The 70,499-nt window shown below is 49.8% G+C and overlaps 2 protein-coding genes and 1 pseudogene across 3 annotated transcripts; 1 reads left to right on the forward strand and 2 right to left on the reverse strand.

Moving 5' to 3' along the window:
• Nucleotides 1-21,831: 21,831 nt before the first annotated feature.
• LOC100383371 (Protein VASCULAR ASSOCIATED DEATH 1 chloroplastic) lies at nt 21,832-31,461 on the forward strand. Of its 2 annotated transcripts, NM_001362074.1 has the most exons (18): nt 21,832-22,103; nt 22,228-22,290; nt 23,563-23,613; nt 26,942-27,007; nt 27,102-27,197; nt 27,277-27,378; nt 27,510-27,607; nt 27,708-27,868; nt 27,979-28,019; nt 28,090-28,177; nt 28,261-28,347; nt 28,463-28,517; nt 29,104-29,170; nt 29,362-29,458; nt 30,054-30,115; nt 30,203-30,242; nt 30,378-30,658; nt 30,875-31,418. In NM_001362074.1, the coding sequence occupies exons 1-18, from the start codon at nt 21,921-21,923 to the stop codon at nt 31,106-31,108; spliced, it is 1,872 nt and encodes a 623-aa protein (NP_001349003.1). In that variant the 5' UTR covers nt 21,832-21,920; the 3' UTR covers nt 31,109-31,418. The 2 variants fall into 2 exon arrangements, with proteins under 2 accessions (NP_001349003.1, XP_008668426.1); XM_008670204.4 differs by lacking the exons at nt 21,832-22,103; nt 22,228-22,290; nt 23,563-23,613 and adding an exon at nt 24,395-26,635 and having other exon boundaries at nt 30,875-31,461.
• A 210-nt stretch (nt 31,462-31,671) lies between these two features.
• LOC103647688 (nucleoside diphosphate kinase 1-like) lies at nt 31,672-32,340 on the reverse strand (annotated as a pseudogene).
• A 5,320-nt stretch (nt 32,341-37,660) lies between these two features.
• On the reverse strand, nt 37,661-49,057 carry LOC103647689 (uncharacterized). The gene is made up of 8 exons (XM_020548570.2): nt 48,074-49,057; nt 45,609-45,718; nt 45,457-45,516; nt 44,753-45,343; nt 44,145-44,427; nt 43,932-44,079; nt 38,209-38,299; nt 37,661-38,027 (listed from the first exon to the last, which is right to left on the reverse strand). The coding sequence occupies exons 1-8, from the start codon at nt 48,971-48,973 to the stop codon at nt 37,910-37,912; spliced, it is 2,301 nt and encodes a 766-aa protein (XP_020404159.2). The 5' UTR covers nt 48,974-49,057; the 3' UTR covers nt 37,661-37,909.
• Nucleotides 49,058-70,499: the final 21,442 nt, after the last annotated feature.

Consider the following 70,499-nt stretch of genomic DNA (forward strand, 5'->3'; position numbering starts at 1 on the left):
CAATCGCGGGGTCTACCCGGACCGCTGGGAGGCAACCTGCTTGGTGCGCTGCCCGGAGAACAGTCTCCAGGGTGTGGAGGCCTGCTCAGAGCACTATTCTATCTCTGAGCGGGACTCAGCTGAGGCAGCCATGCAAGATGCTGCACGGCGTGCGCTTTCGCACTACTGCTCGGTTTTCGGTGGGGCAGCTGACGGTCTTGACCTAAAGTATTACCCCTGTCGTCCATCTGGCAGCACAGGAGGCGTGATTGTCTCACCTGTTGGTGAGGGCAATCCTAGGTTGAGCAGCACAGTCAACCTAGCCGCCGTGCTAAACACGGAGCTGGACCATGCATTAGACGAGCTGAGTAGGGCTCGTGCCGAGATCGCCCTGCTACGGGCTGAGCGCGCGGAACGTCGTCACCTGGATGGTGGTTCCCCCGCTCCCGTTGGGACTCAGCACCCGTACCGCTCACCTCAGCGTGGACACCAGTCTTATGGCAATCCCGACTGCAAGACCAAGATAACTCTAGAACCATAGCTCGTTAGAGTTGGATCTTGTAATTAATACGAAATATACATACATAGAAGCTACAGTCTTAGCGTTAGTCTCGGTCTTAGTTAGTCTTAGTTAGACAGGGTAGTTTGCTATATCCTGTGCATCTATGTTTGTCATGATGAACTATGTTTGGTTTGGATCTTTGTAATGACTGTCACCAGAGTGTGGGTATCCCCTGCATTTTGGTTTACCTATTATGTTAATGGAGTTAGTTATATAGTTGGGAAACCTTTTATTCCACTTTCCTCTTTATCTGAGAAGTTGTGTGGTCTGTGTTGGAGATCAGTGAAGATGCTCATCTGTTCAGTGCTGTTGAAGAATTCTATACTCTTTTCTTATGCTGCAAGATTTGCCAGATCAGTTCTGATGTGTGGTTGCATTCTGTAGATGTCAGAGAACAGGCGCAGAGGAGGAAGGCGTGCTCAGCAGGAGCGAGCCGCTCAACAGGAGGAGGTGCCCCAGCAGCAGCACCTGCCGCCCCCGCCCCCGATGTCCATCGAGCAGATGTTTCTGATGCAGACTCAGGCAGTTCAAGCCATCGGTCAGACTTTGGCCGCCATTCAGCAGCAGCAGCAGCAGGCCCCACCTCAGCCTCAGATGCCTCAGATGCCCAGAGACAAGCGTGCTGAGTTCATGAGAGGTCATCCACCAACGTTCGCTCACTCTTCTGACCCCATGGATGCTGAAGACTGGCTGCGCACTGTGGAGCGGGAGTTGCATACCGCTCAGTGTGATGACAGGGAGAAGGTCCTGTATGGTCCCCGTCTGTTGAGAGGAGCAGCCCAATCATGGTGGGAGTCTTATCTCGCCACCCATGCCTACCCTGACACCATCACCTGGGAAGAGTTCAGAGGTAGTTTTCGTCAGTACCATGTTCCCGCAGGTCTGATGACAGTGAAGAAGGAGGAGTTCCTGGCCCTCAAGCAAGGGCCATTGTCTGTCAGTGAGTACCGGGACAGGTTTCTGCAGTTATCTCGCTATGCTCCTGAAGATGTCAACACCGACGCCAAGCGACAGTACCGTTTCCTGAGAGGCTTGGTTGACCCTCTGCAGTACCAACTGATGAATCACACCTTCCCGACCTTCCAGCACCTGATTGACAGAGCAATCATGACAGAGAGGAAGCGTAAGGAGATGGAAGATCGTAAGCGCAAGATCAGTGGACCCCAGCCTGGAAGTAGCAGTCGTCCTCGTTTCTCAGGCAATCAACCTCAGCAGTTCAGGCAGAACCAGCGTCCACCTCAGCAGCATCAACAGTTTCAAAGGCAGTATCCTCAGCATCAGTACCAGAACCGTCAGAGCAATCAGTCAGGAGGTCAGTTTCAGAGGCAGAATCAGCAAGCACCTCATCTTCCTGCCCCAGCAAACCAGCAGAACAGTCAGGCAGCACCAGCTCAGGTTGGAAACAGAGCATGTTTCCACTGTGGAGAGCAAGGCCACTTGGTGATGCAATGTCCAAAGAAGGCAGCCCAGCAACAGTCAGGCCCCAATGCCCCAGCAAAGCAGAATGTGCCTCAGCCTGGAGCAGGCAACCGCTCTCAGTCGCGCTATAATCATGGGAGACTGAACCACTTGGAGGCTGAAGCAGTTCAGGAGACCCCCGGCATGATAGTAGGTATGTTCCCAGTCGACTCCCATATTGCAGAAGTGTTATTTGATACTGGAGCAACACATTCTTTCATTACTGCATCATGGGTAGAAGCACATAATCTTCCAATTACTACCATGTCAACCCCCATTCAAATTGACTCAGCCGGTGGTAGAATTCAAGCCGATAGCATTTGTTTGAATATAAGTGTGGAAATAAGGGGGATAGCGTTTCCCGCCAACCTTATAGTAATGGGTACTCAGGGAATAGATGTCATCCTAGGGATGAATTGGCTAGATAAGTATCAGGCAGTTATCAGTTGTGATAAAAGGACCATCAAGTTGGTGTCCCCACTAGGAGAGGAAGTGGTGACCGAGTTAGTCCCGCCTGAGCCAAAGAAAGGAAGTTGTTATCAGATAGCTGTTGATAGCAGTGGAGCAGACCTAAATGAGAGTATCAAGGTTGTGTCCGAGTTCCCAGATGTGTTTCCAAAGGACTTACCGGGTATGCCACCAGAGCGGAAAGTTGAGTTTGCCATAGAGCTTCTTCCTGGAACCGCCCCTATCTCCAAGAGAGCCTACAGAATATCTGGACCAGAGTTGGTTGAACTCAAGGAGCAGATTGATGAGCTGTCAGAGAAAGGTTACATCCGGCCAAGCACCTCGCCTTGGGCCGCTCCTGTCTTGTTCGTGGAAAAGAAAGATGGCACCAAGAGGATGTGTATTGATTACCGAGCTTTGAATGAGGTCACGATCAAGAACAAGTATCCCTTGCCCAGAATAGAAGATCTGTTCGACCAGTTGAGAGGAGCCAGTGTGTTCTCCAAGATTGATCTGAGGTCAGGTTATCATCAGCTCAGGATCCGACCTTCGGACATTCCGAAGACGGCATTCATTACCAAGTATGGGTTGTATGAGTTCACAGTGATGTCTTTTGGTTTGACCAATGCGCCAGCATTCTTCATGAACTTGATGAATAGTGTATTCCTGGATTACCTTGATAAGTTTGTGGTGGTATTCATTGATGACATTCTGATTTATTCTCAAAGCGAAGAAGAGCACGCAGATCATTTGAGGATGGTATTGCAGAGATTGCGAGAGCACCAGTTGTATGCAAAGTTGAGCAAGTGTGAGTTCTGGATCAGTGAAGTCCTTTTCTTGGGTCACATAATCAACAAAGAAGGATTGGCTGTGGATCCGAAGAAAGTGGCAGACATTTTGAACTGGAAAGCGCCAACAGATGCTCGAGGAATCAAGAGTTTCATTGGAATGGCCGGATATTATCGGCGATTCATTGAAGGGTTTTCGAAGATTGCGAAACCAATGACAGCGTTGCTAGGCAACAAAGTTGAGTTCAAGTGGACCCAGAAATGTCAAGAGGCCTTTGAAGCGCTGAAAGAGAAGTTGACTACAGCGCCTGTCCTAGTCTTGCCTGATGTGCACAAGCCCTTCTCGGTGTATTGCGATGCTTATTACACAGGTTTGGGATGTGTGTTGATGCAAGAGGGAAGAGTTGTGGCTTACTCGTCCCGACAGTTGAAGGTTCATGAGAAGAACTACCCAATCCATGATCTAGAGTTGGCAGCAGTGGTTCACGCACTGAAGACATGGAGGCACTATTTGTATGGACAGAAATGCAATGTTTACACAGACCACAAGAGTCTGAAGTACATATTCACTCAGTCAGAGTTGAATATGAGGCAGCGAAGATGGTTAGAGTTGATCAAAGATTATGAGTTGGAGATTCATTACCATCCAGGCAAAGCAAACGTAGTGGCAGATGCTTTGAGCAGAAAGAGTCAAGTCAATCTGATGGTCGCTCGTCCGATGCCTTATGAGTTGGCCAAAGAATTCGACAGGTTGAGTCTTAGATTTTTGAACAATTCGCGAGGAGTCACAGTTGAGTTGGAGCCTACCTTAGAGCGCGAAATCAAAGAAGCGCAGAAGAATGATGAGAAGATCAGTGAGATCCGGCGACTGATTCTAGATGGCAGAGGCAAAGACTTTCGAGAAGATGCAGAAGGCGTGATATGGTTCAAAAACCGCTTGTGTGTTCCCAATGTCCAGTCTATTCGGGAGTTGATTCTCAAGGAAGCTCATGAGACAGCCTATTCGATTCACCCTGGCAGTGAGAAGATGTATCAGGATCTGAAGAAGAAATTCTGGTGGTACAGAATGAAGAGGGAAATCGCAGAGCATGTGGCTATGTGCGATAGTTGCCGAAGAATTAAGGCAGAGCACCAGAGACCTGCTGGATTGTTGCAACCGTTGCAGATCCCTCAGTGGAAATGGGATGAAATTGGTATGGATTTCATAGTCGGATTGCCTCGCACTCGAGCCGGCTACGATTCTATTTGGGTAGTGGTGGACCGCTTGACCAAGTCAGTCCACTTCATACCTGTCAAGACCAACTACAACGGTGCAGTATTGGCAGAATTGTATATGTCTCGGATCGTTTGTCTTCATGGTGTGCCAAAGAAGATAGTGTCAGACAGAGGAACGCAGTTCACCTCTCATTTCTGGCAGCAGTTGCATGAAGCTTTGGGCACGCATCTGAATTTCAGTTCAGCTTATCATCCGCAGACAGATGGCCAGACCGAAAGGACCAACCAAATTCTTGAAGACATGTTGAGAGCCTGTGCGTTGCAAGATCAGTCCGGATGGGACAAGCGATTGCCTTATGCAGAGTTTTCCTATAACAACAGTTACCAGGCCAGTTTGAAGATGTCACCATTTCAGGCGCTCTATGGAAGGAGTTGCAGAACTCCGTTGCAATGGGATCAGCCTGGAGAAAAGCAAGTGTTTGGGCCAGACATTTTGCTTGAAGCCGAAGAGAACATCAAGATGGTCCGAGAGAATCTGAAGATAGCGCAATCAAGACAGCGAAGCTACGCAGACACAAGAAGAAGAGAGCTGAGTTTCGAGGTTGGAGACTTTGTCTATCTGAAAGTGTCACCGATCAGAGGAGTCAAGAGGTTCGGAGTCAAAGGCAAGCTAGCACCCCGCTACATTGGTCCGTATCAGATTCTTGCAAGACGTGGAGAAGTGGCCTATCAGCTCAGTTTGCCGGAGAATTTGTCTGCTGTGCATGAGAAATTTCATGTGTCTCAGTTGAAGAAGTGCTTGCGTGTGCCAGAAGAGCAGTTGCCAGTGGAAGGTCTTGAAGTCCAGGAGGACTTGACCTACGTTGAGAAGCCAGTGCAGATCCTTGAGGTTGCAGACAGAGTCACCCGAAGGAAGACCATCAGAATGTGCAAGGTCAAATGGAATCATCACTTTGAGGAAGAAGCAACCTGGGAGCGTGAAGATGATCTGATGGCTAAGTACCCTGAGCTCTTTGCTAGCCAACCCTGAATCTCGAGGGCGAGATTCTTTTAAGGGGGATAGGTTTGTAACGCCCTAAATTTGGGGGTAGAATTTTTTTCTTCTTTTCTCTCACCAAATTCAGGTGTTACCCTTTTCTTTTCTCGTTCCCTCGCTAAACCTTGATCTTTTCCAAAGTTAGTGGGGTTTGGTTTGGAATTCCCGTGTAAAGAAAAACCCTAAATTACTTTATGTTGTTTGATGCACCATGCCGAACTATGCATTCTTTGATTGCTTAGAGATGTAAGTGCATTCATCTAAGAAGATCGGATTTCGAAAAGGAGAAAAACCTTTTCTTTCTTTTTCTTTTTCTTTCTCTTTCTCCTCCTTTTTCTCTCTCCCGCGCTGTGGGCCGCCCCAGCCGGCCCAACCCCCCCCCCTGCGCGCCCCTTTGGGCCCAGCTGGCCCAGCCGCCCCTCCCTTCCCCCCCAAATCCCTCTCTCTCCCTCCCTTTCTCCCATTTTCTCTCTAGCCGCCGCCCCCTGCCCTAGCCGCCGCCCCTGCTCGTCGCCGGTTCGGCCGCCCGTCCCCGTCCCCGGTGAGGTCCCCCTCCCCCTCTCCTCCCTTCCCTCTCCCCTCCTCTCCCCCTCCCCGGCCCAACCGCCGCCCAGCTCGGCCGCCGCCGCCCCTGCGCGCCCTGCCCCGCCCCTGCCCACGGCCCAGCCGCCCCAGCTCGGCCGCCCCGCGCCCGCGCCCTGCCCAGCCGCCCCTGCCCCAGGCCGGTTCAACCGCCCCCTGGCCGGTTCAACCGCCCCCTGGCCGGTTCAACCGCCCCCTGGCCGGTTCAACCGCCCCCCTTTTTTATTATTATTTTATTATTATTTTCTTTCATTACTGTTATATTTTATTTTAGGTAGGTTAATCATTGTTCATGTTATTGAAATAGGAAACTTAATTTAGAATTCCGTTACGCTAGTTGATTCATATAATCAATTGTTTATCCAGTTCAATGTTGATCAACTAAAAATGACTAGGTTTCCATTAGTGCATATAACTAAATTCTTTTGTTAGAACCAATTGTAACTAATCATTAGTGCATAAGCTTTAACCCCCCCCCCCCCCGCGAGACCCTTTCCCGTTTCTTTCTAACCATAATGAATGCGATATCGAATGTCATACTTGATGCATATTTACTTTATTTGTTCCCTTGTATGATGTACTGTTTGTTTCCCAATTTGAATGGATGAATGTATGTATGATTGCAATCGCATAGAGAACGATCCGGTCGAAGAGTCCGAGGAACTCGCAGGAGAAGCCCCTGAGCAGCAGTCGGTTGGTGGAGGCAAGTGTCCCTTGACCTATCTCTGTCCTATTCATTATTTAATTCACCTCCCGCTCTACACATTTATGCCTAAGGATTGACTAGCTTTTGTTACCCATGTCCTTGTCTACCTATCTGGGTTGGATTATTATTGTTTAGCTTTATGCTATTGCTTAACTCTAATCAATGAACATGATGAGATTATCTATGATACGCTGTTTTCCCATCTCTTATTATGATGTTGTACTTGTGGTCATCAAGGGGGCTCGAGCGGTTTCTCGAGTGCCTCTCCGTAAGGACCTGTTCTATGGATGACCGCCCGGGAAAACAGTGCAACCATGAGGGTGGAATGGGGTGCCCTTAGCTGAATAATTAGAGGATCCGGGGTGTAGATCACTTAGCCGTCGTGCCGTCAATGGGGCTCGGTGTATGCGGCTCGCTCTGCCAAGTTTGGGTTCGCCCCTTGGGGAGGAGTGCGGTGCATTTAGGAAACCTAACGGGTGGCTACAGCCCCGGGGAATCTTTGTAAAGGCTACGTAGTGATGCCCTGCTAGGCCACCTAGGTAGTGGTCAATGGGGAGTAGCTCTCTCCGGGCAGAAAGGGAATCACGGCTTGTGGGTAAAGTGCACAACCTCTGCAGAATGTTTGAAAACTGATATATCAACCGTGCTCGCGGTTATGAGCGGCCAAGGGAGCTCCAGTGATTAGTGGTACTTGATCAGAGACACTTTGGTACAGGTGGCTATGAGATCGATGGTTTTGATTATGACTATGGTGCTGGTAAGTGGTATTCTTTCTGTTTGGAAAGGGTACATCGGGCTAATAATTTGGGTTAATGCTAAAACCTGGCTTTCTATTAGTAAATAATAATCTGACCAACTAAAAGCAACTGCTTGACTTATCCCCACATAAAGCTAGTCCACTACAGCCAAACAGGATACTTGCTGAGTATGTTGATGTGTACTCACCCTTGCTCTACACACCAAACCCCCCCCCCCCATCCCCAGGTTGTCAGCATTGCAACCACTGCTCAGGCGAAGATGAAGCTGTGGAAGAAGACTTCCAGGAGTTCTAAGACTACGACGAGTTCTAGGCGTGGGTTAGCGGCAACCCCCAGTCGGCTGCCTATGAAGGCCGCGGTTATCTACGTTTCTTTTCCTCACTTTGATTTATTGTAAGAACTATATGGATGTCTCAGATGTATGATGTAATCGACTATTATTTCCCCTTTTAATACTATTTTGAGCACTGTGTGATGATGTCCATGTTATGTAACTGTTGTGTACGTGAATAACTGATCCTGGCACGTACATGGTTCGCATTCGGTTTGCCTTCTAAAACCGGGTGTGACATATACTCTCCAGAGAATGGTTGGTTTTGGTAAACTTCCAAAGTACCATCAGGATCCTACAGCAGAAGAGTTAGCCAAAACACTCGATTGTTGGCCATCAATGAATTATTATATCACGGGTTGTAGATATGTAAGTATGTGTTCATTTAGAATGTATTTATAAAGGACACTTCTTTGCAATCCTAATGACTGATATTTTGCAGGTTCTTATGCCATGGAAATTCAACGGATGTCACGCCCTTTTCATAATAGATCATGTTAAAAAGCATGTGACTTTTATCGACTTTACACCGACTCAAGATTGGTGTAAACACATGCCATACAAGAGGTTTGCGGAAGCGATTATCATGGCCTCAAAGAAATATAAGATTGCTTACAACAAAAAACGTTCTGGATGGGCGGAGGATATCTTTAAGTGGGAACATACAATTCAGACTGGTGTTCCAATTGACTTAAGAGGGTATTTTCTTCGTACCACCTTCTCAGCAGTTTAAATTTTTTCTATGATAATCATTGTATAAAACATAGTTGCCTAAACATTATATATATTATAGGTTTAATACTAGCTACCTCGTTCTACAAGCTATGGCCATGTGGGGGAATGACAGACGAATGAAATTTGTTGGGGTAAGTGTAGTATGTTCGTTCTATGTTGAAAACATATATTCCAGTTATCTCTTTTTACAATATAATATGTTTTGTTCTCTTATGTCTTTGTCTGTAGGATGCAAAGATTGTTCGAAGGAACTTTGTGATTGATCTGTTAAGTTATGAGGATAATTCGTGCCGATATGTCATCCCTGCAAACATACATGTCGGCGTTTCGAGACCGGGGGGTCCCTGGGCCGACGAGTGAAATATCGCTGCGTGCCCCAGCCCAGATGGGTCGGCGCGAGGCCGAGCGCGAAGGGGGGAGAAAGGTGGCCGGAGACGGGCGTGAGAGAGGTGGAAATCCCACGGCCTTCGTGTTCGTCCCGCGCCCAGGTCGGGTGCGCTTGTAGTAGGGGATTACAAGCGTCCACGCGGGAGAGGGAGCGAGCGGCCTCACGCGAGCGCCTGCCTCGTCCTCGTCCCCGCGCAGCCAACCCTCTGTAAGAGGGCCCTGGTCCTTCCTTTTATAGACGTAAGGAGAGGATCCAGGTGTACAATGGGAGGTGTAGCAGAGTGCTACGTGTCTAGCGGAGGGGAGCTAGTGCCCTAAGTACACGCCGTCATGGCAGCCGAAGAGGTTTTGGCACCCAGTTGGTGTGATGTCGTGGCCGTCGGAGGAGCGCTGGAGCCTGGCGGAAGGACAGCTATCGGGGCGGTTGAGTCCTTGCTAACGTCCTCTTGCTTCCGTAAGGGGGCCGAGAGCCGTCGTCGTCAGGGAGCGTGCGGGGCGCCATCATTGCCTATCTGGCGGAGCGAGCCAGATGGGACGCCGGTCTTGTTCCCCATAGCCTGAGTCAGCTCGGGGTAGGGTAATGATGGCGCCTCCTGTTGACGTGGCTAGCCCGCGCCCTAGGTTGCGTGATGTGGAGGCTCCTCCGAGGTCGAGGTCGAGTCTGTCTTCCGTGGCCGTGGTCGAGTCCGAGCCCCTGGGTCGGGCGAGGCGGAGACCGTCAGCTGAAGCCAGGGCTGAGTCCGAGCCCTGGGGTCGGGCGAAGCGGAGTTCGTCGTCTTCTGGGGCTGAGCCCAAGTCCGAGCCCTGGGTCGGGCGGAGCGGAGTTCGCCGTCTTCCGGGGCTTAGCCCGAGTCCGAGCCCTGGGTCGGGCGGAGCGGAGTTCGCCGTCTTCCGGGGCTTAGCCCGAGTCCGAGCCCTTGGTCGGGCGGAGCGGAGTTCGCCGTCTTCCGGGGCTTAGCCCGAGTCCGAGCCCTGGGTCGGGCGGAGCGGAGTTCGCCGTCTTCCGGGGCTTAGCCCGAGTCCGAGCCCTAGGTCGGGCGGAGCGGAGCTTCTTTTGGCGCCTGCGGCCGGGCCTGACTGCCTGTCAGCCTCACTCTGTCAAGTGGCACCGCAGTCGGAGCGGCGCAGGCGGCGCTGTCTTTCTGTCAGGCCGGTCAGTGGAGCGGCGAAGTGACGGCGGTCACTTCGGCTCTGTCGACTGAAGGGCGCGCGTCAGGATAAAGGTGTCAGGCCACCTTTGCATTAAATGCTCATGCGATTTGGTCGGTCGGCGTGGCGATTTGGTCAGGGTTGCTTCTTGGCGAAGACATGGCCTCGGGCGAGCCGGAAATATGTTCGCCGCTAGAGGGGGGCCTCGGGCAAGGTGGAGATCCTCCGGGGTCGGCTGCCCTTGTCCGAGGCTAGGCTCGGGCGAGGCGTGATCGAGTCCCTTGAATGGACCGATCCGTGACTTAATCGCACCCATCAGGCCTTTGCAGCTTTATGCTGATGGGGGTTACCAGCTGAGAATTAGGAGCCTTGAGGGTACCCCTAATTATGGTCCCCGACAGTAGCCCCCGAGCCTCGAAGGGAGTGTTAGCACTCGCTTGGAGGCTTTCGTCGCACTTTTTTGCAAGGGGACCAGCCTTTCTCGGTTGCGTTTTGTTCCGGTGGGTGCGCGCGATGCACCCACCGGGTGTAGCCCCCGAGGCCTCGGAGGAGTGGTTTGACTCCTCCGAGGTCTTAATGCCTCACGTAATGCTTTGGTTGGTCTGGTCGTTCCCTCATGCGAGCTGGCCGTAGCCCGGGTGTACGGTCGGGTCCCAAGTTCTCGGGCTGATATGTTGACGCTGTCAACGGTTTGGCCAGAGCCGGGTTTGCGAGAGCAGCCCTCGAGCCTCTGCACAGGGCAAGAGGGCGATCAGGGGCAGACTCGACTTTTTTACATACGCCCCTGCGTCGCCTTTCCGCAAGGAGGAGGGGGGGAAGCGCCATGTTGCCCTCGGTGGGCGCCGAACATGGTGTCTCCGGTGAGCTGCAAGCGGGTAATTCGAGCGGACGTCCGTGCCCCATTCGCTAGGGGTCGGCTAGAGGCCCAGAGGCGCGCCCAAAAATACCTGCGGGTGATCTGCCGGACCTAGTCCCCTGTCGACGGGGTCCGAGGGCTCGATGCCTCCCTCTGATGGGATTCCGTTACAAGATCGTTCCCGCTGGTCTCGGAAATGTCCTAGGGTACCTCGAGAGCGTAGCCCGAGCCTTGGTTATGTATCGAACGTACCCATGGTCATCCCTCGCTCTGTGTCTAAGGCGGCTGTGAACCCTTCGGGGGCCAGCCTTCGAACCCCTGATCAGTAGTGGGCGCAGAGCCCGAGTAGCCTGAGGCGGCCGTTGAACCCCTCTGAGGGGCTGGCCTTTGAACCTCTAACCAGTAGTGGGTGTGGAGCCCACGTGCTCTGAGGCGGCTGCTGAACCCTTCCGAGGGGCCAGCCTTCGAACCTCTGATCAGTAGGGAGGCTCGGAGCCTGGTTCCTTCATGGGGAAGGATCCTTTTCGGGGTATCCTTCTTTCCCGGTCCCTGTTGTAAGAGAGAGAAAGAGGAAAAAGGAAAAGGATACGAAATCGAACGATGCAGCGTACCTTTTTTGATGCGGTCATTATGGCGAAGGCGTAGCGTCGCTCGCTTCTCCTGCCAGAGGCGCCGCCTGTCCCGCTGCGGAGTTAATGCGACGGGGCGAGTGGTTCGCGGGGCGGCCGTTGCGCGTGCACGGGCTGTTCGAGGAATGGAACACGGGCGCGTCGTCTTCACGCCGTGAGAGAGGGTTCTCTCGCTGTCCCCGGATGGGACGTAAGCTTGGCTGACGACGTGACCGCTGCTCTTGCCCGCCTGCCACCGCCATTACTGCCGGCCCATTTTTGGCCGCATTGACCATCGCGCTAGGCTGGCGCTGCTGGGTCGTGCGCTGGGTCGCCTCGAGTCGCGGTATCGGTTCCGCAGTCGAGGAGGCGCGGTAGTGGCGCAAGTGGCGGTGCAGTTGCTTGCACGAAGCATCCGGCGCGCCGGTTGCATGACGCGTGGGCCCGGGCCTCCATGCTGGGCGTGCTGGAAGTCGGAGAAGTGCGCCCACTTGGCGTGGTTGCATGCCGCCTGCAGGGCTGCCCGCCCTTTCGCCCGCTGGTCTAGGCAAAAGTGGAGAGCCGCTTGTGATCCGCTGAGCGGTTGCACGCACCGCGCGCGGCGGTTTGGCTTCTTCTGCTCTGGGCCGGCTTGCATGACGTGTGGGACCCAGCCCCCGCGCCGTAGGGGGGGACCTTGGAGTGTGTCGGAGAAGACTCAGCCCCCGACGGTTGGGGACGCAAGTAGGGAGAGTCGCCTTTAAAAGGAGGGTGACCCCCTTGAAAGGCGACCATGTCTTAGCGCTCCCTTATGCATCGTGCCTTTCCACCTTCCAAGCCCCCGGATGGGGGATACCCGCAATCTTTCCGCCTTGTCGTTGGGGGAACGTAACTTCGTGGGAGTTGGTACCTTTCAGCCATCGTTCGGCTTCAAGGATTTTCATCATGCAGCCCGGATGCACCCCTCCGCCGGCAGTCACCCAAGATGGTGACCTCCAGTTCGATGGCGGGGGAAAGCAAACCGGGCCGCGGCCTCTGCCCCTCCCTCAGCCTCAAGGATTTTCATCACCAGGGCTGGGGAGGGGAGTGTGCCGAGTTGGGGTCGGCCCCTGCGTGGGCGGTGGCCCGCTCCTTCCCTCAGTGATCGGGGGGAAGGGCGGTTGTCGTCCGTGGCGCTGGCAGCTGCCGCGTGCCTGGCTCTCGGACCCGAGTGGCTTCGGAGCCGCTCTCGGCGCCGGCTTCCGCCACGGCAGCTGGAAGAGGTTCTTCCGCTGACGAGATAGCTAGGGCCGCCCACGGACCGACCTCCAACTCTACGGCCTTCTGCCCGTCCTTGCCTCACGAGTTTGGGCATGGGCGGGGGTCTCCTGGCAGCAGCATCCGCCCTGAGGTCATCGCTGCCGCTGTTCGGCCCCCCGGAGCAGAAGTCATCGTCGCCGCCGCTGCCGGAGCGGGCGACGGTGCGCCGTTCATCGGTCTTCCGTTGCTCCGCAGCCCCCCCCCCATCGAGTGTGGTTGTTCGTACCTGCGGAGGTGGAACCGGGGTTCTGTTTGTAATGGCACTTTGAATGCCAGTGTTTTTGTTCATTGTGGCTATCGAGGCCTGAACATGTATGTAATTTCGGCACGGAGCCGTGTTTTTTCCTTATTTTCGAGCACTAAGACTCGCCTGTTGGTTGTCCGAACCGCTTCACCAAGCGTGAGTCACCCCGTGTAAAGGTGACGAGTGAGGTATCCGTATCCCGGAGGCGTAGGAGTCCCTCGGCTCAGTCGGCCTTGTTGTCCGAGGCTTCCCTTGCTTAGTTAAAGGAACCCCTCGGCCGCTCTTCGATGAGCCGAGGCCAGGGGTAGCGGTGTCAGCATGGACAGAGGAAGAGTTGGCTCGAAAGGAAGACTTGGTTGGCTGGAGCCTGGCCGGGTCGTCCGCTAGTGGGACCGACGCCGGAGTTGATCTTCCGAGGTCTCGGGTCGGGCTGATGTCTTCGGGGGACAGCTGGCCGAGGCCTCGGGGCGACCAGCCGAGGCGCCTGCCCGAGCCGGATTCTCGGAGAAGACCCTGGTGGTGATGGCCCGGGTGTGGTGATGACGCCGTCCTTCGGAGTGGAGATCCTCGGACCGCGTCGCCGTCCGAGGCTAGGTGGGACCTCGCCAAAGGTATTGTCGACGCCGAGGGTGCTGCGGCTCCCTCAACTGTCTGGATCCGAGCCTGCAGGATCGGATTATCTTGTAGCGTGTGTTTTCTGCGGTCGCCGAGGCCAAAACACACCCTCGCCGTGTTGTAAAGCTGCGTCTCTTTTCCTCTTGTTTCGAGTATCTGGACTTTTTTGTCGGTAACAGAATTGTTTGTGCGAGCGAGAGTTGCTTCTCACGGAAGGTGATGAGTGAGGTATCCGTATCCCGGAGGCGTAGGAGTCCCTCGGCTCGGTCAGCCTTGCCGCTTACGCGCACTCTTACCCGTCCATGGGGTTCTGTCACCGACGCAGTCGAGAGGGCTCGAAGAATCGCTCCGGCAGAAGAGCTTCCGAACGTGAAGACTTGTTCGGTCCGCAGAATCACTTATCCGAACGTGAGTTACTTATCGCAGAAGGTGATGAGTGAGGTATCCGTATCCCGGAGGCGTAGGAGTCCCTCGGCTCGGTCAGCCTTGGCTGCTTACGTGTACTCCGTCGTTTTCAGGATCCACTTTCGAAGTAGTCGAAAAGCACGAAAGACATTCTAGCAGAAAGGATCTTTTTTCGAGGAAAAAATTCGATGCAGAGGGGGTTCCCCCCTTTTAGCCCCCGAGGGAGGGTCGGGCTTTGCTGAGGCGAGGCCGACCCTTCCTTGATGACTAAACTTTGCGTGGGAGCGAGGTATATGAACGACTTGAAAGCATCTTAAGGGTAGAAGCGACGTAGCTGTTGGATGTTCCAAGCGTTGCTGTAGACCTCGCCTTGACTGTTGGCCAGCTTGTACGTTCCGGGCTTCAGAACTTTGGCGATGACGAACGGCCCCTCCCAGGGGGCGTGAGCTTGTGCCGCCCTCGGGCGTCTTGTCGCAGCCGAAGCACCAGGTCGCCCACCTGGAGGTCTCGGGACCGGACCCCTCGGGCGTGGTAGCGTCACAGGGACTGCTGGTACCGCGCCGAGTGCAGCAAGGCCTTGTCCCGAGCCTCTTCCAGCTGGTCCAGCGAGTCTTCTCGATTAACTTGGTTGCTTTGGTCAGCATAGGCCCTCGTCCTCGGGGAACCATATTCTAAGTCTGTGGGCAAGATGGCCTCGGCCCCATAGACTAGAAAGAACGACGTGAAGCTCGTGGCCCGGCTCGGCGTTGTCCTCAGGCTCCAGACTACCGAGGGGAGTTCCTTCATCCATCGCTTGCCGAACTTGTTGAGGTCGTTGTAGATCCGAGGCTTGAGTCCTTGTAGAATCATGCCGTTGGTACACTCTACTTGCCCATTCGACATGGGGTGAGCCACGGTGGCCCAGTCCACCCGGATGTGGTGATCCTTGCAGAAGTCCAGGAACTTTCTGCCGGTGAACTGGGTGCCGTTGTCGGTGATGATGGAGTTCGGGACCCCGAAACGATGGATGATGTTGGTGAAGAACGCCACCGCTTGCTCGAACCTGATGCTGTTTAGGGGTCGGACCTCGATCCACTTGGAGAATTTGTCGATGGCGACCAACAGGTGCGTGTAGCCCCCGGGTGCCTTCTGCAAGGGGCCGACGAGGTCCAGACCCCACACAGCAAAAGGCCATGTGATGGGTATCGTCTGTAGAGCCTGAGCGGGCAGGTGGGTCTGCCTTGCGTAGAACTGACACCCTTCGCAGGTGCGGACAATTCTAGCAGCGTCGGCCACCGCCGTCGGCCAGTAGAAGCCTTGTCGGAAAGCATTCCCGACAAGGGCTCGAGACGCTGCGTGATGGCCGCAAGCCCCCGAGTGTATCTCTCGCAGGAGCTCCTGACCTTCAGCGATGGAGATGCATCGCTGGAGGATGCCTGAGGGGCTGCGGTGGTAGAGCTCCTTCTCATCTCCCAGCAAGACGAACGACTTGGCGCGCCGCGCCAACCATCGAGCTTCGGCTCGGTCGGGGGGTAGCTCTCCCCGGTGGAGATATTGCAGGTATGGGGTCTGCCAGTTTTGATCAAGCGTGACCCCGCTTCGCTCCCCCCCCCCCCCGACGTGCAGCGTCTCGCCCTCGGGGGCCGAGGGTACCTCGGGCTGAACCGAGGGTGCCTCAGACCGTGCTGAGGGTACCCCGGGCCAAGCCGAGGGTGCCTCAGACTGTGCCGAGGGTACCTCGGGATGGGCCGAGGGGGCCTCAGGCTCGGGCGTGTCGTCGATCTTGACGGAGGGTTGATGCAGATCTCGGGAGAAGACGTCCAGGGGAACCATTGTCCGCCCCGAGGCTATTTTAGCCAGCTCGTCCGCAGTCTCGTTGTAGCGCCGGGCGATGTGGTTGAGCTCGAGCTCGTAGAACTTGTCTTCCAGGCGCCGAACCTCATCGCAGTAGGCCTCCATCTTCGGGTCGCGGCAGTGGGAGTTCTTCATGACTTGGTCGATGACGAGCTGCGAGTCACCGCGAGCGTCGAGGCGTCGGACCCCTAGCTCGATGGCGATCTGCAACCCGTTGACCAGAGCCTCATACTCAGCCACATTGTTGGACGCCGGGAAATGGAGGCGTAGCACGTAGCGTAGGTGCTTCCCGAGGGGCGAGATGAAGAGTAGGTCTGCGCCGGCTCCTGTCTTCATCAGCGACCCGTCGAAGAACATGGTCCAGAGCTCTGGTTGGATCGGAGCTGTTGGTAGCTGGGTGTTGACCCATTCAGCCACGAAGTCCGCCAAGACCTGGGACTTGATGGCCTTCCGAGGGGCGAACGAGATTGCTTCGCCCATGATTTCCACCACCCACTTTGCGATTCTACCCGAGGCCTCTCGGCACTGGATGATCTCCCCCAGGGGGAAGGATGACACCACAGTTACCGGATGAGACTCGAAGTAGTGTCGCAGCTTCCGCCGCGTCAGGATCACCATGTACAGCAGCTTCTGAACTTGTGGGTAGCGGATCTTGGTTTCGGACAGTACCTCGCTGATGAAGTAGACTGGCCTCTGAACGGGCAATGCATGCCCCTCGTCTTGCCTCTCAACCACAATCGCGACGCTAACCACCTGAGTGGTCGCGGCGACGTAGATCAAGAGGGCTTCTCCGGCAGCTGGGGGCACCAAGATAGGCGCATTCATGAGAAGCGCCTTCAGGTTCCCGAGGGCTTCCTCGGCCTCGGGGGTCCAAGTGAAGCACTCGGCCTTCCTTAGGAGGCGGTATAGAGGCAGACCTCTTTCGCCGAGGCATGAGATGAAGCGGCTCAGAGCCGCAAGACATCCCATGACCCTCTGCACGCCTTTCAAGTCCTTGATGGGCCCCATGCTGATGATGGCTGCGATCTTCTCCGGGTTGGCTTCGATGCCCCGCTCGGAGACGATGAACCCTAAGAGCATGCCTCGGGGTACCCCGAAGACACACTTTTCGGGATTGAGCTTCACACCTTTCGCCTTGAGACATCGGAATGTCACTTCAAGGTCGGAAAGGAGGTCGGAGGCTTTCCTCGTCTTGACTACGATGTCATCGACGTAGGCCTCGACCGTCCGGCCAATGTGTTCGCCGAACACATGGTTCATGCACCGCTGGTACGTCGCGCCCGCATTCCTCAAGCCGAACGGCATGGTGACATAGCAGTACATGTCGAAGGGTGTGATGAAAGAAGTCGTGAGCTGGTCGGACTCTTTCATCCTGATTTGGTGATACCCTGAGTAGGCATCGAGGAAAGACAGGGTTTCGCACCTAGCAGTGGAATCCATGATTTGATCGATGCGAGGCAGAGGGTAGGGAACCTTCGGACATGCTTTGTTTAGACCAGTGTAGTCTACACACATCCGCCATTTCCCTCCTTTCTTTCTCACAAGCACAGGGTTGGCAAGCCATTCGGGATGGGATACCTCTTTGATGAACCCTGCCTCCATTAGCTTGTGGATCTCCTCGCCTATGACTCTGCGCTTTTCTTCGTCGAATCGGCGCAGAGGCTGCTTGACGGGTCGGGCTTCGGCTCGGATGTCCAGCGAGTGCTCGGCGACATCCCTCGGTATGCCGGGCATGTCCGAGGGACTCCACGCGAAGACGTCGGCATTCGCGCGGAGAAAGTCGACGAGCACTGCTTCCTATTTGGGATCGAGCTCGGAGCCGATCCGGACTTGCTTGGAGGCGTCGCTGCTGGGGTCGAGGGGGACGGACTTAACCGTCTCCGCTGGCTCGAAGTTGCCGGCATGACACTTCACGTCTGGCACCTCCTTAGAGAGGCTCTCCAGGTCGGCGATGAGGGCCTCGGACTCGGCGAGGGCCTCGGCGTACTCCACGCACTCCACATCGCATTCGAACGCGTGTTTGTACATGGGGCCGACGGTGATGACCCCGTTGGGGCCCGGCATCTTGAGCTTCAGGTAGGTGTAGTTGGGGATGGCCATGTACTTCGCGTAGCATGGCCTTCCCAGTACCGCGTGGTAGGTTCCTCGGAACCCGACCACCTCGAACGTCAGGGTCTCCCTTCGGAAGTTGGAGGGTGTTCCGAAGCAGACGGGAAGGTCGAGTTGTCCGAGGGGCTGAACGCGCTTCCCGGGAATGATCCCATGGAAAGGCGCAGCGCTTGCCCAGACCGAGGATAGATCGACACGCAGGAGCCCGAGGGTCTCGGCGTAGATGATGTTGAGGCTGCTGCCTCCGTCCATGAGGACCTTGGTGAGCCTGACGTCGCCGATGACGGGGTCGACGACGAGCGGGTATTTCCCCGGGCTCGGCACGTGGTCGGGGTGGTCGGCTCGGTCGAAGGTGATGGGCTCGTCGCCGAGGCGTCCCGGGGTCGCAGGCGCTGTGTTGCGTGTGCGCCCGGTATAGACCGAGGCTTCCCGCATGAATCGGGAAGTCGCGGCATGATGTTCCGAGGGGTGCCCCTGCTTTCGGGAGGCGGAGCTTTCAGCCCGTCGGACCGCGGCGCCTTCCAGGAGATTCTTGAGCTCTCCCTGGATTCGCCGCGCCCTCGGTGGTTGATGGCTCTGGCATCGCACGAAGAAGCATCGCTGCTGCTGCCAGGTTCTGGCCAACCCCACTGGATGCGGGTGGCGGCCTGACCCTGACATCATCGGCGATGCGGTGTTGGAAGCCCTGGGGTAGATGACGTATTTCTCCGACCGGAGGCTGGCCCGCCCATTCCTGCCCGACGTCCCGGCGGATCGGCTCAAGTGCTCCTGCCCCCTCGTCGAACCTGGCCTGCACCCCGTGGATTTGCTCGAGCTGTGGGTCGTGACCCCCCGCCGGAACGGGGACCACAGCTAGCTCCCGTGGAATGTCAACGCAAGGCACCGGCCTAGGGAGATCACCATCTTCCGGCATGCCGAGATGGTTGCCTTCGGAGGGACCCCCTAGATCGACGTGAAAACATTCGCGGCTTGGGCCGCAGTCCTCGTCGCCGAGGCTGCGGCTACCGTTGGAACAGTCGGAAAGGCAGTAGTCGCATGCGGTCATAAAGTCCCGCATGGCACTGGGGTTGCCAAGTCCAGAGAAATCCCAGCAGAAGTCGGGCGCGTCGTCTTCCTCGGACCCAGAGGGCCCGTAGGTCGAGACGTCCGTCAGTCGGTCCCAGGGTGACCGCACACGATACCCCAGAGGGTTTGGACTTGCCTCTACGAGAGCGTCCGCCAAAGCGAGGTCGTTTGGCGGTTCGAGGCTGAATCTGAAAGGCGTGAGATGGGAATCGGTCGGTACCTCTTGGTCGACGGGCGGTGATGAAGTTACGTCGGGGACTAACCGGAACGTCGTCTCAGGTACGAGGGTGACGTCCAGCAAGACTTTCGCGAGCGCGCTGGCGTCGTCCGTTTGCTCGGAATCGGCGTGTTGCGGGGAGACGGCGCTCGTCTTCGTCTCAAACGCGAGGTCGATGCCCGACGCGCCCCCCGTTGGGGCGCCGGCGCTGTCGACTCGCTCGACAACCGACGAGGCGCTGCCTCCTGCTTGGCCTTGGTTGCCCCGCCTCCTCCTCCGTCGGTGGGGGAGAGGACGGGGTGAGCTCGAACGTTGTTCTTCCACCACGCGAGGAAGACGTCGTCGACTCCGCCGCCGGCGGGCGGGCTGTCGGCCGCCATTGTCGCTGTCGCACGGCGGTGGAAGGAGCATCATGTCGTAGCTGCCGTCGAGGGACACGAACTCAAGACTCCCGAAACGGAGCACCGTCCCGGGTTGGAGAGGTTGCTGGAGACTGCCCATCTGGAGCTTGACGGGATGCTGTTCGTCAACACGCAGCAGGCCCCTACCTGGCGCGACAACTGTCGGCGTTTCGAGACCGGGGGGTCCCTGGGCTGACGAGTGAAATGTCGCTGCGTGCCCCAGCCCAGATGGGTCGGCGCGAGGCCGAGCGCGAAGGGGGGAGAAAGGTGGCCGGAGACGGGCGTGATAGAGGTGGAAATCCCGTGACCTTCGTGTCCGTCCCCCGCCCAGGTCGGGTGCGCTTGCAGTAGGGGATTACAAGCGTCCACGCGGGAGAGGGAGCGAGCGGCCTCACGTGAGCGCCTGCCTCGTCCTCGTCCCTGCGCGGCCAACCCTCTGTAAGAGGGCCCTGGTCCTTCCTTTTATAGACGTAAGGAGAGGATCCAGGTGTACAATGGGAGGTGTAGCAGAGTGCTACGTGTCTAGCGGAGGGGAGCTAGTGCCCTAAGTACACGCCGTCGTGGCAGCCGGAGAGGTTTTGGCACCCAGTTGGTGTGATGTCATGGCCGTCGGAGGAGCGCTGGAGCCTGGCGGAAGGACAGCTATCGGGGCGGTTGAGTCCTTGCTGACGTCCTCTTGCTTCCGTAAGGGGGCCGAGAGCCGCCGTCGTCAGGGAGCGTGCGGGGCGCCATCATTGCCTATCTGGCGGAGCGAGCCAGATGGGACGCCGGTCTTGTTCCCCGTAGCCTGAGTCAGCTCGGGGTAGGGTAATGATGGCGCCTCCTGTTGACGTGGCTGGCCCGCGCCCTAGGTTGCGTGATGTGGAGGCTCCTCCGAGGCCGAGGTCGAGTCTGTCTTCCGTGGTCGTGGTCGAGTCCGAGCCCCTGGGTCAGGCGAGGCGGAGACCGTCGGCTGAAGCTAGGGCTGAGTCCGAGCCCTGGGGTCGGGCGAAGCGGAGTTCGTCGTCTTCTGGGGCTGAGCCCAAGTCCGAGCCCTGGGTCGGGCGGAGCGGAGTTCGCCGTCTTCCGGGGCTTAGCCCGAGTCCGAGCCCTGGGTCGGGCGGAGCGGAGTTCACCGTCTTCCGGGGCTTAGCCCGAGTCCGAGCCCTGGGTCGGGCGGAGCGGAGTTCGCCGTCTTCTGGGGCTTAGCCCGAGCCCGATCCCTGGGTCGGGTGGAGCGGAGCTTCCTATGGCGCCTGCGGCCGGGCCTGACTGCCTGTCAGCCTCACTCTGTCAAGTGGCACCGCAGTCGGAGCGGCGCAGGCGGCGCTGTTTTTCTGTCAGGCCGGTCAGTGGAGCGGCGAAGTGACGGCGGTCACTTCGGCTCTGTCGACTGAAGGGCGCGCGTCAGGATAAAGGTGTTAGGCCACCTTTGCATTAAATGCTCCTGCGATTTGGTCGGTCGGCGTGGCGATTTGGTCAGGGTTGCTTCTTAGCGAAGACATGGCCTCGGGCGAGCCGGAAATATGTTCGCCGCTAGAGGGGGGCCTCGGGCAAGGCGGAGATCCTCCGGGGTCGGCTGCCCTTGTCCGAGGCTAGGCTCGGGCGAGGCGTGATCGAGTCTCTTGAATGGACCGATCCCTGACTTAATCGCACCCATCAGGCCTTTGCAGCTTTATGCTGATGGGGGTTACCAGCTGAGAATTAGGAACCTTGAGGGTACCCCTAATTATGGTCCCCGACAATACAACAGAGACTTATCGATATCGCTAAAAAGGATTAGCTGATTAGTGTGATATTGATAATGTTTTCCACACGGATTTTGCATGTTATAGTGATGTTTGTCGTTCCGTATTAATGTTTCATACAAATCTTTTACTTCCGTCGCAACGCACGGACACATATCTATAACATAGAACAGAGATATGTAAGTTATCGTGTTATAATTCGGTTCCGTTGCAACGCACGGGCTACAGGGCAGAAGAAGGCGGAGCAGAGCAAGAACGCCGGAGCCGGAACACGTCACCGTCAAACGTTCCTCCTCCGACTGGCCTACCCTTCTTTCTCAATCTTCCCACCACCCTCACACTTCGCCCTCCTGCCCTCCCGGCGAGGTCGCCTCTGCTTCCGACTCCGCTCGACTGCGCCCGACCCCAGTCTCGCCTGCGTCCACCGGCATGGCCTCACCCACGGTCGCCTCCCCGACCCGGGCGAGCCCCGCCGACATCCCCACCGCCGCACCCTCGTCGGCCCCCCGGCCGCGGCGCCTCGCGTCGGCGCCGCCCGCAGTCTACGCGTCTGCGTCCTCCTCCCCGGCCTCCGCCTACTCCGGGGACCAGCTCTCCGCCCCCGACGCCTCGGTGGGTGCCGCGCGCAGCGCGCTTGCGTGCGAATTCGATCACCGCTGGAATCGCACCGCATCTCCTTTTTTCCCCTCGTCTGCCCTGGGGCGTGTTTGACGTGGCGCGGTGTTTGGTCGTGCAGAGCCCGCTGCTCGCGAGCAGGAGCGAGGAGTACAGGCTTCTGTTCCGGCTGCCGCCCGACGAGGTAATTGGACGCGCGGCCGATTGGTGCCGAGTGATCCCTAGCTCCTCCCCCCTCCTAGCGATCGATCTAGCTGTTGAATTTACACCGTGATCGTTCCGTTCTGCGGATTTTGGATGCTCAAGTGCTCGTACTGGTGCGGAGGGGATTTGATTTCGTGGGGGCTTTGACTTATTGATCACCCGTCGTTTTCTAGGACAAACCTTATCGCAATTAATTCACTCCTTTACCCTTTGCTCTGGAGTATGCCATCATTTTGTCCTTTGCTCTGGAGTATGCCAGCATCTTGCTTTGACAGTTCGGTTTGATATACTGAATGTACAGTGCAGCAGCTGTGCTGTTGGCTGAATTATGAGTGAGTTCAGAGGAGCCTTATAATTATTGGTTGACTTCACTCTTAGGGTGTGTTTGGTTTTGCTATTGGCCCTAAAAGCCAAAAGTCAAACCAAAGTGTTGGATCCAAAAAGCAGTTTTTTCTAAAAACTGATTTTCTCGCAGTGCAAAACTGAAAGCACCTTGAACCTGTTTTTAGTGGCTTTCGGATGGAACTGTGAAAATATATATCGAATAACTTTTAACGGTTTTTGGTGGTTTCCACTAAATTTTTAGCTTTTAAACAGCACAACAGTTTTTTCCGCAGCTCACAGCCCACAACAGCTTTTTTCACAACATCTTTTTTCACAACCACAACCCAACCAAACAGACCCTTAAGCGGTTTGTAGTTCCATGAGTTCCCTTGCGCTTTTGATTTGGTTTACGGTTAGATTGCACCACTGTACAAAAAGGAGGATTTTGAGTGAGAATACCTAATTATCTTGCTGATAGTTGAGTGAAAGGTAGTTTGATAGGTGGATTTTGAGCAATAGCGCTTAAGCCAAGTGCCCATCTAATATAGCCTGTTACCGTACATGTAAGTTTATTTGATTCAAGTGCACTTGACATTCTATAACATTTATTTATGGACTATCCTCTCCATTTTAATAAAGGAAAACACTAGAGGGCAGACCTAGTCCTAGAGGTTCCTAATAGGTCTAGTGAAGGGATAAACCGAGGCAAGCCTTCTCTCGCAAATCCGAAGAGGATCTCGAACCCATGACATGGTGACTTAGTGAGACAAAGACAACTCTCACCACAGCACCAGGCCCGCCCTTCTGAATAAAGCAAAACAATGGTTTTAAAAAATGTCATTGTGTTGTTACACTTTTATGTATGCAAGTGAGAAACTGATACCACAATTCGTCGTTTGCATTTTACTGAACTTTTGGTGTCATCCAGGTTCTCGTGCAAGATTTTAACTGCGCTCTCCAAGAAAATATCCTTCTTCAGGTAGTTCTTACATAATCGTCTCCATGGTATTATGGTAAAATATACATTTATCTGTCATCCATTATGACTCCCTGGTATTGTTTGTAATTGATCTGTATTTGGTGAAAGTTCATACTCTTGTGAGAATGTGATCTTGAATCCAAGAATTCAACAATGTGAGTGTATAGTGGGCATATAATTCTGTCCAAATATTGTTCTGAACTTCTGACTCATTTTTTCTATGCCTGGTTTGGTCAAGGCTGTGACAGGCCAAATTATTGGCAGTCTAGCATTCGCTGATTACATAGGATAGATATGCCCAACTGTTATTCAGTTTAAATTTGTTTTTAAATTAACTAATGCCCATCGCATAAACCTTTTACGTGATCCACCAATGATTATTCTTTTTTTTCTTGGATGACACAGGAAAGCTATGTGTCATTAAGATAGGGCATTAACACTTAATCTCATGTCATAAGAGAATTTGCTTTCCCTATGCTGGTGTGGCAAACTTATTTTTTTCCATCCAATTAGAAATCTCCCAAGCACACATTTTGCAGAAATAATTGGATGTACTGGTTGCATAATGCCATGTTAGTACATCTTTATTGATTTTTTGAAGTTACCAACCCATATCGAGGAAGAAAACATACTATGAGTACATGCTCCTATTTAATTCGTGCTGTTTTTTTTCTAAATATATCTCTTGTTAACCTCAATTGAAATGATTGAGCATATTTTGGTCTTGTAAAATTTTATTAAGTAATAAATGAGTTTGACATGTTTTCTTAATGTAGCAATATTTCTGCTCGAAACCTTATGATGAAAATGAATACTTCCTGGCGTGGTTTCTGGAACTGGGGGACAATAAGATTTATGTTCGGCAGGGGTATTAGCGCGGGCTCATTCCGAATGGTGAGCTACAGGGGCTCGAAGGTGGATCTGGGACGAACGGATTATACTGGTTCAGGCCGAAGCCCTAGTCCAGAGTAGTGCTGACAGTAGTATTGCTTGGGACGTGTTACAGCTGGGTGCTTGTGTGAAGTTGTGTGTTATGGGATGCCCTTTGGATGGAGGTTGTCTTGCCCTTTTATAGTCCAAGGGGTAGACATTACAATGAGGATTAGTATTCTACTGGGGTGGAGTTCGGCCTCCTGTTTCTGGGCCTCGTAGCCCCTGTGGTCTCACCTGTTAGGTCGTGTTTCTCCGTACCTCTAGTATGGCGTCGAGTCTCGTTCGCCTTCATGTTGCTAGTCCTATTTAGACGTGGCGGTGTTTGGTGGGTTCTGTTGAGTCAGCTCAAGGCGTGGCTTAGGGATGTCTTCGGTACAGCTTCATCTTCCGTCACCCCTTAGTGTCACCTTTCATCATGCGTAGACGTCCATCTGGTATGGCGTATTGCTCCGTCCCTTCCGACGTATGGGTCATTATAGAGCGCAGGAATAGGTTGCGGCGTAGGCTGAAGTGCTACTGCTCGCCGTACCCTTGCCTCATCTAATCGGGGCAGAGCGTAGGAGTAGGATGCGACGTAGGCTGAAGCGCTACTGTGTGTAGGGATGCTCTGGCGACGTCGTCCTGTCCTTTTCGCCTGTCACCCTTCGCGTTGGTACCTCGCGCACTACAATGTGGGCCATGATGGCAGCAGCCCACGCAATGCAGAGAGTCAAAGGCCCCGCCTCGGTAACGTGCGAGCCACTGTGTGGTCCGTGTACTTCGGTCATAGAGCCCGCCGTTGGAGTGGGCATGTATGTGTCTTGTCCGCAGTTTAATGTTGTGGCACATTGTACTCCGGAGGTCGAGACCGGGTTTTCCCGGTGGTCCACGCTATGTGTCGCAGGATATGCGGCAGCGCCGGGCTTCGCCTGGTGAGGGGAGCAGCGGTCGACACCTCTCTTCCTTGTAACAGCTCCTTTATGCCTCCTCGCCTGGTGATCTGTAAAAAAGGCGTCCCTGCGGCCTCGTTATGGTGCTCAACAGCGTATCTATGGGTCGTCGTTCCTAGCGCTTTCAATCTTCTGGATTATGTTTCTGAACCTCGTCAAGCAGGGTCTCAGGACCTGCCCCTCGACTAGGATAAGGCCTAAGCCTTTACGGGCAAGCCCTAGGTTCTGGAACAACCATTCTTGGATGGCGGAGTGTGCGGGCTTAGGGTGCTGGACCAGGCTAAGCGGTTACACGACTCTGGATCACCATTGAGAATGTGTTCTTCTCCCCTCGGACCTAGCCCTTCACGACTCGGGCCTTACCCGTTACAAGGGAGGATCTCGAAACAGGGTGACAAAGTTGAAACATAATCCATGTTTCATGAATGCGATTAGAAATCGGATCCCGCCTCGGGTGCTACTTATAATTAATCCTTCAATAGTAGTGCTTATTCTAGCCGATCCTAGTTTGGAGCATCTCCTGAGTTTGGATGAGGTCCGGACCTCTGAGTATTCATTCCGAAGTACTCGGTAAGCTGTTCTAGGGTGGTGGGGTGTGTTGGCTTAGGGTGCAGGACCAGGCTAAGCGGCGTATGGGTCATTGTAGAGACCCCAATGCTGAGGTCTCTATGGCTGGGATTGTCCGACCCCACTGGTCAGCGGGGACACATATCTGGCGTCGTGCTTGATAGACCCTTCGATACCGCTTCCACGGTCTAGACGTGGCTCAATAATGTCCCATCGTGCCGACGTGGCTTGATAGTACCGGGTTGGCTCTTCCTTTCAGCAGGTTGTCGTCTTGCTGGGTTGCTCGGCAGTCTCGCCTCGCTGGATTGCTCGGCGGACAGGTTGGTCGGCAGTCCCGCCTTGCTGGGTTGCTCGGTAGGCAGGCTGGTCGGCAACCCCGCCTCGCTGGGTTGCTCGACAAACAGGTTGCTCGACAGCCCCGCCTCGTTGGGTTGCTCGACGGGTATTTGTTCGGTAGGCGGGCTGGTCGGTTTGGCGGGCCGTCCCGGGGGTCCTTTTAGACCTTCACGCCGAGCTGCTTGGCAGGTGGGCCGCCCAGTTCGTGGGCCGTCTTTGGGAGGCCTTCGGTCCTTCTTTGGGTACCCTGTTCTCAGGTAACCAACACTTCCCCATTTCTGAAACATCAGAACCTTATTATTACTAAGGTCATCTACTACCCTTGCTAGTTGCTACCTTACATATGTTCCTTTGGTGTTCATGCATTATTATACATTTCTCTTTCATCAATGCTAAGCCAGTGCCTTGTGTCTAAAAATCTACCAGGTCATCTTACAACTTCAAAATTTTCAAAATTGTTTGAGTTAAATTACACACTTATCTTTTTATCTTTTAAGGAAATAAGTGTAATACTAAATTTAGCATTCTTAATGGATTTCATACTAAAATGTGTTATCTTGCAGGGGCATATGTATTTATTTCTTCACCATATATGCTTCTACTCTAACATATTTGGATATGAGACTAAGGTAATAAATGATCCAAGCACATGATCATTATATAGCTGGTGTAGCTTGTTTAGTTGCACTTCGAGAAGTCCCTGACATTGTTCCTGTTACCCAGAAAACAATACCTTTGCAAGAGGTAACAGATGTTCGTAAAGCAAAGACGGCTGCCATTTTTTCTAATGCCATTGAAATTGTTGCTGGTAGTAGAAGGGTGAGGGAGCTATCATTGTCTAAATTTCTTTTATGTATACATTATTAAATCACTTGCACTCATGTCCTGTTAATTTCAGCACTTCTTTGGATCTTTCTTGTCACGTGATGAAGCCTATCAAATTATAGTAGATGGCTGGGAACAACATGTTAGTAATGCAAGATTACTCCTTGAACGTCAGGTTAGCAGACTTTGTTTCTTTATGAATCATTACCACATTGGTAACTTCAATCTGTTGACCTGTAGCTGCCACTTAGGAGTTACCGTTGGTTTCTAAACTGTTCTCATGGAATCTTTTACGGCACTATATAGGAGACAAAGTCAGCTAGTAGCAGTGAAGAAAATGGTTATGTTTTATTGGAAGGAGCAAAGGAACCTAAACAAGATGAAGATTCATCACCGCTGGACAGGTTTTGACTTGTGAACAAAAATGATTTACACTTGTTTTACATCTTGACATTGACTTCTTTTCTCTATAATTATTTATGATTCTAACATATTGGACTGTAGGTCTGTCAATAGTACGGCTGTCTCCAGTGGTAGTGCTGATGGTGGTGATTCGAACATCAACATTTCCAGAAGGTTTTCAAATGTTGAGGAGAATGGACTCGAAGACAACATCATCACACTAAACCCATTCAATTTGGAGCCAGTTGATGATACTCCTAGTGGTTTGTGGCTATCTTTGTTATTCCTATTTATTTTTATATCATTAATTGTTTGCTAGGCACTTGTTACATGATTTGTTTTTACTAAACCTCCATCATGCCTTTTCTCACAGTACCTGAATCTTACACTTCGGTCACGGAGTCAAAGTTTCAGGTTTGCAAGGTTCCATTTCTTTGTAGTAGTATTGACAATTGCGTTTACAACACTAACATCTTTAAAACAGGTGCCTGTGGAGGTTCTTTTTAATTTGTTATTGTCTGATGGTGCTTTTGGCTTTTTGGATGATTTCCACAAAAATTGTGGTGACAAAGGTTGATGCCAATTTATCCTTTCCTTATTCATGAAAATCTTTTGGTCATTAGAAATATTGAGTTTTGACCTGGTTGAACTGCAGAATTTAGTTGCTCCAAATGGCGTACAGATGAACAAGGGGGACTTGTAAGGGATGTCTCATTTTTGCACCCAATAAAAATTTATCTTGGTAAGTCAAGAGCTTTCAATTGACTGAAGAAATTGATTGGCATCGAATATGGCATGGGCTATGACTTGCTTGTATTTTCTTACGTTCCACTTTGATTACTCTAAATTGTCTTTAGGTGCAAAATTTGGGACTTGTCAAGAGGTCCAGAAACTTCGTCTTTACAAAAACAGGTTAGTCTAAGATCCATTGTCTGCCAGTTAGGTGGTGTCTTCACTGAACCTTTGGTTATTATGGAATAAAAAACTGAGATGTAGAACTAGCAATTATTTTAGTCTCCTCTTTTTGTTGGTTTTATCAAACTTAGCTGTCTACTTGAACAAAACTCATGCCTTAATTTTTTTTATATTTTGATTTTACTAGAATCAGGTCGCCTTCTTGGAATTTGATTGCGTTAGATTGTTTGTTATACTAATTTTTTTGAGGCAATGTGTGCTATACTAATGTAATGGGCCTTGGTCCATCCCATGTATCTCTCTCCATATACAAGTACCTGCCCTAATCAGGGTTAAGGGTTTCACTATCAGACTATCACTATGTGCATGTCTTAGCTTTCTAACCTGAATACCTGATGTCCCATGTCAATTTTTGTGTTAAGATATTATCAATTTGGCATCCAGAGATGATCATACTAGGAGTAATTTGTTGCTAGTTCTGTTCATTCTGCTGCATGCTTGTTTCTTTTGTAGTGATGATTCCCTTCTGAAGAATAATTGATGTTATAGCTCCCTGCAATTAACTTCTTTCACTTGTTTGTAGGCGTCTAGTGATTCAAACCTCTCAGTCAATAGGTGATGCCCCATATGGGGACCATTTCACTGTAGAGGCGAGTAATCCACAATGCTGTCTATAATGTTGTTTTTTATCTAGCTTGGAATTCCTTTTTGTGCACAATGGAAAATAATGTATTATGATTTTTCATTTGCTTTTATCAACTTCTGTTGTTATATACCTATTAACATCGATTTGCTCTTAGCCTTAACCCCTTAACTCTCGTTTGATCTTATTTTACCTTAGGGCATCTGGGATGTTGAACAAGATAGCCTAGATGAGAACTGTTGTTACCTCAGGATATATATTAATGTAGCCTTCTCAAAGAAAACAATATTTAGAGGTAATTTACATCCCTTGTATCCTGAATGCTCTAGTGAGAACCATATTTGAAATTATGCTGCATCCTTGTATATTGAATCCTCCACCACTTACAAAAAATCACTAAATATTCTTAAGGCCCATTTTTGCATGCCTTCAGAATTGACCCCTACGAACTCTAGTATCTGTGACCTGGTGTCTCAATCTCACACGCTTATATGCTTTTTATGGTAAGTTTCAGCATATGTGTTAGTAAACTAAAACATAATTTACCAAGGAAACCCCTAGCGTTACAACTTATATGAGCTCTATATCCCGCAGTTCAATATGTCATATACTTCATTTGTCCAAGTTGGTTCTTTGGATCACCGTGCTACTTCCAATGAAACTGAGGGGCTTAGTTCAAAGGGCCGTGTCACTATAAATAGAAACATAGTTGATGTAGAGACTTAACTTGCAGATCTTGTTTATTGTGGATCAAATTTCGTTATCGAATTTTGCTATCTTGGCATATGTATGCTTGTGCAATTAATTTATTCCCGCACCTGAACCATATATATCATTTATTTAGATTGTATGGCATCTCTGCTTACATTCTTTAAACCTCCAAATCACAGGGAAAATAGAGCAGTCAACAAAAGATGAATGCCGAGAAGTTTTCAGTCTCTGGATTAAGCTCGTATGTCTTTCTCGTACTTGAAGATATTTCTCAGTGCTACTTTCCATCTGGCGGTGCATATAATCTTTTCTCATCTCATGTTTTTAGGGCCATGATCTTTTGAAGCAGGAGTATGATCGATCAAAAGGTAGTTTGTAGTTCACGGATCGATCGAATATTTTGAGCAATTCCAACTTTTCTCTATCTGAATTGCATCCTCTTTCACTGTAAATGCTAAGTTATGAAGCAATTAAATGGCTATTCTGTCCATCCATTCTTACAGGCACTTCCAGCACAACTGATTCTGGTGCTCAATCAGGGGCTATAACGAACGAGGAAAATACCGGGGAAGTAGCAGTACCCATGGTGAGTACCTCACAGGATGTATCTGGTGCGAGGAGCCTCATTCCTCCTTTTCAAGATCCCCAGCAGAGAACAGGAAGAGATTCTTCCATCGGGTCCACTTCACAAGAACTGTGGGGTTCACTAACGTCACACATGAGATCAAGCCAACTTGGTCCAGTACTAGCAGTGGCGCTGGTGGCTATCATTGTCCTATTGCAGGCAAGTATTTTGGACTTCATGCAGATGCACTTCGATGCTGACTAGATGTTGGACGACGTGGTCTTCCTGCTGGTTCTTGCTAGTTATTTGTGGGCTCAGTAGCTACATACATAATCTTAATGCAACACTGCATGAACTGGAAAAATATCTGAACATAACCAGTGGCATGAAACGTTGGAAACGATCACTACCAACAGTTACTTCTGTTTGTTGCAGGTAACCATCATAGTTCTGCTAACTAGGTCCCCCCAGGTCCAGATGGCTCCTCACGGGATCTCGACGGGCAGTTTCGGGTACAGCAAAGAAAGCATGGAGTGGGCGCAGAAGCGCCTCAGCCTACTCAGGGAGGAGATGCAGGTGGCTGAGGCGCACATGGAGAGGATGAGGCACGAGTTTGCCTGGCTCAGATCTTACCTGGAGGGACTGGAGAGGCTGAGGCGCCGCACATGACCGCAGCGCGTGTACACGACAGGGGCACGATTCCGCGATGCGGATTCGTTGGTATACAGTACGAACTCGGAGACGTTGTTCAGGTTTCTTCTTCTTCTGTGTTGCTACAGACCGTACAGATGCAAACGGAGAGCTGGTGCCGTGGTGGTGGTGTTGCAGAGGTATTGCCGTAAGGCAGAACTGCCAGATCCCGGTACAGCATTCAATGTAAATAGCTGGGGGACGTGTCATTGCCATGACGATACAGCGGCGTGATGTTAGAAACCTCGCACTACTTTTTTTTTTCAGAAAGTAAAAAACTTTTTGTGGTTTATGTATTGCTCGGGTGGCAAAAGGAAATGTGGTTTTCGATCTGGTTCCACGTCATGACGGAAGCTGGTGAGTCCTGACGGGTATCCTTGGGCAGCAGCTTTCTGTTCCGTACCCATCAGAGCATGGCATCTTCCTCCAGCTTGGCGGGATGAGGATTGCTGCCCAAACCTGTCGACGCATCCCAGAATGATGTACGTCCTGATGCTATTCTAGGTTGATTTTGCAGATGCACTGTGCACTGGCATTCACAGCTAGACTGAAATTCGGTTGGCAACGTCAGATAGCTGGAGGCCTACATTATTATCTCAATTAAGAGATAAAAAAAAGGTCAAACGTATACCCTAGACAATTCAGATATCTGAGGTTAATTAATATACAAGTTACTAGTATGAAGGTTGCTCTTCCACTGGGCCACGCCTTCGGGGAACCAGAGAGCGATCTCCTTCATTGCGTTCTCCACGGAGTCACTTCCATGGATCACATTCCTATACGAGAGAGAGAGAGAGAGAGAGAGAGAGAGAGAGAGAGAGAGAGAGAGAGAGAGAGAGAGAGAGAGGTGACACTTGCACAAACCATGATTTTATTTTTCAGCAAGACCAAACGATCGAGACTATGTTTTGCATGATATGACATGTGCCAGAGATCATAACACTTCCTACTCTAAATCAATTAATTAAGAAGAAAGGAATGTTCACCTGCCAACTTCCACAGCGTAGTCCCCACGAATGGTACCAGTACCAGGGGCTGGGCTGCCTCCCAAGGTTTGGTGGCCCCAATGATCCTCAGTACGACGTCCTTCTCCCGCACCATCGCGACGACTGGGCCGGAGCCCGGAGACGATCTACTCCACCAGCCCGGGGAAGAAGGGCTTGTCGTAGTGCCCGCTGCGCGAAGGACCTCTCGACATTCATAAACTTCATCCCTGCATTACACAGCAAGTAGAAAGTAGTTCATCAATTAGAGATGCTCTTACTGCGCCTCCAATTCCTCCCATGCATGCATGCTGAATCGCCGATGTGCCTGCCTGCACATCAGCTTTGATGCATGACAGCTAAGGAACCTTCTGCATCTTTCCTTCCATAGGTTCCGTGCCGCAGTACACCGTATATCTTGCGTTCTCTCGTAATCGTGCTTACGTGAAAGGAAACAAGAATACAAGATCTACAACTTCTCCAGCTGACTGGAGCAAAGGGAGTGGATCTGACGATCCGTGATAACGTAGTTCTCAACATTACAGAATAGATCAAATGCTAATTAGTCAAATGTGGATATAATATTAATCCTAGGTATATCCACATCTACATCAGGTAGAAGCATTCAAACCAATAAGATTACTCCTCAATGATTCTGGCAAACTCCGTTTACACAGGAGTAAACACCGAGCGACATATTCAATTTGGCTTTTGTGCATTTTATAGAATATTGGGGCATTACACTAGATGGACATTTCTCTCTCAAATGCCGAAATGTTCTAAAAATATACAAATAAAATCCACTGGCCTTAGTCAAAGCATATGTTTTAATTACAAATTCACGTGGTCTGTGATAACTCTCCTGAGATTAATTCACCCTGATGGTGATTTGCCTGACAAAGAGGTTCATTTGATGATGAAATTCCTAGCGATGCGCGCAATATCATTGTGCTCGGAATACGAGACAATGAATCTTTCATTTTTGGGAAATGACGAAGATCATTATTAAATGTGGCAGACAAATACGTCGACACCTATCATGCCTCTCTAGATTGCAAAGAGATCCAAAACGAAGTCCTAGGCATGAGTGCTTGAAGCTCTCTTACCGGGTCAATGATATATGCAATCGAGGCTGAAACCAATAATCGCAAAATGAAAGTCGTGAGTTTGAAGTTCGAACATTTATGGACACTATTGAAATAATGCATGATGAATGCGATGGTTCAAGTGGTCTTGTGAGAGACTCATCCCATATATGTGTTGAATAAACATTGTTCTGCTATATAATATATCTCATAATGACATGAATTACAATATGCAGTTAATAGGATTATAAAGATCCGTCATAAGATCCTAAGAGGACTCATATCTTTGAATTATAAATATGTAACAAATAAATCTCATACCGGATAATACATTTCGGATGAATGATCACTCTCCTATGTAGAGATAATATATCCTAGCTGAGATTATAGTTTTTAGATGGAACCTATCCAAAAGAAACAAAGTCTATGTTGAACACCAAAGTTTGATAACCCATATAAAGAGATAAAGACCCATACAAACCTAAAAAGGAATAAGATGAGATACCAAAGGACTTGAAGTTCATCGAATAAGCACATGTGCATTCCACGAGTTTTACTCTTGGTATTTTCCATTAGATGTGGAATTATGGTATCCTTTAAAGTCCTGATGGAAAAAACTTATATGGTTTAGGTGTTACTGACAAAATATTCCATTGTGCCAGAATGGCAGACTATAATGATGCATCTGATCGATGAAGAATCACCGGTAGATTACGATCTTTGATGGACTTATGTTACACCATCATATAAGTTGTAATGAATGAACGACTAGAGCGATGAGTCATATCTAGAATATGTACTGTTACAACTATAATATCCCCTAAGTCTTGTGGAAGGACAAGTTATTTGCTCTGCACAACTATGTTTACATTATGGTGTAAGATAGAAAATTGTAGCGCCCCAACTTCATCCATCCTCATTATTCCAAATGATGAACAATGAGACATATATTGAAGAATATGTTTGAGTTATGAGGGATAATGAATTTGACATATGTCACCATCAGGGGAGCAAATGCTTAATATTGATCACAACTGAATGTCATATTGTATGCCCTGAAGGCGTTAGTTTGATGATTATTATATGGAGCCTTATGGAAGATTTCTATCCAATATGTAGATCCAGTCGATCGAACACCACTAACCTAAGTGGCTTATTTATGTTGATACGTGCCCTAACCTCGTGTAACCCAGAAGTGAGTTGAGGTGAAGTTCCTGAAGTAATCCTTACAACAATATGTAATTGTTTGCTAAATCTCTATGTGCATATACTTCCATAAGAAGGTGTTTTGCTATATTGAGATAGTTTTACAGGATCAGGGGGAGCACATTTCTAAATTAGCCCTTGTAGAATATTCGATGCAATCTAGATCCAGAAAATCAAAATATGACCTGATGAGAGTCGTTGTACTCTTTTTTCCCTGGTGAGTTTTCCTGAAGTTTTTCATATAAGGTTTTTAACGAGGCAAAAAGTGCAAATGTAATATGTGTCACCTGCTCTTTCTCCATATTTTCCCCACTAGATTTTTAGGAGTTTTAATAAGACATGTGTTGGTCGCGATATTCGTTCAAGGAGGAATGTTGAGAAACCTAACCCTAAGGTTTGGTGGGCTTATACTGAATGTACCTATGAGAGGTACCACGTCTCTATATATAGTATCTATACCCCTCATATGGAATAGAGAAGAGAAAGTGGCCGAGGTCCAACCCTATATTCTATGTCGTGTGTCCCTCTCTCTGTGTGTGGGTTGCTTGGAAGGAAACAAACTTCTACGACTCCTCGTGCCTCTACTGCTGTCGGGAGAGAAGGGAGCGGATCTGGTGATCCGTTGTAACGTAGTTCTCAACACAACACACCTGTATTTCTAAATTATCGTTGTACATTTTTTTTGCAAAGTATAAGTATTTGTCATTTAGAGCATCTGAAACAATGTCTTCAACACTACTGTAAACATTTAAACCGATTTGCTATTTATGAACCTGATTTGCTATTTTTGAACAATAATTTATAGTGACATCTTTTTCTAAACAACACTACTATAAATATTTAAAGTGGTATTTTTAAACTGGTTATTAGCTTATCACACACGTGCGTTTGGCTATCTAGTGGGATCTCTTTTTATTCTATTTTTATCCCGATTTGCAATTTCTGGACAATTATTTACCGAGGCAGTTTTTTTACAGTCTCTACTACATAATGCATCAGTTTCTAATTAGGCATAGGTGAGGTTGGAGCCTACGGTTAGTACTATGATTGTTGGCTCCATTTATCTAACCATTTACTAAAACAAAATCTACTCATTTTATATGTAGAATGCATCGATTTAAAAAACCAGTAGGAGTTGGTTTCTACTACCAATAAAGACGTGTTTGTCATGGCTGCAAAACTCTACAGGGGAGCTGACCAGAGCCTACCAAACACCCTAAACGAAGGATATGTCAATTAGAGTATAGAGTTTTCGTAGTTGTAGTATAAATTTTTGAAGTACCTCTTTTGCTGCTTCGAAAAGACGAAAACTCTAAAAAGCAACATAGACATAGAGTTTAGAATTATTTATTTATCACTAGTTATGAAATAACAATCTAAACTCTAAAGCAAAACTGTTTCACTTATAGTAAGACTGCTCTGGAGTATAGAGAGCCATACAAAAACGCCCTAAAATTCTTTAATTCGCAGACCCCATGAACGAAGTCTCGTGAAAGTTTACAATTAAGGCCCATAAGTAATGCCGAGAAATCCAAAAGGCTGGGCCTGGGCGCAAGCTGAACTGCTTCCCAATTCCGGCCCATGCAAATGGTTCCAATGTGGCGGTGACGCCAGCACCAGAAATTGAATATTGCGCGCCATGGCAGGACTGTGACGAGTGGGCACAAACGCCGCCACCACTAACGCGCAGATGCGTGCCATCCACCACTCCACTTCTTGCTTAGGAGTTAGGACTAAGCTCCGGACCTCCGAGTCTCCGGCCACTCCTCTCGCCACCATGGTGAGGGACTCCACTTGCGAAGCGTCGTGGGAAGAGACCTTCCGGTGGCAACGGCCACATCGCCCGGAGGAGCTGGGAGTGAGGGACGTGGCGGTCGACCCCTTCTCGCTCCGGCAGTTCTCCCGCGTCGACATCGATAGGCCGCTGCCCATCCCCTCCGTCTCCGTGGACGACCGCCGCGTGTCACCGGCCAGGTTCAACGGCGCGAGCGTTCCGGCGGGCTCCGCGCCATCGTCCCCGCGCGCGCCAACCGCCGGCGGTCTAAAGGCTCCCGCCGCGCCAACCTGGTGGGATGACGGTGCGCGCCCGATCGCGCACTCGGCACCCTCCTCGGGGGCGGGGGAGCTGCCAAGGAGCAAGCTGTCTGCCGCCGAGGATGAGACGGAGGTACCGGACTCTGGGTTCGACGTTGCCCTGTCGTCGACGGCGGAGCGGAAGGCGAGCGAGCCGCAGCGCTGGGGCAGCGACGTCCCGCTGATCGCTGCTGCGGACGCCGAGGAGTGCTCCGCCATGGACGGCCGGGGCAAGCAGACAAAGCACGCCGGCAAAGCGCCGTTCACGTGCTGTATGTTCGTCCCGGGGCTCACCAGGAGGGTCAAGCCTCCGACGTCGTCCACGGCAACGGCGGCGGCGCGCTCTTCTTCATCGGGCAAGTTCAGCAACACCGCCGGTACTGCTGTGCAGCTACAGCCCATCAACCCTGGCACGTGCTCGGCTCGACCCAGCACCATGTCGCTGGCCGTGTCGCTCGAGCGCTTCGACTGCGGCGCCCTGTCGACGCCATCGTCCCCGCGAGGCCTGGGCCTCGACGACGGCGACGGCGGGGCCGCCTCAGCGTCGTCCTACTTCGACCTGCCGCTGGAGCTGATCCTGGGCTGCGACGCGGAAGACGAGGCCGACCTGCCGGTGTGTGCCGCGTTCTTGTTTGACAGCGCCGGCATACGGAAGAGCGTGCTCAAGCGGAGGCTGCAAGCTGGCGCCGGCTGGGAGCCACGGCGCCCATCGTTGGGGAAGGTGTCCATGGACGCGGCCGGCAGGATATCGAACCCTCAGCTTCGGGTCTCCTTGAAGTCGAGGTCTCCAGAGGCGACCTGGTCGCCGTAGAATTCCTCGCGTCGACGAAGCATCCTGCAGGTGTGAAGGGCCGGAGAGAATTTCAGTGTGGGTAACCCGACGTGCTAGTTGCATACACCGAGGCAACCACAGCATTTTGGCCTTTTCAAACCAAGGTCTGTTGTCCAGCGATTCCATGTTAGAGCTTGTCCGGTTATTTTCAATCCATATGGATTGGAGGGGATTAATACGGATTGAGAGTGATTTTGACTTACTAGGCATTAAAACCCCATCAATCCCCTTCAATCCATATGGATTGGGGTAGAACCGAACAAGCCCTTAAGGTTTCTGAACTTTTAATTTGAAGTACTTGCTATTACTGCATGCAGCATGCTGATTGAATTCCAAAGTCGTTTCCATTAGGGCAATCAAAACCATCAGAAACAGGATCAGTATTATGATTAGAACTCTGTTTTCCTTCAGGGAAATACAAGCATACCGCTCTTGCGCAAAAAACATATTTACATTTCTGCAAGAACTAGCTCGTATTTTTTAGTGGTGGTTAACAAAAGGTAGGAAGCCTCCTCAATACCAGGGCTTCGCAGTTCGCAAACTCCACATCTAAATCTGGGAGTGCCGGCTCTTTTCTCTTGGCCTTTCCTAAATCCTAAGCTCAAAAATTCAGCTGCGCCCGGAAAACATCATCAATAGGAGTCTGACATATTGGGCAACTCCTGCCGCTCGATTTCAGCTGACCGGCGCAGTCAAAACAGGTGCACACATGCCCACACCTGATGCATCATAGAGAATGCAGTTAGAAGCACTTCAATGCAGCAACTTGTGCACTTCGTACTATTATTATGTCTGAGGTTCTTGTAGACAAATGTGTTACTAATCATAAAAAGGATAAGATATGACTTGTTGATTAAAGTTGCTCGAAGTACTGCGCGATCTGTCCCTGCAAATCATTACCTGTAAAGTAGAGAGTCAACTTGCATTCGATGGCAGATGCAGCAATTACCCCCTTTTGCTGCTGTTGTGTCGGGTTGGTTTGGCATCAAGCCTGTTCAAGAAATGGCATCCGAAAAAAGCGTGAATATGCGCATCTATGATTACAAATAAAATACAGTCAAGATGGTGGCAATGGAAAGTGGGGCACTAGCAAAGATAACCAAACAAATTCATATGGTAGTTCATAGACTTCATTACAAAATCAGTTAATTCATCAAAGTGGACCAAAGGTGTCATACAAAGCATTGAAGATATGCAGCAGTAGGCTGGTCCAGGCCAAGATCTAAGCAACAAGAGTACAAGACTGCAGCACATAGTCTTGCTTCAAAGACTAGAACACCTCCTTCCCACTATTGCCTCCCCAAACATAGCTATACCCTTCTTTCTTGAGACCTCAGCTGACTGGACTTTTAAGGCAATCTAGCTCACTTGCCCTGGCAGCTCAGAAAAGAGCAGACCGTGGCCCTGGAAGCAAAATGTAACATTTTCACGCTGAGACTGAGGCTCTGCGTGATAGTTATCATACTTTTTTTTATCGAACACACAGGATAGCTGTGTATATTTATATTAAGAAGAAGATAAAAAAGGTACATCGAAAACCCAACACTCCAGCACACACTCCCTAACTGCCTAGCACAAAGATAGATGCGCCTGTTACAGATACACCAAGAGGAACGACCAACACATCAAGAGCACCCTTTGCCTCTGCTAGACACCAAAGATCAAGCTCCTCTGAGACTGGTTCACAAGGCCTGCAAGGCTAGACGAAACTCCATCGAACACACATCTATTGCGAAGCTTCCCGAGAGACCAAGCCCCTAGAATAACCACAGAGTTCAGACCCTGTTTGATGGGACCAGAGAGTCAGAGACTGCCTCATTTAAATGCCGCCACCAATCACCAAAGGAAACAACTCCAGGTTCAGGGTAGAGAGACTGGAGACCAAACTTCTGAATAATGGAACCAGAACTGCCGGGAGAAGACACAGGAAGCGAGCAGGTGATCAATGGTCTCAAGTTCCTGGTCACAAAGGAGGCATCTAGGATGATGTTGCAGCCCTCTCCGATCAAGCCGGTCGGCCGTCCAACATCTATCCTGAGCAACCAACCACATGAAGAAGCGGCAATTACCCGGTGCCCAGAATTTCCAAATGCGCTCCCAAGGATCAAAGAGGATCCCTCCCTAGAAGAAACCCTCATAGGCTGACTTCGCAGAGTACTGTCCAGAGGGTGAGAACCGCCAAATGTGTCTATCCTCAACTTTCGGGTCCAGCACAATCTGAGAGAGATTATCCCAAAGCTGCAAATACTTAAGTAAGGCAGCAACACCAAGGGCGCCTTTGAGGTCCGAAATCCAAATATTTTGAGTCAAAACATCAAGAACCGTTCATCTGTTGGCTCTTCGTTTGGGAACCAGCCGGAATAGCTGCGGTGCAAGGTCAGCGATACACTGTCCATGGAGCCATTTATCTGTCCAAAAAAGCGTATTGGCTCCATTCCCAATTTCGCTACAAATAGCGATTGAGAAGAAGGACTGCACCATCTTTGGGACATGAACTGGAAGTGAAGCCTAAGGCTTATCAGGCTCAGTTTTTTGAAGCCAAAGCCATCTCATGCGCAATGCCCAGCTAAGCTTCTGAAGATCAGTGATGCCCAGACCACCAAGCTCCTAGGGTCGACAGACTTTTGTCCAAGCAACCAGACAATGGCCACCGTTGAGCTGTTTCCTTCCTCTCCACAAAAATCTCCTCATGATCTTATCTATTTCTTTGAAAGCCCACGACGGAAGCTCTACAACCATTAGCAAATATACCAACATGGAGGTCAGAACTGATTCACCAGAATTCTCCTACCTTCCCGAGATAACAGGTCGGCCTTCCAACCAGGTAGACGGTCCGGAATCCGGTCAACAAACGGCTGAATTTGGTCCCTTGTCAACTTACGCAGGGAAAGAGGCACACCTAGATATCTGCAGTGGACTTCTTTCAGCTCACATGGAAGAACGTTCTGAACCACTGCCACATCCGTCTCTATACATCACCAAAGGCATCACCAAAGAGTTCCATCATATCCATGGTTAGGTTCAAATCCAAGTCAGCAGGATGAAGAAACCACGTCGTCGGCATAAAGGGACACCCTGTGTTGCAACGCCCTTGTAGATAGGGGCTGCAGCAGTCCAACAGCGGAAGCTTTAGCAAAAATCAGACTGAGGACATCCATAACTAGGATGAATAACGAAGGGGAGAGGGGGTCCCCTTGTCGTAGCCCTCTTCTATGAAAGATGGTGAATCCAGGGATTCCATTCAGTAAGACCTGTGTAGTTGAGGATGACAACAGACCACTGAGAACATCCCGCCAGATCAGCCCAAAGCCTAGCTTCTGGAGAACCTCCAGTAAAAATGATCCTGACACTGAATCAAAGGCTTTTGTAATGTCTAGTTTTAGGAGAATATGAGCCTGCTTCTGAAGGTGGAGGAACCTGGCTGTTTGTTTTACAAGCAAAAAAATTGTCTTGAATGGATCGGCCCTTGATGAAAGCACTTTGATTCGGGGAGACCAACTCATGTAACCGTCCTGCCAATCTATTAGCAAGGATTGCGAAAGGGCCTCTAGCTGAGTTGGTTAGGTGGTTTGAATAGCACTCCTCAGGTCCTGGGTTCGACTCCCCGTGGGAGCGAATTTCAGGTTGTGGTTAAAAAAATCCACTCGTCTGTCCCACGCCAAAGCACAGGTCTAAGGCTCAGCCCCGGTCGTGGTCGTTCTCACATGGGCTTCGATGCCGCTGTGTATGGGTGGGGCAGGGGTTCGGGGGTTTTCTTGACCTGTGTGAGAAGGTCTTCTTCTTAATACAATGCCCGGGGGCTGTCTTACCCCCCGCAAGTCAAGTTTTTTTTTAATCTATTAGCAAGGATTTTGGTGATGAGCTTTGCAAAAATGTGAACCAGGCTAATTGGACGGAAATCCTTAACATGATCTGCACCCTCTTTTTTTGGGATGAGAGTGTGAAAGCAGAGTTGAGAGAATGCAGATTATCTAGCTTCCTGCTCCAAATCGCCGAGATCGCCAACATAATATCCTCTTTTATGATCAACCAACATAACTTGTAAAAGCGCCCAGTAAACCTATCGGGTCCAGGAGCTTTATCAGACGGCAGATGGGATATTGTTTGTCACACTTCTTCAACGGGAATTGGTCTGTCCAGATCAGCCAAGTCATGTGAGATAATCTTCAGTTCCTTAAGGTTGACTGTATACTCCCTGGACAGATTAGTACCTAGGAGGCTGAAATAGAAATCATGAATATCCTTCTCTTTCTCCTCATGCTTTGTGAGAATGAGATCCCCTTCCACCAGACTACCAATAAAGTTCCTTTGCTTGCGGTACCGGGCAATACTCTTTTTATTTTTGGAAACAGATAGGAGCGGTTCCTACTTCCTATATGAAAACTAGTTCTTTAGACCATGTTCGGTTACACTCGGATTGAGGCCTTGTTTAGATACTCTCATATTCACCTCAATCCATATGTATTGATGTAGATTGAAGTGTGACTTAAACTAACCTACACCCCAACACTTCAATATATGTGGATTGGAGAGAATACGAGAGTATCCAAACAAGGCCTGAAGGGGATTGAGGCAGATTGAATCCCCTCCTATTGAAATTTGACTAGCAAGGGATTTAATCCCCTTCAATCCACCCTAACCGAACAGGCCCTTAATGGGAGCGGTTCCTACTTCCTATATGAAAATGGGTTGCTTTAATAGACTATTTTTTTTCTTTGTTAAAGGACAAACCCAATGCCAGAGGCTCCCACACAAGTGGAGACATGAAAGGGATAAATGGAGGCTCATCCTTCCCTCCGGGGGCGGCCACACCCCAGCCGCGGCCCAGATCCGCCGCCGGAGGCCCACCGCCACCATGGCCTCTCCTTCCAAGTCGCGCCGACCACGACAGGCCACATCCCAGCCGCCGCTGCTCGTGCTCCCCACCGTCGGCCGCTCGGGCTCACCTTCCCTGTCCACGGCACGGGCGCGACCGCGGCCCTCCTCCCCCGCCCCGACCTCCTCCGGCCCCGGTTCCCCGTCGCGCTAGGCCGTCGCGACTCCCGCCGCTCCGACGCGCGCGACGTCGAGGGCAACCTTGGAGCCCGTGGCGGCCGCCTCTGAAGCCGGAAGGAGCGCGCGCGTCGGACATGGGGGAGCTCGCGGCGGCTTCCTCGCCCCCGCCGCCCGCTGTGCTACAAGTGGTCTTCGTCGACGGCGAGCAGAGCGTGGACCTGGGCACGGTCGTCGTGCAGCCGTCGCTGAGCGGCGTGAAGCGGTTGCAGGCCATGGTGGCGGAACGCGTGGGCGTCGCGCCGTACCAGATCTCGGCGTCCCTAGCACGGCCCCTCCGCGCACGCGCCGCATGCCCCTCGACGACGCCACCGACCTCGCCGCCGCCTCACTAGGCGCGACCAGTCTTCCCCTTCTAGGAGCGGGTGCGAGTCTCTGCGCCGCCGACCTGCTTGCCATGGGCTTCCTCTCCCTCTTCGTCGGTCACACGCTCGCGACGGCGCCGCTCCCTAGGTCGGCGCGACCCCCATGTCCGCGTGCCAGCCACCAGCAGCGGCGCTTCTCCCCGCTCGCCGGCGAGTCCTGCCTGTGCACCCCCAGCAGCCAGGCCGCCGGCTCTCCCTCCCTCGCGGCCCTTCTCCGCAGCCGCGACCCCCTCCCTTCCTCGGTGGCTCATTCCCCGCCGGCGTCCCGCTCGTCGTCAATCGGCATCCCTACCCGCTCATGCGCTATGCAGCCCCCGTCGCCGCGTTGTCCACCTCGTCCCTGACTGCATCGATGCCCAGCAGCACCTCACCATTCGAGCTTCTCCCATCACCGATGTCGTCAACACCCCTTGTCGGGTCCGGCGCAGGCCCCCGCCCGGCTGGACCCGCCCCGCCGCCCACCTCCCTTCATCGCCTTCATTGGATCCGTCGCTGCCGCAGCCTTCCCGGCGGGATCCACGTTGTTGCGACCTTCCCGGCTCGATCCGTCGTCCCTTTGGCCGGATCACGTCTTCCCGGATGGATCCGTCGCTGTCGTGGCCTTCCCGGTCGGATCCGTCGTTCCCCTTCTATTCTGCCGCGGGCGCGGACTCTATGACCGCCGCAGACGCGTGAGCTGTTGTCGGCCTCCCTAGCAGGGCTCCTTGACGTCCGGACGATCGAAGAAGCAGGAAGGTCGGCCTGTCGGTGCCCTTTTGTTGTGTCGCCCTGTCGATCGTTGACGCTCGAACGTCGACCCCTCCCGAAGATCAGGCTTCTGTTGTGTGTCTCCCGACCGCGACCACCTCGACTTCGGCTACCTCGGCATCTAGGGGCTATCGTCTTCTTGGAGCACACACCGATTTCTACTCCAGCCGCAACATTCGCACCATCACGACGCTGCGACTGCGAGGGGATTTCAACACGTCGGCTCCTACCTTCGGCCTCTACTCCAGTCTCATCGTGTGTGGTGCCCCCGTTGCGACTACGAGGGATGTTAGACTCTGTGTGTGTGAGTGTGTGTGGGCCGGCACCACTGTTGGGCTACCGGCCCATTAGGGTTAGAGTTGAGTCTCTCTATATATGTATCCCATCTCCTATCAATACAACGGTTCATCAGTTCTACATATAGAAAACACAAACTATAAAAAAAGTGTCACAACTCACCTGCCTCACGAAGTGCACTGCACACCTCTTCTTTAATGGAGTGCTGCATCTTTACTTGGGATGCAATACAACTTTCCACCAACTTCTGCAGTTCATATATTTCATGTTGAATCTGGGACATTTCACCCCTTACCCTGACTTCCATTTCCTAGGATAGAGAACATAGTAAGAATATAACTTTCCACGACTGAAATTAAACAGCAGCTCACTTACAAGTAAATTTTGGTTATCGTGATGTTGACTTCCATATGAAGAGTGCTGCCAACACTCTTGCTGATGAGCACCAAGATGTGAGACAGGAGCTGATGAACATGGAGCAGATGCCTCCTTATGAGCATCATGAATTTCATCATTTTGTCTCCAGTACATGCATTCATCATAGTATCCTCCAAAACCATCCATCATCTGTTGTTGCCTTTGTTTTTGCAGAACTATTAGCAACAGCTGGTTCATTTTATTGCTAAAGTCACTCTCAAGAGACTTTGAGACCTTTTTGCTGCAAGAGAAAGGAAGAGATAGCATGGCTAGATTCAGTTAAGCCAGTAAAAAAACAAGTCAAGCACATGAAAAATTGTTTGAAGTGTATGATAATCCTTTTTGACAAGGTGGGAAAATTATTTTGATGTTTGAACTTTAGAAACTAACTATCATACTATAAAGCTACTAATGCTAACCTGTTATTTTGAGATAAACCAAACTAACAAAAGTAGAATGGCCCGTTTACATCCCACTGCTGTCACCAATGCGGGGATAATGTGTGACTAAATGCATCTGAATTTGCAAAAGCAATATGCATAACAGTTAGGCTGGGACCAATTTACCTCTCAAGAAGGTTGCAAATGTCAGCACTGTGTGACAAAGCACGATATTCTGATTGCGTGACAACACAGAGTGATCTCCACGAGTTCGGGGAGTCTATCCAGGGGCGATCATTGAATTGAATCTGATTATTGTGATTCTCAGTATCACCCGTTGTATCCTGAGTCCTGCTATCCGGACTCAAAGTATCTATTGGTGCAGGCCAACCTAGGCTGCTTATCCATAATCCTCTCCCTTCCCAGGAACCGTTTATGCTTTGATTGTCTTCTTCGCGTAGATTATCTCCTCTAGATGACGGAGTTTCTAATTCACGCAACGTGCTTGTTGTGCTTGGGGAGATATCTTCCACAAACTGATTCTCATCTATAGTACTATGTTCACCGTACCTTGCAAAGCTTAATGCTTCACAATTGTTCTGACTGTGAACACAAAAGCTTTGACAATCTTTCTGACATGTATCCCCCTTGGTTTTCATCTGCTCGTCACACCATAGATTTCCTGAACCATCAACAAGGACTTCAGCAGATACATAAATTGACTTCTCCTCAGCTGGAACTTTATCAATACAAAATTGTTCGTCAGGCCTGCAATTGCTGAAAACAAGATTTACAAGAGGCATAGATTAGCAATAATAAGGCATAAATCTACAAATATTTCAAATTAAGTATAATTTGCTCGACTCAAGCAATGTACTATAAATCTTTACCCATTATTTTGTTGACTGTAACTGTTTGCTTTTCGTAAGTCTGTGTCCCTGCTATAATACCTGCGCCCATTAATTGGATAAATAAAATCAGCTAATCTACAGTTCTCCGCATATCCACTAAAGAAGGAAGCTCAATTCGTAGACTTGAATACCTCAACTCGCCCACATGTTTTGGTTGGTGTGGCCTAACCGGTTTTAGTAAACTCCACGGTTCATCCTCAACCGTACCTCTCTGGCGTAACAGTCTCAGACGAAGCATGGACTGCAAAGATGTGAAAGAGCATTTATATCAGCTACAGTTGAATACTGCACAGCCTGGTAAAATGAAAGTGCAGTATCTCCCATAAAAAGAAAAAGAAATTCCAATGCTCTGAGGAGAGGACATTTATACAATTACTCCATCAGAAAATGACAGCATTGATAGTGCACTACGATTTAACCAATCTTTGCCTCAGGGGAAAGAATATTCTTTTTAAGGGAAGGAAAAAGAATACTTTTGTCCTTGAGAAGAGAATAATGACACCGAAATAACTTTGTCATTGTTCTGTTTGTTTGTGCCCAGCATACGGAATTGGATCTCAAGCAATCAAAATACTTGCACAATACTCAACACAAACAAGGGCTGCTTGTAAAACTAGCAATACTTCTGCAACACACCATATTCACTGCTGACAAGCCAACGAACATGTGATGTGTTTTTACAGCAATTCAGCTTTCTTAGGTGCCAGTACCATGCACATCACTATTGGCAAGAGTTAGAGTTCCATTTGACTGAAGGTACGGTAACAACTAAACCGAACCTAAAAGATGATGGCATTAAGGATTGCTGAAATTTGCACGGTACTTGTTGCCCTTAACAAACCACCAAGCCAAGTGGGGTTGCATTACCTGGCACCTGGGACATGATTTTCCAAGATTGGTGGAGCAATGCCGAAGGCCAGGTTTCTAAAGAGAAGAGAAAAGGTTTTAACACGTTGGTAATCCTTGTGGCTTGGTGGCTGTGGAAACATCGAAACACCTGTGTCTTCGAGGGAGCTTCCCCGAGCACTAGAGATATCCTGCAGCACATCCAGGAGGATGCTACGCTGTGGGGTATGGCCGGGGCTAGAGGGCTTAGGGGCTTATGGCCTTAAGACTAGGAGGGCCTGCTGTTGTGTCATAGATAAGGGATGAGTGTGTTTTTGTATTTGTGTTTTCGTCCTCCGTAAGGAGTCGTTTGTACCCGGTCTGTTCTCAGACCTATCTCTTTCTTAATATAAATTATACGCAGCTCTCCTGCGTGTTTCAAGAAAAAAAATGTGCCACAGGTACATGAGATGATATACCAGCAATGAACCTGTTACCTGTCAAGTCATGTGGCCTCTTGACCACAACCGTGCAGCATCCACATCCCTATAACATGTCACAAAACAAAAGAGCCAAACAAACTAGAGATGTTATTCGCCCCAGACATCTCGCCTACCAGATATGCAGAGTCACAATCTGTAAACTGACCCATTGCTGTTGTCTTAGCTCCATACTTCCATTTCATACGTGTTTTTTTTTTGCAAAATACCACACTCTGTCCCAAAATATGCACACATCTCCTAAGAGTCAAACATTTTCAAGTTTGACTATATTTTTAGAAATTAATATTAACATTTGTGTCTTTAAATAGATTTATTATGAAAATATATAATGTGATTTATCTAATGATGTTTGTTGGAAATCATATCCTTTTATACATACTTGGTCAAACTTGTAACTTATTGACTGCTTGAAGTGCAAGATGTGGACTTCGGTGGGAGTATGTCCTTAATTTACTCTTTTTCCCCTTCTTTCTGGTCCAAAATGACAACCTAACAGATCCATGTACCATGTGTTTGGTTGCCCCAATACAGACGTGCAGGTGCAGCCCCGTCCAAGCCTGCATGGTGGGAGACTGGACCTCACCCATATCTCCGCGGATGCAACCCATGCAACCCGTGTCTCCTAAAATGGCTTTCCTTGTATTCGCATGTGCAGTTCAGAGCTCCATCACAAAAGCAACCAAACAGGTAAACTTACTCGGCGTGTGCAGTTCAGACCTCCATCACAAAAGCAACCAAACAGGTACACTTACTCGGTCAACGGATGCCACGGATCTAGGCGCGTGCATGAAACCAAACACACGGGTAGTCGGAAACAATTTCAGAACCTTTTGGAGTAACTTTCTATATAGTTGCACCAGAGTCCCAACTGAAAATTAAATAACCAAGCAAATAACAATAGGTGCATTTTTCCTTCGAAAAAAATATTTAAATGTAAAAAAATTTAGCCCTCGATTGATTTCATTTTGGTCTGTAAAACTGATATGTCAACGAACCCGACTAAACAAAGCAAGCACGATAATAGACTCGGCACATGACAATGATCAACAATGCCAGTTGGGAAGAAACCGATCCACCAAACTCTCATCGGGCCCCATGTTTGGGAGTCAGAATGAACAGCTCCGACCATTTTGGTTCGCTTTTAAACAAGCATTTGTGGATCAAGAAACGGAACAATATCCGAGTGATGATGAATAAACAAACAGATGTAGCAAGTACATGAGAGGATGGTCCAAACGCACAATGCGACAAGAGAAGTAGAGGTTAACCTGGATCCTGCCCTTGTGCGGGAAGCGGGACACGGCGTGGCTCTCGGCGAGCGCGGCGACCTCGCGCCTCCGGCGGTGCGCCATCGCGGCGACGAGCTCCTCCATCGCGCGGCGGCCTCGCACCGTCCGGAAGACGAGGTGCGGCGGGCGGGGGCCGTTGATCGCGCTAGCGACCGACGGGCACTGGTACGGGTAGTGCGAGGCGTCGCGCATGGGCGCGGGCGACGGGGGTGCGGACTGCGAGAGCGAGAGCTCGGACCTGGCGACGTCGTCGAGCTCGTCCTCTGGCAGCGACGACGCCCCGCTGAGCTTCTTGACGATGCAGCCTACGCGGCCGCGCGGCGAGCCGGTGTCGGAGTCGGACGCCGAGGCTGAGGCCGAGGCCGCGGCCGAGACGCCAGGGTCGGCGGGGCGCGGCGTGGCGGGGCCGACGGCCTCGATCTCGCGCCAGCGCTGGATGAGCGACGAGGCCCGGGGCCCCGCTGGCGGGAGCTCGGCGGGCGCGGTGGCGGCTGCGGCTGCGGCCGTGGAGGAGGCGTCGGACGGCGCCGGGGACGGCTCCCGGAATACGGCGGCGCGCGCGGCGACGGGGCGCGCGGCGGACGCGAGCTCGGACAGCTCGGCATCCCTGGCGACGCGGCGCTGGTCGGCGGGGGCCGGCGCGGCGCTGTCCGTGACGGTGGTGGCCGCGGCCGCGGCCGTCCAGCGGTCCAGGATTTGGCGGCGGGTCCTGGGCGTGGGCTCGCTGGCGGCGGCGGGGGAGGAGGCCGAGCCGCCGGCTCCGGCGGCGTCGGGGGAGGAGATGAGGATGGTGACGAAGCCCCTGGGCGGGGTGAGGCGGGAGGGGTCCCTCCATGATGATGCGGACTCGTGTGGCATGGCGGCCACCGAAGAGGCCATGGCCGGAAATGGGGCGTGAGGCGTGGCGGGAGCCGGGGTGAGAGGTGAAGCCGAGCCCAGGGGAACGGCGGGCGGGCGGACGCGTGTTATTAAAATGACCGCGCGCCCTGCCTCGCTATTTTCGCGGCGGAGACAGCAGCAGAGAGGGCCAGAGGGGAAGGGGAGGAGAGGGAGGGAAACCGGAAACGGCAGGCGTGTGGATGGATTTTGATCAGGTGGCTCCGCTGGCGGCCGCATACGCCGGACGGAGTCGACGGACGCAGATCCGCCGAGATGTGTGTGTGCCGTTGCCCGTTTCGGGGTGTGGTAGTGTGGCCGTGTGAGTCGCGCTCGCGCGGGCAATGGACTGCCACGTGTTTTACAGTGCGATCTGGTCGCGTCCAGACCGATGGTTTTTTATTTTCTTTTTTAAAAGATAGGCGGATGATTTCTCTCGTCTCGCGCCCAGCTTCCGGCAACCGCCTGCCCCGGCCTCTGCTCGCGTCGCGGGGGGCAAGCCAACCATCGAGCAGGTCGCGTCGCGGCGGCAGGGTGCCGGGTTCGGGTGGGTCGTGGAGTACTGGAGTGGCTTCGATAGTTCGGTGTCGTGCGTCGAGCCCGGGGTACCCGTTTCGTTTGTGCACATGCGCGAGATACATAGGGCCTGTTTAGTTCAGCTTTTTTCTGACCAACTTTTCTGAAAATCTGGCTGTGGGGAGAATCTGGCTGTGGGAAGAATCTAAGTATCATTACGATTACGTGTCGAGGAAAATAAAGTTGTTCATAAGGCTCAGGATCTAGAAAGTGATGGATTCCTACTATTACAACGACTCAACCGATTATGTGTTTATATTGATTTTGGATGGTTTTTATCCCAACAAATTTTATAGAAGCTGACTGAAAAGCTGAGCGTTTGGCAGTCCGCAGCAGCTTTTGGTGGTCAGAAGCTGCCAGAAGCCAAAACAAACAGGGCCACAGCCGTGCCGTGTGCATGGGTTCTCGCTTTCGAGGAGAAATGAATGCCCAGCGGTCTCTAGAGTCGATGTCGCGGATATCCAGACCTGTCGTCTGAAAAGTTGATGGCGGCTTCAGCGGAGCGGCGACTCCCCACTCCCCAGTCCCAGAGGCCAAAGCAAGGATCTGATGAGTCGACATGGGTTCTCCCAAAAGCACCTGCGCCTGACGGCGTTTTGCTCCCATTTCCAGGCCCGTATACACCCTGCCCGTCTGCACTCTCGGTCAGGTCACCGCCTGTCCGGAGATGCAGCATGCGTGCCATGATTACCGAGACGTGCCGTCGCACGTATATAAGGGCGTACCCAACTAAGATTCACTCTTTTTTATACGTGGAGAGAAAATATTGAGAAAACAAGAATATAATAGCTAGTGATAATTAAATAGATAAAAGATTTCTAGTATTCTAAGAAACTGAGTATATTACGTGTAACATCATATACTTATGGTGAGATAAATTACTATTTTTATTTTTCTCTTAACTTTATATCAGCTAGCTATTTGAGATTCCTGACATGGCCCGAGAGTAAACGGATCCATTGACGAAAGATGGCGCTTTCCACTTCCCGTATTGTCCTGGCCGTGAGGAAAAGGATCCATTGCCGATGATGTCGGTATCCTACTTTCTTGAGATTCGGGATCGAGTAGTTCAGTGGTCGGAACTTTGGTCTCGTTTGATATGGCTCTGGCTACTTTAAAAATGACTTCGGCACTGGCTTCTCTTCAAGTAGCTTCTCTGTAGAAGTTAGTGTTTTTAACAAATCGTTTAGTAAAACGACTCCTCCTGACACGAGAACACGAGAGAAGAGAAGTGAGAGGGGGAGCCGCTATGACCCAATTTTTTTTGGCTCCGGCTTCTCTCTACAAAAATGGCTTCGCCTCCTCGGTGTTTTTATTGGAGCTCTTTTTTGAGACCATTTGGGAGGGCTCCTCCAAAAGCCGGATCCAGTTTGAGAGCCTTCCCAAACAAGCCCTTCACCTAAAACGTGTTGGATTAATGTGGGTCCGACACAAATTTAATATTCAATAATAATCAATGTTAAAGGTCCACTTCAATGCTACGATGTACTAATACTTTAGTACCATGTCGGGACAAATCAATCAACTTAAATAGGTGAACTATTGATACATCTATTGATAAGTTGTGAAAAAAGGATAAAGGGCTGTCACACGCGCGCGCCATCGGCCAGGATGTGGTCGTGGGCGTGGCTCATGGCAGATCATACCTTGGTTCCAATATTCTTCTCTAACGATTGCGCATTTTGCCTAAAGTGATGACCGTTCGTTAATGTCTGTTTTATGTCTTATGGCTAGCAACGGACGTCTCTGATGGCATTGACTTCTGACTGGTTGTAACGGCTATCATTTTCTGGTTCTGATGGCGACCGTTACTATTCGTTCGTCTCCCTCTGCGCGTACAAATACGGAGGAGGTGAAGCGGTTTCTTGTTACATGCGAACATACTCTCATACATGTTGCACACAGCCCATCCTGTCCCACCTTCTGTGAGCATAGAGAGAGTGGGAGAGCATGCCTCCAAAATCGCCGTGCGCAGAGCTACACTTACACGGGTGTGCGGGCGATCAAGTTTTTGGGGAGCGTACTCGCGATTGCTCGCTTCGTCTGCTCGACCGGCACTGATCAGGTTCCTCGTCGCCGACGCAATTCGAGGGACTGCACCGCATACATCTGCATGCATCGACTGCATACGATTATATCAAACATACACACGAGATGTCTCGTGTGAATGGAGCCACTGGTGGCTTAAGCATCGGTCCCTCTACAGGGTACATTCTATTCTTAGTAATTGTGCATATTTTATTGTTCTTTACACACATGCACATACACGTCGTTACCTACATGACTCTGTTTTCTGAATTATATTAAAACTAATAATGCCTAATTTTCTAACAAAATATACAACTAGTACATACCTTTGTACATATCTTGTCTTCTCCATCTATTTTTTTTCTTTCCATACGACGACGTCTGCGTGATCCTTCAGCTGTACTCCTACTATACGGGAGTACTACCTAATACTGGTGAGTTCTATTTTTTTTATTTGGTTGAGCATTGCAGCAGTATCGGATGATCCGTGGTACTAATATATGTGTGGGTATATCGCGACTTGTTCTTGAGCCCAACAACTGCCAACATTTGCATCATATATTGTGTTTAGCTACGTTTCTGCTTTGACAATCTATTTGTCTACTCGACCTGATCGAAGCAGAGCCGTTAAGTAGTTCCTGAAGGATAACGTTTACCTAGTGTTCATTTATAAACTAAAACGCGATAAATAAAAAATGAGAGTACTTTATATTTTTATTAGGACTTGATACGTTCGCTATTATCGTCTACGACTGAAAATCACCAGATAAAACTGAATAGCAGAATCCCAGACTTGGATGGTCTTCATGTATATGTACCTTCCTGCCGTATATAAACGTAGGTACACCGCAAGCAGGGCTAGTTTGTAGTACTACCTAGGGCCTGTTTGGATACCTGGGCTAAAAGCGAAAAGGCTAAAATTTATCCCATTTGTGGCCTAAAATACCAAACAGACCGGCTAAAATGCGGCTAAAAAACTTTAGCTGTGTTAGCCCACGAGGAGGAGCAAAACTGGGCTTCTCTGCCCACAATTCCACTATATGTTGGTCTTTTTGTACAGCATTAATTGCTTCACTATGTGTTTTAGCTAGAGTATCTAAACATGGTGGGCTAAATTTTAGCCTGTGAACTTTAGCCCTTTGGTTTTAGCTCAGGGTAACCAAACAGGCCCTTAGCATGATCCGTATTTAGTTCGTGTCTCACTATTTGATATGTCGGGTCAATTTTTTTGAATTGGATCGGGTTTTGGATAAAAGATTACGACATGTGCTCTGTATATAAATTATTGTGGATAAAAAATTATAGCACACCCATTATATTAATCTGGTTGGATCAGGCTGAGTTTTTTTCAAACGAATCGAATTAAGTTGGTCGGGTCGAGTAGCCGATGATCAACTCTATGGATGCACAAACCCAAGAGCTTGGCTAACATGCTTTTGAAATTGAAATTGGATGAGCGTAAAGGCTGTCTCCAGCAGGAGACTGTAAAGGGTCCTGTACTCTAAATGTAGGGGACGGTCAGATCCTTTATCCCTCCAGCAAGGAACTCTAAAGCGTCCTCTAAAATTTAGAGGATGGCATGCGTCCCCTATCTATAGAGGGTGCTCTATACACTGTAGACCTTTTTGTGTCTGTACGCTCACGTGGTGACGAGTACTAAAAAATAATATAGAATGTCAAATCTAGTACACTGTTGATATATGAAAGTCGCCTAGAGGGGAGGTGAATAGGGCAAAACTGAAATTTACAAAGTTAATCACAACTACAAGCCGGGTTAGCGTTAGAAATATAATCAAGTCCGCGAGAGAGAGTGCAAAACAAATCGCAAGCGAATAAAGAGTATGACACGCGGATTTGTTTTACCGAGGTTCGGTTTTAGCAAACCTACTCCCCGTTGAGGTGGTCACAAAGACCGGGTCTCTTTCAACCCTTTCCCTCTCTCAAACGGTCCCTCAGACCGAGTGAGCTTCTTCTTCTCAAACACTTGGAACACAAAGTTCCTGCAAGGACCACCACACAATTGGTGTCTCTTACCTCAGTTACAAGTGAGTTTGATCTCAAGAAAGATTGAGAAAGAAAAGAAGCAATCCAAGCGCAAGAGCTCAAAAGAACACAACAAATCTCTCTCACTAGTCACTAAAGCTTTGTGTGGAATTTGGGAGAGGATTTGATCTCTTGAGTGTGTCTAAAATTGAATGCCTAGCTCTTGTAAGTGGTTGGAAGTGTGAAAACTTGGATGACTTGAATGTGGGGTGGTTGGGGGTATTTATAACCCCAACCACCAAACTAGCCGTTTGGTGGGGCTGTTTGTCGCATGGTGCACCGGACAGTCCGGTGCGCCAACCACGTCACCAGGTCGTTGGGTTCCGACCGTTGGAGCTCTGACTTCTGGGCCCGCTTGGATGTCCGGTAGCACACCGGACATGCACTGTAGAGTGTCCGGTGCGCCACTTCGCGCGTGCCTGACTCCTGCGCGCTCTGGCGCGCATTTAATGTTGTAGCAGGTGACCGTTGGCGCCGGATAGCCGTTGCTCCGCTGGCTCACCGGACAGTCCGGTGTACACCGGACACGTCCGGTGAATTATAGCGGAGCAAATTCCCGAAGCTGGCGAGTTCCAGAGTCGCTCTTCCTTGGGGCACCGGACACTGTCCAGTGTACACCGGACAGTCCGGTAAATTATAGCGGAGTGCCTCTGGCTTTTCCCGAAGGTGAAGAGTTCAGCGTGAAGTCCCCTGGTGCACCGGACACTGTCCGGTGGTGCACCGGACAGTCCGGTGCGCCAGACCAGGGCTGCCTTCGATTATCCCTTGCTCTCTTTGTTGAACCCAATACTTGGTCTTTTTATTGGCTAAGTGTGAACCTTTGGCACCTGTATAACTTATACACTAGAGCAAACTAGTTAGTCCAATTATTTGTGTTGGGCAATTCAACCACCAAAATCATTTAGGAAATAGGTGTAAGCCTAATTCCCTTTCAATCTCCCCCTTTTTGGTGATTGATGCCAACACAAACCAAAGCAAGTATAGAAGTGCATAATTGAACTAGTTTGCATAATGTAAGTGCAAAGGTTGATTGGAATTGAGCCAATATAAATACTTATAATATATGCATGGATTGTTTCTTCATTTCTAATATTTTGGACCACGCTTGCACCACATGTTTTGTTTTTGCAAATTCTTTTGTAAATCCTTTTCAAAGTTCTTTTGCAAATAGTCAAAGGTAAATGAATAAGATTTTGCTAAGCATTTTCAAGATTTGAAATTTTCTCCCCTTGTTTTAAATGCTTTTCCTTTGACTTAAACAAAACTCACCTAAATGAAATCCTCCTCTTAGTGTTCAAGAGGGTTTTGATATATCAATCTTGAAAAACTACTCTCTCCCCCTGGTGAACATAATGAGATACCAATTTGAAATTTACCAATTGAAAATCCTTAGTTTTAAAATTAGGTGGTGGTGCGGTCCTTTTGCTTTGGGCTCATGCTCTCTCCCCCTTTGGCATAAATCGCCAAAAACGGAATCATTAGAGCCCTTTAACTACTTTCTCCCCTTTGGTAAAATAAAATATGAGTGAAGATTATACCAAAGTAGGAGAGATGTTCTCTCCCCCGAAGATGGAGAGTTGCGCGGAGCGACGGCGAAGGATGAGTTACGGAGTGGAAGCCTTTGTCTTTGCCGAAGACTCCAATTTCCTTTCAATACACTTATGACTTGGTTTGAAATATACTTGAAAACACATTAGTCATAGTATATGAAAGAGACATGATCAAAGATATATAAAAGAGCTATGTGTGCAATTTAACAAAAGAAGTTCCTAGAATCAAGAATATTTAGCTCATGCCTAAGTTTGTTAAAAGTTTGTTCATCTAGTGGCTTGGTAAAGATATCGGCTAATTGATTTTTAGTGTTGATATATGAAATCTCGATATCTCCCTTTTGTTGGTGATCCCTTAAAAAGTGATACCGAATGGCTATGTGTTTAGTGCGGCTATGCTCAACGGGATTATCCGCCATGCGGATTGCACTCTCATTATCACATAGAAGAGGAACTTTGGTTAATTTGTAACCATAGTCCCTAAAGGTTTGCCTCATCCAAAGTAGTTGCGCGCAACAATGGCCTGCGGCAATGTACTCGGCTTCGGCGGTAGAAAGAGCGACCGAATTTTGCTTCTTTGAAGCCCAAGACACCAAGGATCTTCCCAAGAACTGGCAAGTCCCCGCTGTGCTCTTTCTATTGATTTTACACCCCACCCAATCGGCATCGAAATAACCAATTAAATCAAAAGTGGATCCCCTAGGATACCAAAGCCCAAACTTAGGAGTATAAACTAAATATCTCAAGATTCGTTTTACGGCCTTAAGGTGAGCTTCCTTAGGGTCGGCTTGGAATCTTGCACACATGCATACGGAAAGCATAATATCCGGTCGAGATGCGCATAAATAGAGTAAAGACTCGATCATCGACCGGTATACCTTTTGATCGACAGATTTACCTCCCTCGTCGAGGTCGAGATGCCCATTAGTTCCCATGGGTGTCTTGATGGGCTTGGCATCCTTCATCCCAAACTTGTTTAGAATGTCTTGAGTATACTTTGTTTGGCTTATGAAGGTGCCCTCTTGGAGTTGCTTCACTTGAAATCCTAAGAAATATTTCAATTCCCCCATCATAGACGTCTCGAATATTTGTGTCATGATCCTACTAAACTCTTCACATGTAGACTCGTTAGTAGACCCAAATATAATATCATCAACATAAATTTGGCATACAAACAAGTCATTTTCAAGAGTTTTTGTGAATAAAGTAGGATCGTCCTTTCCGACTTTGAATCCATTAGTGATAAGGAAATCTCTAAGGCATTCATACCATGCTCTTGGGGCTTGCTTGAGCCCATAAAGCGCCTTAGAGAGTTTATAAACATGGTTAGGGTACTGAAAGGGAAATGTGCCCTTGGGCCATTTCTAAGTATTTTGGTGATTGAGTGACAACACAAGTGCTTAAATGTGAATCTATACCCATGGATGGACAAAGTGCAAATCAAGAGTAAAGGTATGTTTCTAAGCCTTAGTACATTGTTTTGAGGACTAATGTATTGTGTCTAAGTGCTTGAAACAGGAGAAATCGAGTCAGAGAAAAGTTGGCTGTGTACAGCCAAATGGCTGTTTCGGTCTGGGGCACCGGACTGTCCGGTGGTGCACCGGACAGTGTCCGGTGCGCCAGGCTGCCTCGAGCGAAGTGGCCGCCCTCGGGAAATCTCCGACGGCGTACGGCTAAAATTCACCGGACTGTCCGGTGTGCACCGGACTGTCCGGTGAGCCAACGGTCGGCCGGGCCAACGGTCGGCCGCGATCTGCGCGGGACACGTGGCCGAGCCAACGGCTAGAAGGGGGCACCGGACTGTCCGGTGTGCACCGGACATGTCCGGTGCGCTAACGGCTCCAAGTCTGCCAACGGTCGGCTTCGCTATTTAAGGAAGGAAATCGGGCACCGGACAGTGTCCGGTGTGCACCGGACTGTCCGGTGCACCCGACGACAGAAGGCAAGAAAGGCCTTCCAGATTTGCTCTCAACGGCTCCTAGCTGCCTTGGGGCTATAAAAGGGACCCCTAGGCGCATGGAGGAGAACACCAAGCAACCTTAGAGCATTCTTGATCATCCACACTCAGTCTTTGCGCATTCGTTTCTCATTCTCAGTGATTCGAGCTCCGTTCTAATGAGAACTTTGAGATAGTCTTTTGAGCTCGATTCTTGGTCGTGTGTGTGCGCATTTTGCTATGGATTTGTGTGTGTTGCTTCCCTTCCTTACTCCGTGATTCTTTGTGAACATCAAAAGTGTAAGGGCGAGAGGCTCCAAGTTGTGGAGATTCCTCGCGAACGGGATAAGAAAAGAAAAGCATAACACTGTGGTATTCAAGTTGATCATTGGATCACTTGAGACGAGTTGAGTGCAACTCTCGTCCGTTGGGACGCCACAACGTGGAGTAGGCAAGTTTTGTACTTGGCCGAACCACGGGATAAATCACTGTGTCTTCTCTGTGTTGAATTCTTTGTGATTATCGTATTGTGCAAGACCTTCTCTCTAGCCACTTGGCGATTATTGTGCTAACACTTAACAAGTTTTTGTGGCTATAAGTTTAAGTTTCACAGGATCACCTATTCACCCCCCCCCCTCTAGGTGCTCTCAATTGGTATCAGAGCCGTTCTCTTCAAGAAGGGACTAATCGCCCGAAGAAATGGATCCTAAGGGGAAGGGAATCGTGATCAACGACAAGGAGAAGGAGTCCTTCGTCAACGAGCCGAAGGATGACAAGCCTACTGACTCGGGCTCGGGCCACAAGCGTAAAGATGGGAAGAAGAAGAAGACAAGGCGTATCAAGGAGATCGTCTACTACGACGATAGCGATGAGTCTACTTCTTCCCAAAAGGACGACGACAACGACTACAGGAAGACGGTCAATTCGAACTTTTCATTTGATTATTCTCGTATTCCACATAGTTCGAATTCGCATTTGCTTTCCATTCCTCTTGGCAAACCTCCACACTTCGATGGGGAAGACTACGGATTTTGGAGTCACAAAATGCGTAGTCACTTATTCTCTCTCCATCCAAGCATATGGGAGATTGTAGAGAATGGAATGAAATTTGATAGCTCGGATAGCCCTATGCTTATAAATGAACAAATCCATAGAAATGCACAAGCTACTACTGTTCTATTAGCATCTTTGTGCAGGGAAGAGTACAATAAGGTGAGCGGCTTGGACAACGCCAAACAGATATGGGATACCCTCAAGATCTCTCACGAGGGGAACGACATCACCATGCTCACTAAAATGGAGTTGGTGGAGGGCGAGCTTGGACGATTCGCAATGATAAGGGGAGAGGAGCCAACCCAAACTTACAACCGGCTCAAGACCCTTATCAACAAAATAAGGAGCTACGGAAGCACGCGATGGACGGACCACAACGTCGTCCGCCTAATGCTAAGGTCCTTTACCGTTCTTGATCCTCATTTGGTGAACAATATTCGTGAAAATCCCAGGTACACCAAGATGTCGCCCGAAGAAGTTCTTGGGAAGTTCGTAAGCGGGCGAATGATGATCAAGGAAGCGAGATACGTGGACGACGCGTTGAATGGTCCCATTCATGAGCCTCAACCAATTGCTCTCAAGGCAACAAGGAGCAAGGAGGCACTACCAAGCAAGGTGGCGCAAGTTGAGGCGGCCGGACTAAATGTTGAGGAGATGGCCCTCATCATTAAGCGCTTCAAGACGGCGCTTAAAAGTCGCAAGGGATAGCCAAGCAAGACCAAAGCCAAGGGGAAGCGCTCATGCTTCAAATGCGGTAAGCCTGGTCATTTCATTGCTAACTGTCCCGATAATGAAAGTGACCAGGAAAAGGGGAACGAAAAGGAGAAGAAGAAGCATTACAAGAAGGCCAAGGGCGAGGCACATATCGGAAAGGAGTGGGATTCGGATTGCTCCTCCTCCGACTCCGACAATGAAGGACTCGCCGCCACCGCCTTCAACAAGTCATCTCTCTTCCCCAACGAGCGTCACACTTGCCTCATGGCAAGGGAGAAGAAAGTAAGCACTCATGATACTAGTACTTATGCTTCTTCGAGTGAGGATGAGTCTAGTGATGATGATGACATAGACTATTCATGCTTATTCAAGGGCTTAGATAGATCTAAGATAGATAAGATTAATGAGTTGATTGATGCTTTGAATGACAAGAATAGATTACTAGAAAAACAAGAAGATCTTTTATATGAGGAGCATGATAAATTTGTTAGTGCACAAAATTCTCTTGCTCTAGAAATTAAAAGGAATGAAATGCTCTCTGGTGAATTATCTACTTGTCATGAAATCATTTCTACTTTAAAAGGTGTCAACAATGATTTAAATGCTAAGTTAGAAGTAGCAAATAAATCTAATTCTTGTATAGAACATGTTGTAATTTGTACTAGGTGTAAAGATTTTGACATTGATGCTTGTAGTGAACACCTAGTTTCAATTTCCAAGCTTAATGATGAGTTGGCTAGTCTTAATGCTCAACTTAAGACTAGCAAGAATGATTTCGATAAGCTAAAATTTGCAAGGGATGTCTACACGATTGGTAGACACCCCTCAATTAAGGATGGACTTGGCTTCAAGAGGGAAGCCAAGAACTTAACAAGCCATAAGGCTCCTATATCCGCCGAGGAGAAAGGGAAGGCTCCTATGGCTAGTAGTACTAAAAGGAACCATGCTTTTATGTAGCATGATAGGAGACAAACTAGAAATGCTTATAGGAGTTATAATGCTTATGATGATTTTGATTCTCATGCCATGTTTGCTTCTAGTTCTTCCTATGTGCATGATAGAAATGTTGGTAGGAGAAATGTTGTTTATAATATGCCTAGGAGAAATGTTGTTAATGTTCCTAGAAAAGTTATGAATGGACCTTCTACAATTTATCATGCCTTAAATGCTTCCTTTGCTATTTGTAGAAAGGATAGGAAGATAGTTGCTAGAAAATTAGGGGCAAAATGCAAGGGAGACAAAACTTGCATTTGGGTCCCTAAGGATATTTGCACTAACCTTGTAGGACCCAACATGAGTTGGGTACCTAAGACCCAAGCCTAAATTTGCCTTGCAGGTTTATGCATCCGGGGGATCAAGCTGGATTATCGACAGCGGATGCACAAACCATATGACGGGGGAGAAGAAGATGTTCACCTCCTACGTCAAGAATAAGGATTCCCCAGATTCAATTATATTCGGTGATGGGAATCAAGGCAAGGTAAAAGGGTTAGGTAAAATTGCAATCTCTAATGAGTACTCTATCTCTAATGTGTTTTTAGTAGAGTCTCTTGGATATAATTTGCTATCGGTTAGTCAACTATGCAATATGGGATATAATTGTCTTTTTACAAATGTAGATGTGTCTGTCTTTAGAAGAAGTGATGGCTCACTAGCATTTAAGGGTGTATTAGACGGCAAACTTTATTTAGTTGATTTTGCAAAAGAGGAGGCCGGTCTAGATGCATGCTTAATTGCTAAGACTGGCATGGGCTGGCTGTGGCATCGCCGCTTAGCACATGTGGGGATGAAGAACCTTCACAAGCTTCTAAAGGGAGAACACGTGATAGGTTTGACTAACGTGCAATTCGAAAAAGATAGACCTTGTGCAGCATGTCAAGCAGGTAAACAGGTGGGAGGAGCACATCACAGCAAGAATGTGATGACCACATCAAGACCCCTGGAGCTGCTACATATGGACCTCTTCGGACCCGTCGCTTATCTAAGCATAGGAGGAAGTAAGTATGGTCTAGTTATTGTTGATGACTTTTCCCGCTTCACTTGGGTATTCTTTTTGCAGGATAAGTCTGAAACCCAAGGGACCCTCAAGCGCTTCCTAAGGAGAGCTCAAAATGAGTTTGAGCTCAAGGTGAAGAAGATAAGGAGCGACAACGGGTCCGAGTTCAAGAACCTTCAAGTGGAGGAGTTCCTTGATGAGGAAGGGATCAAGCACGAGTTCTCCGCTCCCTACACACCACAACAAAATGGTGTGGTAGAGAGGAAGAACAGGACGCTCATCGATATGGCGAGGACAATGCTTGGAGAATTCAAGACCCCCGAGTGCTTTTGGTCGGAAGCCGTGAACACGGCTTGCCACGCCATCAACAGGGTCTACCTTCATCGCCTCCTCAAGAAGACTTCGTATGAGCTTCTAACCGGTAACAAACCCAATGTATCTTACTTTCGTGTATTTGGGAGCAAATGCTACATTCTAGTGAAGAAGGGTAGAAATTCTAAGTTTGCTCCCAAAGCTGTAGAAGGGTTTTTTGTTAGGTTATGACTCAAATACAAAGGCGTATAGAGTCTTCAACAAATCATCGGGTTTGGTTGAAGTCTCTAGCGACGTTGTATTTGATGAGACTAATGGCTCTCCAAGAGAGCAAGTTGTTGATTGTGATGATGTAGATGAAGAAGATGTTCCGTCGGCCGCTATACGAACCATGGCGATTGGAGAAGTGCGGCCACATGAACAAGATGAACGAGATCAACCTTCTTCCTCAACTATGGTGCTTCCCCCAACTCAAGACGATGAACAGGTTCATCAATAGGAGGCGTGTGATCAAGGGGGAGCACAAGATGATCATGTGATGGAGGAAGAAGCGCAACCGGCACCTCCAACCCAAGTTCGAGCGATGATTCAAAGGGATCATCCCGTCGACCAAATTTTGGGTGACATTAGTAAGGGAGTAACTACTCGATCTCGATTAGTTAATTTTTGTGAGCATTACTCCTTTGTCTCTTCTATTGAGCCTTTCAGGGTAGAGGAGGCCTTGCTAGATCCGGATTGGGTATTGGCCATGCAGGAGGAACTCAACAACTTCAAGCGCAATGAAGTTTGGACACTGGTGCCTCGTCCCAAGCAAAATGTTGTGGGAACCAAGTGGGTGTTCCGCATCAAACAGGACGAGCACGGGGTGGTGACGAGGAACAAGGCTCGACTTGTGGCAAAAGGTTATGCCCAAGTCGCAGGTTTGGACTTTGAGGAGACTTTTGCTCCTGTGGCTAGGCTAGAATCAATTCGTATCTTGCTAGCATATGCCGCTCACCATTCTTTCAGGTTGTACCAAATGGATGTGAAGAGCGCGTTCCTCAACGGGCCGATCAAGGAGGAGGTGTACGTAGAGCAACCCCCTGGCTTCGAGGATGAACGGTACCCCGACCATGTGTGTAAGCTCGCTAAGGCGCTCTATGGACTTAAGCAAGCCCCAAGAGCATGGTATGAATGCCTTAGAGACTTTTTAATTGCTAATGCTTTCAAGGTTGGGAAAGCCGATCCAACTCTTTTTACTAAGACTTGCAATGGTGATCTTTTTGTGTGCCAAATTTATGTCGATGACATAATATTTGGTTCTACTAATCAAAAGTCTTGTGAAGAGTTTAGCAGGGTGATGACACAGAAATTTGAGATGTCAATGATGGGCGAGTTGAACTACTTCCTTGGGTTTCAAGTGAAGCAACTCAAGGACGGCACCTTCATCTCCCAAACGAAGTACACGCAAGATCTGCTAAAGCGGTTTGGGATGAAGGACGCCAAGCCCGCAAAGACGCCGATGGGAACCGACGGACACACCGACCTCAACAAAGGAGGTAAGTCCGTTGATCAAAAAGCATACCGGTCCATGATAGGTTCTTTGCTTTATTTATGTGCTAGTAGACCAGATATTATGCTTAGCGTATGCATGTGTGCTAGATTTCAATCCGATCCTAAGGAGTGTCACTTAGTGGCGGTGAAGCGAATTCTAAGATATTTAGTCGCTACGCCTTGCTTCGGGATCTGGTATCCTAAGGGGTCTAACTTTGACTTAATTGGATACTCAGATTCCGACTATGCTGGATGTAAGGTCGATAGGAAGAGTACATCAGGGACGTGCCAATTCTTAGGAAGGTCCCTGGTGTCGTGGAACTCTAAGAAACAAACCTCCGTTGCCCTATCCACCGCTGAGGCCGAGTATGTTGCCGCAGGACAGTGTTGCGCGAAACTACTTTGGATGAGGCAAACCCTCAGGGACTTTGGCTACAATTTGAGCAAAGTCCCACTCCTATGTGACAATGAGAGTGCTATTCGCATGGCGAAAAATCCTGTTGAACACAGCCGCACAAAGCACATAGACATCCGGCATCACTTTTTGAGAGACCACCAGCAAAAGGGAGATATCGAAGTGTTTCATGTTAGCACCGAGAACCAGCTAGCCGATATCTTCACTAAGCCTTTAGATGAAAAGACCTTTTGCAGGCTGCGAAGTGAGCTAAATGTCCTAGATTCGCGGAACTTGGATTGAATTGTAGCATACATGTGTTTATGCCTTTGATCATGTTCATTCTGCATTTTGTTGCTTAATGTGGTGCTCAAGTTGTACAAACACTCCCTGGACCTCACAAGTCCTGTTTGCAAATGATGCACATATTTAGGGGGAGCTGTGCTACAACTTGACCCTTTGAGACTAACCATGTACTTGAGTTTGGTTGTTTTAGTCTCCAAGGAGAGTTGAAAGGGAAAAGGTGGACTTGGACCATGCAAGACTTCCACTGCACTCCGATGAAGAGAGTAACTTTTCCAAGTTCATCTTTATACTCTTATTGCCTTTGTATTCTTATTTGAAGATTTTGGTGAGGCAATGGGGTTAAAGGGCCAAGATTGATCCTGTTTTGGTGCTTGATGCCAAAGGGGGAGAAAATAAAGGCCAAAGCAATAGATGGATCAACCACCACTTGAGAAATTTTGAAAATAGTCAAATAGAGCTTTTTGTTTTGTCAAAACTCTTGCATTGTCTCTTTTGTCAAAAGTTGGCCTCTTGTGGGGAGAAAAGTTGATTATGGGAAATAGGGGGAGTTTTTGAAATCTTTGACCAATCTCTTTTGGAAAGACTCTCTTTATGCTTCAACATGTGTGTTTGACTTAGAGATAGAGATTTGAGTTTGATTTGCAAAAACAAACCAAGTGGTGACAAAGGATGATCCATATATGCCAAAATTGAATCAAAATAAATTTGAGTTTTATTTGAAGTGATATTGCACTTGTTCTAGTTGCTTTATGTTGTGTTGGCATAAATCACCAAAAAGGAGGAGATTGAAAGGGAAATGTGCCCTTGGGCCATTTCTAAGTATTTTGGTGATTGAGTGACAACACAAGTGCTTAAATGTGAATCTATACCCATGGATGGACAAAGTGCAAATCAAGAGTAAAGGTATGTTTCTAAGCCTTAGTACATTGTTTTGAGGACTAATGTATTATGTCTAAGTGCTTGAAACAGGAGAAATCGAGTCAGAGAAAAGTTGGCTGTGTACAGCCAAATGGTTGTTTCGGTCTGGGGCACCGGACTGTCCGGTGGTGCACCGGACAGTGTCCGGTGCGCCAGGCTGCCTCGAGCGAAGTGGTCGCCCTCGGGAAATCTCCGACGGCGTACGGCTAAAATTCACCGGACTGTCCGGTGTGCACCGGACTATCCGGTGAGCCAACGGTCGGCCGGGCCAACGGTCGGCCGCGCGATCTACGCGGGACACGTGGCCGAGCCAACGGCTAGAAGGGGGCACCGGACTGTCCGGTGTGCACCGGACATGTCCGGTGCGCCAACGGCTCCAAGTCTGCCAACGGTCGGCTTCGCTATTTAAGGAAGGAAATCGGGCACCGGACAGTGTCCTGTGTGCACCGGACTGTCCGGTGCACCCGACGACAGAAGGCAAGAAAGGCCTTCCAGATTTGCTCTCAACGGCTCCTAGCTGCCTTGGGGCTATAAAAGGGACCCCTAGGCGCATGGAGGAGAACACCAAGCAACCTTAGAGCATTCTTGATCATCCACACTCAGTCTTTGCGCATTCGTTTGTCATTCTCAGTGATTCGAGCTCCGTTCTAGTGAGAACTTTGAGATAGTCTTTTGAGCTCGATTCTTGGCCGTGTGTGTGCGCATTTTGCTGTGGATTTGTGTGTGTTGCTTCCCTTCCTTACTCCGTGATTCTTTGTGAACATCAAAAGTGTAAGGGCGAGAGGCTCCAAGTTGTGGAGATTCCTCGCGAACGGGATAAGAAAAGAAAAGCATAACACTGTGGTATTCAAGTTGATCATTGGATCACTTGAGAGGAGTTGAGTGCAACTCTCGTCCGTTGGGACGCCACAACGTGGAGTAGGCAAGTTTTGTACTTGGCCGAACCACGGGATAAATCACTGTGTCTTCTCTGTGTTGAATTCTTTGTGATTATCGTATTGTGCAAGACCTTCTCTCTAGCCACTTGGCGATTATTGTGCTAACACTTAACAAGTTTTTGTGGCTATAAGTTTAAGTTTCACAGGATCACCTATTCACCCCCCCCTCTAGGTGCTCTCAGGTACTCACTATCTTCAAAGCTGGGAGGTTTCTCAACATAGACCTCTTCCTTGATTGGTCCATTGAGGAAAGCACTTTTCACGTCCATTTGATAAAGCTTAAAGCCATGGTAAGTAGCATAGGCCAATAATATACGAATTGACTCAAGCCTAGCTACGGGTGCATAGGTTTCACCGAAATCCAAACCTTCGACTTGGGAGTATCCTTTGGCCACAAGTCGAGCTTTGTTCCTTGTCACCACACCATGGTCATCTTGCTTGTTGCGGAAAACCCATTTGGTTCCTACAACATTTTGATTAGGACGTGGAACTAAATGCCATACCTCATTCCTAGTGAAGTTGTTGAGCTCCTCTTGCATCGTCACCACCCAATCCGAATCTTGAAGTGCTTCCTCTACCCTGTGTGGCTCAATAGAGGAAACAAAAGAGTAATGCTCACAAAAATGTGCAACACGAGATCTAGTGGTTACCCCCTTATGAATGTCGCCGAGGATGGTGTCGACGGAGTGATCTCGTTGGATTGTTGGTGGACTCTTGGGTGTGGCGTCTTTGTTCTTCATCCTCCTTGTCTTGCTCATTTGCATCTCCCCCTTGATTATTGCCATCATCTTGAGGTAGCTCATTTGCTTGATCTTCTCCTTCATCAATTTGAGCCTCATTCTCATTTTGAATTGGTGGAGATGCTTGCGTGGAGGAGGATGGTTGATCTTGTGCATTTGGAAGCTCTTCGGATTCCTTAGGACACACATCCCCAATGGACATGTTCCTTAGCGTGATGCATGGAACCTCTTCATCACATATCTCATCAAGATCAACTTGCTCTACTTGAGAGCCGTTAGTCTCATCAAACACAACGTCACAAGAAACTTCAACTTGTCCGGAGGACTTGTTAAAGACTCTATATGCCCTTGTGTTTGAATCATATTGAAAGGATCACGATGCCCAAGAGGGGGGGTGAATTGGGCTTTTCTAAAAATCAACACTAATTAAAACCTAAGCAAGAGCTAAACAAGAGCCCAACTTCACCCCAACAACTAGCACTAAGAAAATAATACTAGAAATGTAACAAGGCTAAAACAATGCTTCAAATACTTGCTAAACAAATACACAAAGTAAATAGCTTGAATTAAGTGCGGAATGTAAAGCAAAGTTTAGAAGACTCCTCCAATTTTTCCCGAGGTATCGAAGAGTCGGCACTCTCCACTAGTCCTCGTTGGAGCACCCGCGCAAGGGTATCGCTCCCCCTTGGTCCTCGCAAGAACCAAGTGCTCACTACGAGATGATCCTTTGCCACTCCGGCGCGGTGGATCCCTCGAGACCGCTTACAAACTTGAGTCGGGTCACCAACAAGATCTTCACGGTGATCACCGAGCTCCCAACGCCACCAAGCCGTCTAGGTGATGCCGATCACCAAGAGTAACAAGCCATAGACTTTCGCTTGACCAAGAGAAGCCTAATGCAAGTGGTGTGTGCTCTAGGTGGCTCTCACTAGCGCTAATGAGGAACAAGCGCGGATTATGATTCTCTAATCTCCTCACTAGGCTTTTGGTGCTTGCAATACTCTACCAAGGTGCTGGAATAAATGTGGAGTGCAAGACAATGAATATGGTGGGTGGAAGGGGTATAAATAGCCCTCACCCACCAACTAGCCGTTACAGGAAACCAGCTGCGCGATGGCGCACCGGACAGTCCGGTGCGCCACCGGTGCGCCAACGGTGCGCCACCGGTGCGCCAACGGTCACTTCCAACGGCTAGTTCTGACAGCTAGCCGTTGGACTCATGACGCACCGGACAGTGAACAGTCCACTGTCCGGTGCACACCGGACAGTCCGGTGCGATGTCCGGTGTGCCACTAAAATTCATCTCCGAAGGCAGCGCTCTCGGGATTCTGCGACTGGGAAGGCTCTGCTGTGGACCAGCCTGGTCCCACCAGGCAGAGGGTGCACCGGACAGTCCGGTGCACACCGGACAGTCCGGTGCCCCAAAGCCAGAAACCCTAAGTCTTGTTTTTCAGCTGATTTTCAAATCGGTTTTCGCTCTAACTTGTGTGTGAGTTCTAGAGTGACACCTAGCACTGTGTATGAGTGTGATTGTGCACCAACACTACACTAGAACTCTCTTGGTCAAACTACTCATCGACAACCCCTCTTTATAGTATGGCTAAAAGAAGAATAAAAAGCCTAATTAAAATGCGAGTGTCCACATCTCCTTGACACTCGGACTCCGTAGACCTTCACCTTTTGTTTCGTCGTTTTAGCCGTCGCTTCGAGTTCTTATCTCCGGGATTGTTTTCTCCGTTGTAGTACTTCTACCTGTCATGTGACCTAACTTACCATTTGTCTCTGCAAAACACACGTTAGTCACATATAATAATACGTTGTCATTAATCACTAAAACCAACCAGGGGCCTAGATGCTTTCAATCTCCCCCTTTTTGGTGATTGATGACAACCCTACAAGTTTTGTGAGAGTAGTTTGTTTTGAAGATTCTGTCAATAGAAAGAATGGTTAGTTATACTCAGTAATTTTTGACAGAAGAAATGTGTACCATAATAATAAGAGTGAGCGCATACACATCATAAGATTCTTGTTCATATAAAAGAGAAAGTAAATTAATGAAACAAGAGCTAGAAGACTGGTGATTTGAAATAAGGTGAAAATGTAATACACACAGTCAACCAAAAGCAACGAGAGTATATGACGAGTTTGTGAGCCAAAAACATAAAGCTAGTACAGAGAGTAGCAGGCACAAATATTACATCAAAAGGACACTGACTCTCTACTAACTCTCTGACTCCCCCTAGCTCTCACAACTCATATCTCTCCCCCTTTGGCGTCAAACACCAAAAGGGACCTAAACATCGGATGCAGGAGGAGGCGACGGGGGCGCATCCAGTCGAGGTCGAGGTAGCAGAGCAAACGCCGACGGAGGGTCAGAGTCAGTCTCGGATCCAGGATCTGCGGTAGAAGCTGGAGCTGGTACTGACTCGGACGCAGGCAGCGCTGCAGGAGCTACCGGAGCAGAAGCAGTCACAGATACTGCCACAGCGGTAGTGGTAACAGCAGATGCTGGTGGCACTGGCGGCTGCGGGCAGACAGAGCTGAGAACTGGTGAAGTGAACGCCAAGGTGACCGGCCGGAGCGGAGAGGTAACAGCAGGGGGTGCAGACAAGATCGAAGGCACTACTGGAGCGTGAAGCGAAGAAGGCGGAGCAGACTGAACTGGAGACGCTGAGATACCAGAATGCTGAAGCATGAGGGCCATGAATGCCCTATTCTCTGCCCTATCCTGAATAAGCTGCTGCTGAAGAGCATCCTGCCTGTCCTGCATGCTCTGAAACATCGAGAGCATACGGTCGGATAAACGGGCCTGCTCGGCTGCCAGGAGAGCCTGCTGCTGGGTGAGAGTCTGCTGCTGCTGGGTGAGAGTCTGCTGCTGCTGGGTGAGAGTCTGAAGAATCGAAGCAAGAGCAGGGTCCAAAGCTGGAGGAGCAGGGGCAGCACGGGAACTCCCAGCCTCATGATCATGTGAGCGTGGAGGCATAGGAGGCGGAGGCGGAAGAGGAACCCCAAAATCATCATCATCATCATCAGCTGCTGCACCCTGGGAGTCAAACTGTCGAAGTGCAGCATCCTCGGCCTGAGTGTCAAACACAGGAGCATAAGCTGGCACTGGAATCTCAGGAGCAGGACGGTAAGATCCAAATACAAGGCGTGAGGCCTCAAGGGTACTCTGAAAACGAGGTGGCTGGATCAGCTGCGCAAAGATGTGGCACAAGTAGTGAGCATAAGGTAGCTGCCGACGAGCACGAATCCCATCCAGAACGGTGTCCTCAATCTCACAGATCAGAAAATCCACAACATCAAACTCAGAGTGGGATACCAGGGCACCAAGGAGCCAAAGCTGAATATGAGTGGTAGCCTCCCTGTATCCCATCCTAGGCAGGAGTGTCCGTCTGACGAGCTCATACAAGTACTTCGCTGCAGTAGTGAAGTCTGCTGGAGAACGTCGCGACCCATCTGAAAAAGGCGGGCGGAACAGAGCCGCGACGTGAGCTGTCCCTGGAGCCACACCGCCGTGAGGGCGACGTGGAGGATCTGAAGTGCCGTAACAGAGACTGTGGAGGCGAGTCGACGAATCAGGGAATCCAAAAAGCTGTCTGATCTGACTGGCAGTGATCATGACATCCTCGCGCTCAAAGCGGAACCTCATCCACTGATGATCCGGGTCAATCCAAACAGAGGCATAGAAGACGCGGACCCACTCCTCAACATATCTGCCGCTGATAGTCAGAAAGGATAGAAGGCCTGGCAAATATGTGAGATGCGCCTCAGACTCAGCACCGGCTGCTAGCAAGAAGGCTGGAAGATCTAAGAGGCGGTGAACACGTAGCGCAATCTGAGCTGACATCTGTGCCCTGAAGAAAGACTCCTGAATCCGAGTGCTGAAAAGAACTCCTGCTGCTGGGTCTCTCTGAGCTGGCAGCCAAGACTCCACGGGTACGTACCTGAACCGACGTACCCGGGCTGCAGTAGCACGCTGAAGATCAAATAGACGAGGATCCGAAGCCAGAGGACGGACCTCAGTCTCATCACGCTCCCGGAAGCGAGGAGGAGGGACAGGTGGAGCGGAAGTGGGAGCCTGAGCAGGGGTAGCAGTGGAAGCTGGCGTGGTGCTGGTAGTGGGTATGGCGGTGGAGGTGGATGGAGCAATAGGAGTGACTGGAGCAGGCAGAGTGGGTGGCGGAGTGGAAGCGGAGGTGTGAGTGGAGGAGCGAGACCGGGAGGCGAGACGACGAGCACGGAAAGCAATCTGATCTGAAGGAACATTCGGCTGATCTCCAAGTGCTGCCTGTGCAGCGGCTGCTGCAGCTGCTGCTGCTGCACGAGCCTCTCTGTCCGAACGCCGCTTCTTGCGGCCTTCCTGCTGCTCCAAAAAAACAGTCTTCCCCTTCACCTGCCTGAAGGGGCGACGGGGGTCCTCGTCATCGCCACCCCCTGATGTCGACGGATTCTTCGTGCGCGGCATCCTGAACTAAAGTCTGGAAAGCGC

This window comes from Zea mays, chromosome 2 (assembly GCF_902167145.1).
Source record: "Zea mays cultivar B73 chromosome 2, Zm-B73-REFERENCE-NAM-5.0, whole genome shotgun sequence".
In the NCBI taxonomy this organism is placed as follows: domain Eukaryota; kingdom Viridiplantae; phylum Streptophyta; class Magnoliopsida; order Poales; family Poaceae; genus Zea; species Zea mays.

Coding starts and splice junctions, on each gene's coding strand:
- LOC100383371 (NM_001362074.1), top strand. CDS start 21,921: ATGGCCTCACCCACGGTCGCCTCCCCGACCCGGGCGAGCCCCGCCGAC. Junction 22,104..22,227: donor TCTCCGCCCCCGACGCCTCG/GTGGGTGCCGCG, acceptor TTGGTCGTGCAG/AGCCCGCTGCTCGCGAGCAG. Junction 30,243..30,377: donor GGAGTATGATCGATCAAAAG/GTAGTTTGTAGT, acceptor CCATTCTTACAG/GCACTTCCAGCACAACTGAT.
- LOC103647689 (XM_020548570.2), bottom strand. CDS start 48,973: ATGGCCTCTTCGGTGGCCGCCATGCCACACGAGTCCGCATCATCATGG. Junction 45,719..48,073: donor CGCACAAGGGCAGGATCCAG/GTTAACCTCTAC, acceptor ACATCTTTGCAG/TCCATGCTTCGTCTGAGACT. Junction 38,300..43,931: donor CAGTGCACTTCGTGAGGCAG/GTGAGTTGTGAC, acceptor TTTCTTGAACAG/GCTTGATGCCAAACCAACCC.